The 72089-nt window shown below is 40.3% G+C and overlaps 2 protein-coding genes across 2 annotated transcripts; one reads left to right on the plus strand and one right to left on the minus strand.

The window, feature by feature from the left end:
• Positions 1 to 5028: 5028 nt before the first annotated feature.
• SEL1L3 (SEL1L family member 3) lies at positions 5029 to 38819 on the minus strand. The gene is made up of 24 exons (XM_058803292.1): positions 38617 to 38819; positions 33924 to 34491; positions 32231 to 32357; positions 29311 to 29432; positions 27849 to 27964; positions 27055 to 27110; positions 25884 to 26016; positions 25117 to 25249; positions 24285 to 24431; positions 23654 to 23859; positions 21935 to 22114; positions 20715 to 20834; positions 19954 to 20094; positions 18784 to 18846; positions 17195 to 17371; positions 15530 to 15657; positions 14811 to 14894; positions 12417 to 12507; positions 12221 to 12305; positions 10405 to 10514; positions 9010 to 9137; positions 7194 to 7296; positions 7027 to 7099; positions 5029 to 6247 (listed from the first exon to the last, which is right to left on the minus strand). The coding sequence occupies exons 1-24, from the start codon at positions 38671 to 38673 to the stop codon at positions 6138 to 6140; spliced, it is 3258 nt and encodes a 1085-aa protein (XP_058659275.1). The 5' UTR covers positions 38674 to 38819; the 3' UTR covers positions 5029 to 6137.
• A 428-nt stretch (positions 38820 to 39247) lies between these two features.
• On the plus strand, positions 39248 to 44801 carry SMIM20 (small integral membrane protein 20). Its single transcript, XM_058804101.1, has 3 exons — positions 39248 to 39364; positions 43022 to 43078; positions 44358 to 44801. Exons 1-3 carry the CDS (start codon positions 39256 to 39258, stop codon positions 44393 to 44395), a joined length of 204 nt encoding a protein of 67 aa, XP_058660084.1. The 5' UTR covers positions 39248 to 39255; the 3' UTR covers positions 44396 to 44801.
• Positions 44802 to 72089: the final 27288 nt, after the last annotated feature.

The raw sequence follows: 72089 nt of genomic DNA on the forward strand, positions 1-72089 counted from the left end.
CAAGAACATCCCTGAAGAGGCAGAAGTTAGCTCTCCTGAAGCCCATAGTTGCAATCTTGTTTCCTGCCCTGTTTCCTCCTTGTCTGGTGCTGAACTCCAATGCTCATGGTCACTGCAGCCAAGGCTGCCCCCAGCCTTCACATCTCCAGCCTTGGAGGCCCTCCCTGTGTGTTAGGCTGGGGTTGAGAAGCCCACTATTCCTTGTGGGAGCTCCTCTACCTGCGTGAGGAAGCTGTTATCAGTGCTGTCCAGGAAATTCCTGGATGGGCTGTTTGTGCTTCGCTCCGCTGCTTCTCCAGCTGACGTCAGAGTTAAACTCACTCACAGGAACTAGTGTCTGTGATTTTGAGACTACTTACAGCTGCCAGTAGAATGCCTCACCCACTTCCTTCTGATCAGGCTACCTGGCCCTCTGTGACTTCTCATATGTGTTTAATGAACTGGCCTAGAGTTTTCCGCATTGGAGTGGGTGTATCTGGGTTTCCCCTGCTGGCATTGTAACCAACTGAACTGCAAAGGTTAACTTGTTTTCTAAGACTAGTGTACTGTGTTTAACTCAAATTATACTGGAAAGGTTATCCTTGTGCAGCTGGAGCTGGCTTGGAAGAGCAATGCAGGACTGATGAGAGATGGAAGCCTTTAAACCTTGTCAGCTGGGTAGGACACAAGACAGAGCTGATACAGGACAAGGAATCGGGGACAGTGTTACTGCAACTACTAACTCTGCAGAGGAGAAGGGAAAAACTACAATTTGGTCTTCATGAAACAAGACAAAACATGAGTGGAGACACTAATTTCTCATTCCAGCTAGTCAGTACTGGTGTTTTTTGGAAAGACTGTCCAGTGTTCTACAAACACAGGCTGAGCACGCTTAAGAAAGCAAGCCTTCAAAACAGCTCTGGCCATGCTAGGGCTGCTGGAAGGCTCACACTGATAAACAGGCTGGTGAAATTGTGAGGACTAATCTCAGTCATTGCTTGGGGGTGGAATGGAGCCTTTTATGGCCTGTAAGAGAGGCAAAGAGTCTTGGTTCATCTGCACAACTAAACTGAACGAGGTCTGGAGGATATGCTTGGGCACTGGGTTATGATTATCTTACCTGTTTGGGGGTGTGCTGCTTGACCTACCTCAAGCCCATTTGAGAAGAATCCTCCTAGACAATGGCTGGGCACCATTTGGGGGTTTTACGGACCAAGACTGGTCCAAGAAGCACCAGATGAGACAAATGGGTTCACAGGAGAAGTTTAACTCATCACAACGAGACAGCAGAGCCTGGCCTTGGTTAGTTTATCATTACTAGTCTATCCAGGGAGATTTGCTTATAACTTGCACTATCACTATTGCTGCGTAAATCAATTTCTCAGCACATGCTGTAATGGACAGACAGATAATGCCAAGCAGGTATCTCAGTTCCTGCCTTGGCTGACTATCAAAAAAAGGGTGCTAGGTGTGCTAATGGACTTGTGCTTTTCCCTGCTCACCTGGCATAACCGATAAGAGCAAATAGCAATGCTAGGCATTAGGAGATATCTAGACAGTTCATGAGTGATTAAGGAGAGGTCAGTGTGGACAAATGAAAGAAACAACAGAAATCAAAAAATGCAGACTGGGGAGGGAAGGAAGGTCAAGGAATATGTTAACAGAAAGATCCCTGAACAGTTATAAACAAAGCTGTTGTAGTCAGTTTTCTTCTAAGGGATTATTTAGATGCCCAAAGGTGGATGCGTATCTGATAGCACTTGTCAAATAACTCAAGTCCCTTAAGTCAACAGGTACTCAGCACTGTTGGTGCAATTTCAGTTTGGAACATCAGTGCCTCAGAATATCTGATCTGCTGCAGGTGATTTGGCTTCTGTTTGGTTGTGGGTTTTGGGTTTTTTTCCTTGCTTACTGTAACTGTTACATAAGTATATACTGTAATAATGCAAGTATCTTTTCCATTCCATTTGGGTTACTCATGTCTCCTTATCTGGTCTGATTTTCTAATTAGCTATAGACTCACTTTCCTTATTGCAAATATAATGAAGTCTCCTGGCACAGGAATTACATATTTAGATAAATAATGAGGCTGTGATGCATTTCCTATACACCTATATTCCAGATGCTGCTGAGGTTGCAGCATCTTTATTTACAATTTTCTGTTGATTATTTAGTAATTGTTCTTGTCACCTACTTCTTAGAAGACAGCATAAGAAATTGCTCCATGCTCAGATTCCCTTTGATATTCTTTAGTTTTCTTACCCTTGGGCTTTTTCTTAGAAAAAATCCAGCCTTTTATTTTTGCTCTCTTCCTACATCCCAGTCTTTTAACAGAGTTCACACATTTATGGGAGGAAGATGAGACTCTATGGATGGAGTTCCTCTCCCAAAGCTTATTCAAGTTGTTTCATGCCTTTGTGCTATCTTTCATTCAGGATAAGGGTCAACAGCCAGTGCTAAACGTCATAGTCCATTAGTCAATGGGGGCAATTTACACAGACAATAATCTGTTATAAATCAATTCTCTTCACAGATAATCCATGTTTCACATGTGATTTTTAAACATCATCTATGCTCTTCCAGTTCAAATGGGAATACAAAAATACCAGCAAGGGGTATGTTTATAATATGTAATCAGTATATCAGGAATAATTCACAAGTGTTCCCTCTATTACTAAATATTGACATTGATATTGCAAGGTATTAATATAGAACTTTAAGTCTGTCCTCATGCTTATTTACTGTGATGCAAAGCTCTTCACTGTATCTTCTGGGAAGCAACACCACGCAGCCATGGTCAGTCACCCCCATATGGGTGCCTCCCACATTTGGTGCTGTCCTGCTACTACCCTACCATGTGATTCAGAACTGAGCAAACTTCTCAGCATAGATGCAAATCTTTCATAACTGGTCTGAATTGTTTTCTTCATAAAGCTGTAGTTGGTAACTACTCAGAACTGCTCAACATTGAGCAGTTTTTTTATTATTTTTCTTAGCCTATTTTCACCTATTTGATTCTCCCTTCTTCTCACAGCGTTTTGATACATTGCAGGCAGCAACCTCTCTCCTCTGTCACTTTCTGTAACACACAAATCCATTTACTTGGTGTAAACTGTATTCATTTTAGATAATTTGGCACCTACTTTGTAAATAACCCTTCTGAAATTCTTTCTTGTCCATAATTTATTTGCTAGAGATGATTCTGAGCAGAACCAAGGGAGAAGAAAAATGGTCAGCACTTACCCTGCCTTATGCATGACCTGTGTTGTTCAGATGGCTGGACTTCTATCAATTGTGTACAGGCAAACTATATAGAGCAGTTCAGCTCTACAACTGTGATTTATTATTTCCTTATTCCCACCCTGAACACTCAACATGGGCTGCAGAAACTATAAACTTCAGTGATAATGTTTCAATTTATGAAAAATAATTATTGATGCAGCAACTCTTTTCCCTTCTCTCCCTGCTTTCATTGTGGATGTAGCAAACTATGTAGCTGCTTTGTGTAAATAACCATTCTCTTTCTCACTGGGAATTGGTTGATTCTCTAGGTTGTCAATGGCCCTCTGGCTTCTATAAGAAGTGAAGGACAACAATGTGATTAATATTATTTTAGCCTTTAGGATTGCCAGTTTATTGTGAAGAGCTGCTTATCTTAAAATACTTTGGTAGAACTTCTGATGTAATAGGTAACAATAAACAAAGATGGAACTACTAACTGCTGGCATCATGAAATATATTGCAGTTTCAGCAATTGCCTTCTGAAATATAGATGTTGAATTGTTTCTGGCAGAACTCTTCAAATTAGTTAATTACTAGAGTTCAGAACATGGGCTTTGGTGAGGAAAACAGAGTGAGCTGGAGTGCTAACACTTAACTCTGACCTGTGTTTACACAGTCTAAACCACTGCTGATTGGAGAACTCCCAGATTGCAACACACGGGCTGCAATCACACCAGCACTGACAAACTCCTATGGGATTAGTATTTCACCAGGGGCTTTGGTTTGGCTACATGTGACATTTGTAGCAAAATACACCTTTAATGTGTAGCTAACTATAAGCAAGAATTGCCTTATGCAGGCCCAAACAGTATTTTGTGAACATCTAACTGTGCATGCCATTTGCTACCTAACCTAACCCTGTGCCTATGTTGTGACATTTGTCTGCTTGTCTTCAAGGGCTACACTTGACTTTCTGCAATGCTTCTGGGTTTACCATCTAAACCTGCTCCAGTTTAATACAGCTGCACAGCCTTCTTCTATTAGGTGACAAAAATACAATTGAGAGGGCTCTTGAAATAGCCAAACTTTGTGTTAAGGAATTTGATATACGCAAATTTAGCTGCACAAGTTTTTGCAACTCAAAACAGACTCAAAAATAACAGGGAGCATTTGCAATGGATATCAAATACACATAATCTAACCCCAGTGAGCACAACAGTTTAGTATGTAAAAGTCAAGCTCCCTTCTCACACATTAAAATACCTGCCTATACATACAAAGAACAAAATCTGTGTCTACAACTGTACTAAGAACAAAAAGTGTTCTTTGCACTGTTCTTGATCAAATAAATGAAAAACTTGGTAACATGACACACAATTTACTTTCACAGAGGGAGGGGGAGGAGCTTCAACATCTTCATTTTTATCCCATGACTTGTCAAGGGAGCTGCTGCCTCAAAGCATCAACTCTTCTCTCAACACTTTTGAATTTTCAATTTTCTGCAGGTGAAATATGCCTTGATGATATGTATGTATAGACATTTATATATAAAAAAACCTCTCTTGAAGGTCAAAGATTTTTTTTTCTTTTTAAATCATTCTTTTCTTACTGAAACCTCCTAAACTTTGTTCTTTTGTTTTGAAAAACAAAGCAAAATATTCCAGGTTTGCTCTGTGAGAAGACTGTATTCCTCAAAGAAAGAGAAAGCTGATTGTTGCATTTGAAGCTAAGAAAACAGACATGTAAATAATGATCTTGGGAGATTGCAACAGCAAGATAGTATTTCATCCAAGAGGTGGCTTAAAAGAAATTCCTTCACATACAGGCTGAATTAAAAAAATATTTTTATTTACAAGAGTAAATAATGTAGTGCAAGGCAAGTGGATTTAACCCTCAATAATGCATAGATTGATGCAATTTATAGACTGAGATCTACATCATTTTGCAGAGGTGACTGCACACCTGCTGTAAAGGTTAGACCCTTCCTACAGCTGCTTTAAAGAGAACTTTAAATCAGAAGGTATTTGTACTCCATACATGTTATCTGTATGTTCCATCCAACATTTATCAAATACACTGTCACTTAAATGTGTCTTTTAGAGTCATTACAGAACATGAAATAAATCCTTGCCAGTGTTATCTACAGAAGAATACAAAAATAATTTTTGTTCACTTTGTGTCACCTGATCACACTTGAATATTCTTTTATTTATTCATTGGGGAGCTCCTTTCTCTAATCAGTGGCTCTTGGCAGGAAGAGAAACATTTTGTTGTGTCCACCAGAAAATGTGGATACTTGTAAAACTTTGACTAAAAGCCATAACTAATATGTTATGAAGATATTGCAAATATTCCTGGTGTTTTTTCTTTCAAAACAAAACACTTTTCACATTGAAAAATCAGCATGGAATATAAAATGCCAAAAACCACATTTTTACTATTGCATATACTGGAGTCCTGACAGGTTTCCATGGAACTTGGAAAGTATTGGTGACTGGGTTTCGCTTTTATGTAATTTCAGTGATTCAAACTTGGAAAACTTTTCTAATTTCACCAATAAATAAGCTCAAATGCAGTAAAAGCAATTTAATAAGAGATTAGACATGTAAGTAAAACCTCATTAAAACCTGTGGGATGCTTGCTTATTTTTCAATTAGGCACAGACTTTGCAGGCTTCCTTCCAGGTCCTTCCATGACATACAGTATGATCATGTGTTGGGTATAGTGAGATAATCTGCATCATCTGTTTGGAGTTAAATAAATTATAGGGATGGTTTTCCTCTGTAGTGGAGAAGTCAGATCAATGAACTTCCCTACAACTTCAGCTGTTGGACTGCATTATTAATGCCATGTACAGGGTTGGTTGCCAGTTCTTAGATTCGTAGTTGTTCATATCCTGTCTTCCCAATGGAAGTCAACCTTAAGACAACTGCACTTCAGCTGGTGACTAGAGGACTCTGAGGGTTTGACTCCTGCTGTGATAAATCATTTGAAAGAGTAGGTTCATCTTGCTGTACTGCTCTGGTAGCATCCTCACTGTCATTCCCTAAGGAGGAAGGGACATCATGTGAGAATGGTTCTGATCTTCTTCCAGGGGAATTAAAAGCTTCAGAAGAATTTCAAAAGAAATTATTTAAGAAAACCCCACTGTGTCTAGGAAGTCTATTAGTTAATATTTAAATATTACATGGATGTAAAATTACATATAAAGATAATATTCAAAGTTTTGGAAATACTGAAAGAAGATCTATAACTATATACTTCATAAATTTATTGCATGATTCTAAATTAATAACTAGTAGGAAAAGAAAGCAGGATTTCCCAATTATTATGACAGGTTCTGTAACTCCTGACTGAATGCATTTTCTGATTCTGTTACTGGTGTTGAGTCTGAACTGACTCTTACTAAGTTACTCAGATGTACCAGCTCTTGGAACCCCATTTTTTCTCCCACCTTGCGTCTGAAGAGATCCAATCCTATGAAACAGGAAACACACTTTGACTGCATATTGCAGAGACTAGACAGGGAATCAAAGTCATATCATTACTGTAACAGTATTGCATGTTGAGAGATGGGGAATAATCACATGCAGTTAGGGCTTTTATTAAGAATCTCCTTTAGCAAGAGAAGTTCCTTAGTAACCAACAGGGTTTTTTTGCTTTGCTTCATCTACTCCTTTTTAATGATCAAAAAAATGACTTGTGTGTTAAAGAAGCTCAGAGGTACTTCTATAAAATCAAGACTTCTGGTTTCATTTTTGAAGGTTTTTACTGACCTAAAAAGATCACTCCTCTTTCATCAGTTTTACTATGGCACATACTTACCAGACAAGGACTGAAAAGACTGCACTGCAAATGCAACAAGAATTGATAAGAGAAAGGTTCCCATGAAGTAGATCTGTGACAATAATTTAAAAAATATAGTTAGAGCAGTGCAAAGCAAAGCTAAAGTTCCAAATGAGCTGTGCATGTAATAAAGGGGCAATACATACCAGAGTAGAGTGTAAAACATTGTTCCAGAGAACTCTCATGTAAAAATAAAGCAATGCTAATGAACATGGGCTAATTGTTTCTTGGTTACTATTATTCCAGCACCTACAACAAGAAGATAAAAACAACTCATTAGTCCTCCTCCATAGTTTTGTGGCATCAATCATCTGGGCCTCTCAAATGGGTTTGCAGAACCAGTAAATCAGAAAAACAAATGAATATCATCATCACTATCTCACAGATGGTGAAGTAAAAATTCAGAAAGATACCAGCTTAAACCTATTAAGCACAGAATACCTTACCCTAGAAATGTGTCTTTTTATTTTCTTACTAGTCAACAATGGGTCTAAGCATCCAGGCTACACTTTCAAAGCAGTCACAGAACAAGCTCTGAGTAATGTGACTCAACAGCAGAAGGACTTGATTTAAAATTAGATGTACAAAATTTAGTTGCCTACACAGAACACTGGTGCCAAAAGTCTTTTAGAGACAATGCTGTCTAATAGAATGAAGTCAGAGCTTGAAGAGTGTTTTAGGTGACTAGCACAAGGTACCCACCTCCTGTGGGGTGAGCTGAGCAGCTTTCTTATTTCTATCAAGTAGGACTTCACCTACCAGGGGAGTTTAGACAGCTAAATCACAGGCATCTGTTTTAAGCTTCAATTGATCCTTTTCTACAAAGCTAAGGAAAGAGTGATGATGTGTATATATATATATATATATATATATACCTTTTCTACGTAAATTTTGTTATAAATATACATATAATTTAGTTATAAAGTCATAGACTGCGTATATGTATATATATAAAAATATAGAAAAGTATGTGCCCTTTTGGACAAAATTGTATGATGATGGGAAAACCCTTCAGCACTGTCAACTCTGGAATTACTCTCACAGCAAAGCAGGTGATTCAGCCCAAGTGAAGGCAGAATTCAGACTCAAGCTCACAACCCCAGATGGTCCAGAACCCCAAAGTATCTGACTAACAGTTTCATGTCCACTGGAAGCAATTTAGGGTACAAGTTCAGTCTAACTACAGTGAAGAACAATTTCAGCAGATTGTTGGTGAAGAGACAAATGAGCTTTCAACATTGGTGTCATCTCCACCTTTCTGGGTTCATTGAGTGGCAAAACAGATGATAAAGCACACATTCATCATTCCCAGCCTCATGTATTGAGCATTAGCTCCCGCTTCTTCAAATATTTGAAAGGCAATTCCACAAATTCACCAAATATTGTGTAAGCTTCACATTCCCACTGTGCCTTCCAACACCTGTTGCTTTACCTGGGTAAAGGAAACCCAAGTTCTGTACTGGAAGCAGAGGACACTAGGTGATTTGTCCATGAATAGTGCTGGCACAGGTCATTCAGGCAGCAGACCTGTAACATTCTCAGATATCCAATATTCTGTGCCACCATATTTGGACATATTTGCAGAATCAATAGGGAGGATTGCTGTTATCCCAGTGACATATTTTTAAGTTCTGTATTAAATTATGCTACATTTAAAATTCAACTATTGGTTTGGACTGCATACAAATCACCAGTGTCTAACTTAGGAAATGAAATATATTGAACTGGAAAAGACCTCCTGGATTATTGAATCCAGTCCCTACTATTTCAGGTAACCACATATAATCAGGTAAAAACTGAAATATAATTAGGGAATTTAAGAATTTTAAGTATGTTGACTGTAACCTGCCTTAAATCACAAAAGTGAACAAAGTTAATAATTACAGGAGGTGCTGTCCTCCAGAGTAAATGTAACTCACGTGGAAAACCAGAAGATGCTGATTAAGGGTAAAAAAGACTCACCTGTAATAGAGCTCCTGAAGAAGTGATGTATTACTAGAATGCAGTGCTTGATCAATTTCCAAGTGATCCAGAATGTAGGAAGGTATGGAGTTGCCCTCTTCCATGACAAGGGCCAAATTGAAGAAACCCTAACAGGGAAAAAATGCACACCTTTGAAACATTAAATTTTCATATCTGTATTTAAGCACCAAGTATCTAAATAATTATAACTGTCTTCCCTAAATTTGTTAGTATAATGTGATATTCACTGAATAATTATGAGAGCCTTTTCTCCTAACCATACACTCAGGTAAGTACTGAAAATGCCAAAGAAACATTCAGATGTTGTGACACTCTTTTCTTAGCTCATATCTTTTTCCAGATGGTTTCTTTCTTATTTTGAATTGCTCTTTAAGTCCATTCACCATACCAAACTGACATTTTTTTTCTCCTAGGGAAATACAGAGTGAAAGCAGAAATGGATTTCTATTCTGTTACTGTTCCATTCCCCTTCACATAGCTCCACAGATAAACAGAATCTGAGTAGTGAAATTGAGAGCAGAAATTTCCTCAGACAATTGAAGTCCTTAATCTTATGGTTTTGCTTATTTGGGCAAGTCTTAGGCAACCCTGTGTCTCCTCAGAGTCATGAAGATGAACACACATGACACATTTTACAGGATTCCCTATCACTTTGATTTTCATACTTTAAAGTAACTATTTATGCATCTCTTCTTTCCTTTGCTAGTTTAGCAGTAATGTTTTATCCTCATAACCTCAAAACAAAACCCATCCATACCTTTGACAAGTTCATATACAATACCCCATCTGGGGATATTGCCATAGGGACAGGAAGAACAGAATATTGCACCCAGCACACTCCTGTTCTCTCCTGAGAACAGGAAACTCAGTGGTGAAACACTGCATGTCTTTGGTAATGTGACATGGTGTATTCTTTAATTATAAAGCATTTTAAGATGAAACCTTTATTAGGGAACAAAATTCACCCTTGGATTCACTTGGTATAATATACCAAGGGAAACGGGCTAGTCTTCTTTTTTTATCATAAAATGGGAGATGATAGGACTGGAATACAACTCAGTCTATTCATTCTTCCTCTTGCAATAGCAAAAATACTGAGGTCACAACTAAGTCAATTGCATCAAGGTAAGGTAGCACCAAATTAGGCCATTTACCTTTAGCTTACAAAGCAGCCTAATTCTAAGACCATTAATCTATGCTAAGTTTATCTTCTATTATGAAACAGCAACTACTGACTCACAAGGTATTTTGAAATAATTGTAATCTATTCTAGCAGGTTTCTTTGGTGCAGATGAGGCCAAGCAGAAGAACCAGTCCCAGCTCAATTCTCTGATTGTTCCACACTCTGGTGTTTTGCCATGAGTGCAGACCCACCTGTGAATCCCCCTCCAAGGCAGCCTGGGCGTACATCCGCATAGACAGCTCCAGGTCTCTAGACTGGTTCTGGTAGCCATAGTAGTAAAAATCTCCCATCTTCAAATAAGCTGTGGAAGAAATCAGCAGAAGATCATTTAGATTATTTGCAGCAATAGAATTACCCAACTATTAATGTGATGGAGAAATTAACAGTAATTCTGTTTAAAGCACAATACTAAAAGACAAATGTACACTTTCTCTCTGGTTGTCTCTGTGGCCACTTTATATCAGCCTCCCACTGAAAATAATTATTCTTGATGAAATCTCTCTTGTTTCTCTATAAGGAATTTAATAAATGACATTGCTTTTACAAAATCTGAGGCTTGAGAGTCTTTACATTTCATTCCTTCTTCACTTGCTGAATCTGTCTTTGGACAACCTGAAGCCTTATTTAGTCAGATTAGCCCTACTAAACTGATGAAACTTAAAATCATGTCATCTATGTGTTTGCTCTGTACCTGACACTATGGTGGCTGAACCGTTCCCAAAAGTTAGAAAATGTTGCTGCTGATAATTTCATTAGTTTCAAATCCAACTCAACCCAGGACAACAGTAGGGATACAATTCTCCCGGTCTACAAGGGAGCAATGCCTAGCAAACATTTTACAAGCATCTTTCTGTGACATTGCACCATAATGAAATGCATCAAAAGAGAGGGCACTGAGCCAGACAGGAGAAAGCATGATGATCTGTGCTACTGAATTTAAAAACTCCTATGACTGTGCCTACACTTACCTGACCTAAGCTTTTCTCAAATAATTTGAAACTCTTCTACACTTAGGCTTGTGTGTCTACACAAGAAAATCCCACACGTTTTTACAGCAGGCTGAAATGGAATGACAGTTTTCTCCTATGAGTCTGACCTTCAGAAGTTTTTCTCATGTGAGGTTGTACCAGTGGATCTACCAAAGGGTCAACCAAACTACACCTTGCTAAGGTGTCTACAAACTCCTCAGGAAAGCTAACAGTGTTTGTCAGCTCCTCTGGCTTCAGGCTATATCCACGTGGTATTCAGTTTCCACACTTTTAAATTTCCCACACTGTGCATTTAAACGGATAGCACAAATTATTTTTACACTCCACTTTTCCACATGCTTGTTACAAATGACTGTAAGACATTCAGATGTGAGACCATCAGATCAATGTTTTCAAATATTCAGTAAACTTTTCAGAGACACCAAAATGACTTAGCTATTGAAGGCCTAGATGTAGTAAAATTTAAGGCCTGAGGAATGTAACTGATTTGCAAATAGACCTTAGAGAATCCTTTAGCTCTCCAAGGTAAGCTCTACTGATGTTGATAAACTCTGTACCCTAAGAGGAAAACTAATAATAAATTAGATAAGGACTCCCTTAGCCTTTATTAGCTTCTCATGACTCAATTATGATATGGAAGTATATTTGCTTTTGGATTTTCCCTTTGATAAACTAAACAGCATGAGCTCCTAAAGTCACCTGCTTTTTTTTCTTAAACTTTGAGTCAACTGCTCAGACTCCTAAACATCTAGCCCTTCCTCAGGGCTTATTTTTTTATTTTATTAAAATTTTACCCATTTAATGTAATAAAAAGGAAATTTTCAAAAAACCTGTGCTGAAATAAACCACTTTAATTACCTTTAATTACCCTGATAATCCTATCAAAACATGAATGATTAGCAGGAATTTATCTTCCCTCCCTCAACCTGCTTACTCACATAGAAGTTGTGACAAATGCAGCCCTTGAAATTTAAAAAAAAAGTAACCTTAAAATTTAGAAAAAATTCCTTATACATACCAAATGATGGAGCATTGACTTGAGAAACTGAGAAATTGTAGTACCTCCAGACACAATCAGTTGCTAGGTATTTTCTTGCTAGGTCCTATAAAGAAAACAATTGATTCATTCATATCTCAGGTAAGAGACTAATGGCACACATTATCATTAACAAAGGGTCCTTTCAGGATAATGAGTTGTGCATTCATTTACTCACTGGTCTTTCTTCACAGATGTGTGCTAAATTTGACTGTGACACTTCAATCCCAGTTTCAGCTGCTAAAATGTAATGCAGCAGAGCTTCATGCCTAATGTTAGATAAAATAAATTAATGAAAAACCTTACAAAAATAACGTGTATTTTACTTACAGTTAAAAGAAAAACAAAAACAAAAACCAAATGCATAAAATTGACTATGAGCAAAATGCTGGCACAAAGTTTCAGAGCAAGAGGCTGGGAAACCCATGCAACAGCGACATACACAGGCAATGCTTGGTGTAACCAGCCAGGCTGCATCTCAAAAATTTGCAGCCCTTTTCCTCTTGCATTGAAGCTACTGGCTCCAGTGTGTGTTTACTCTAAGTGCCAGACGGATGGGAAAGAAAAATTGACACTAAGCCCAATTCTATATTTAAATGTTTCAGATAAAACATTCTTAAAAGACTCTACTCAAAGAAAATCTATAATTAACTTAGCCATGTATATATCTGTCTGTGTATATATGTTAGATATCTTAACTTAGCTGCCTATATATCTGTATATATACCTGTGTATATATCTGTCTAACATTCATCTGTGTATTTCTTTGGTATGCTTTACCTTTCATTTATGTGACTTGTTTTTGTCTTGTCTTTTAGGACAGAGCTTTTTGAAAAAGAATTTCTCTCTTCATATTTTTGAATGTATGAATAGAAAACAGTCTCTGTCCCTCTAAGGACTTTATGCATCTCACTGACTGTAAAGCAAGTAGTAAAACTTAATATTGCATTTGCAGGATAGCAATTCAGTATTCTGATATAGATGAGAGCATCTCTCATATTCTCTGCCACTCATCTACTCTATACTATGAAGACTATGCATTTAAAATTAAGAAGAAGTCTTTAAAATCATGTGTGTTAGTTTTAAAATCCCAAAACAATAAAAAATCACACTTGGTGTACTTTTTTCCTTCTGAAATTTCCTATTAAAGAGTAGTGCTGCTAATGATTTTATCCAAAACACAAAGGTAAAAACCATGGCAAGTTTCAGGGTTCAATGGCTTGTTTAACTGGAAGATACAGTCAAAATACACATTTGACTTCAAGAGTAGCTGCTTAAGCAAAACCACTTCAAACCAAATTGTGAAAGCAGTTGCCCGTACAGACCTAGCAGGTGTAACCTCCTGTTATCCAGATACTTCTGCATGATTACAAATTATTCCTTGTACTTGCCCTGTAATAACATCTAGAACAAGAGAGACCTGGGACAACAGAAGGAATTCAAGGGAAAGCTGGGAAATTGGATGATCCTTAAGTGTCCAAGGGCAACTAAGAGAAGAAATTACATTTACAGCCTTTGCCTCAGTCTTTGAAGATCAAACTACCATAACAGACAGATGTGTAAAACACGTGTCCGCAAACAATGACTGAAGAACACATTACTTGGATGGATTGGCAGTGGAACAATTTATACCTATGCAATTTACACCCTGGCATCTCAAGTAGGACTCCAGGACATTTTCCCTCCTAGCTGTTGAGCCCAGACTTTCTGGAATCTTTATGCTTTACCTGTCATCTATTTGTGGACTGCAAAGTGAGCTGGGCAGAGTCACAGGCTTGCACAACAGAACATGCTACAAAAATATCAAGAGATTTTTCAGTGTTCAGAAGTGAGTTCAAGTCTAAGAAGAAATGTCTGTGATGGACTGAGTGAAAAGACACTTCTAGGAATGGGTTATTCCAGAACAGTTCACTGACAGTTTCTTGTAGATCTCCCTAGCCTGAAGCACTAATTCAGTACTTACAGGGGGAAGCTGCAGGACTAAATGAGCCATTGTTTTGATCACATATGACAGTCTGATGTTTGCACACACAATATCTGATGTTCATGCCTACAGAGGCTGCTAAGATGGAGCATTAACCTGGACACTATTTTGAAACCTCTTGACTGGCTCATTGGATATTATAGCCCCCTATTATACTTATACAAAAGACAATACTAACCATACACAGAAAACCCAACAAATCTAATCCAGCAGCTGGACTTCTCATGACACAGAAATATACAGAAGAGAGAAGGTAAAATACAAGATTTGTAATAGAGAGAATAGTAAAAGTGAAAGGTGTTCCTCTGGTTAATCCAGTGCACATCACACAAATATTATGGAATGAGAACCAGGGTTGACACAATTATTTCACACTACAAACCCCTTGTTTTTCACTTAATTCTGTCAGAACTGTTGACTTACATTTTGGGTCAACTCCTCCTTCCCTTTATGTCAATGGAGGTTTTGCAACTGATTTTTGTAGTGCTACTGCTTTTTTTTTCTTTGCAGTGATGGCCCATTATTAATTATTTTATCTTGCTATAAAGTAAGTGAAAATAGAAAATGTACAGAACAGAAGAAACATACCATGAAAGCTCCAGATAAGCATTGAGAGCTTTTCTGATTACATGACCCAAATAGCCATTTTTCTCTGCGATGTGTTTTGCCCAGCTGTGGAATAGAACAAACAAAAACTGAATGGTCATGGCTCCAGTAATGTTATCCCAACACATGTAGATTCAAACAACACAAAAGGATATGAGATCACCATCTAACTTCTTCTGTAAGACAAACTCTGGGATTAAACAGTAATCACTGCATCAATCCTGTGACAATTGACTGAGTACATGAAGTCCATTCATCTCTAAAAGTGTATTAGAGACATCCTATGTTTTTTTCTCAGCAATGTTTTTTAAGAAAACAAACCAAAGTTAATAGGTGCTATCAAAAATTATCTGCCTATTTTCGATGCAAAATGCCAATTCTACCACATCACAAATATTTCTTGAAATAAAAAAATAGAGAGGCTTTGTTAGATAAAACATTTCAGAGTTGCTCAATACAATCTCTCTGAGCTGTTCTGGAAAAAAAAGTAGTAAAAGTACTCAATATCTCTTAAAATCTACTGGTCATCTAAATAATACACATACTCATGCAGATCAAATATTACTGCAGAAGAACCTTTTGCCACAGAGGTAAGCACTGTGAAGTACAAGGTATTCAGGCCATGGACTTAAAAATCACCAATAATCAAAATAATCACATCAGAAATATATTCTCCTTTTATAAGTGGTTTCCTTACTTACATTACAGCTTTTTCTGGATCTCTAGGGAAGTCTTCCATATTTCCTGTGATGTAATACAGAGAGCATCGCAGAGTCCCTTCAATGTGTCCTCCTTGGGCAGCTTTATAGAAATAGCGTGCAGCAACTGTCTGTGAAGAAACAAGACACAATTAGCAACTCTGCATTATTAATCTTTATTGAGATTTCTTCCTCAGGACCCTTTTCATCAAAGGAATAAAAATAGGTAGCTAGCTAATGAGGGCAAGATAGTTCAACTACTGTTAGTGTACTTAGATTAATTGAATTCTTCTAAATTTTTAATAGTTTAGGCTAGAGAAAGTTTTGAAAAACATATAGTTAGGTAATATATGGAACATCAAACAGAAAAGTGTCTAAATGTTTAACTAACACTCACTAACACAAAAGTCTTGCATGCACTGACAAAAGTAAAATTGGTTGTTCACTAGTAGGAAGATTATTAAGGCATCCTGGAGAACAGAACTTGTTCCAAATAAGGCTGTGGAGCAGCAGCAACTCTGTATGTTCAGCAGACCACAACTACAGTGCTCAAATCTTTGAAACTGGTTTATAGAAGATAACATAGATGGAGTAAGCAGGGCCAAAGCTACAGAAGTGGGAAGGCTGTGTGACTCCACATTTTACCCTCAGGAATAGTAATTGGTAAATAAACCAAACTAGCATACAAACAGAAATAATTTATTTCAGGAAATTTTTAACCATCAATGTATGCTTGCTGTTAGTGAGCATGGACTACACATTCCCTCTTGCCACTGGCTTTGATGAACAAAAAAACCTGGGCACTTTAAGTGTACTCTTATAATCAGTCCACTCTGAGATGTGTTTTTTGGTCCCTGGGGAAGGAAAATGTGTTTGCCAGATGCACATGTGGGTGAGCAGCTGAAATACCCATTTCTGCTGGCAGCAGAAATACTCATTGTCTGGAGTATATCCAGATCTCAGAACTCAAAGGCCACACTGGAAACATTTTTTAGCTTTAAGTATGAGGTCTGACAATGTTTATTACAGTCTACCTCATTACATTTTTGCTGCTGTTCATACACTTCTAAGTTAATTAAACCAAATATAAATAAAGTAGACCATTCCTATTAGGGGAAAATTTATTTTGCACATATGTTAATGGGTTCTGTCACAGAAAAATAAAATACTGCTGTCTACCTGGACTGTATCAAAGAGTCACATTTTCAAGTCTGGATTGGAGAGCTCTCACTGCAGCTCTGAGGCTCACAGAAGCTGTGTGAATGCAGCATAGCTGTTCATGGGTTCAGGGACAAGGTTGTGCCTCTTTCAGTTATTGTGGAATCCCCTCCCTAAAAACTTTCCAATCCAAAACTGAGAACCTGAAAGGTCACATGATGTGAGAGCACACACTATCCTTCCTGGCTGCTGTCACTGCAAGGGGTAAAACCTGCACCTGTTTTGTTTCTACATTAAAAGAATAGAAACACATGCATATAATTTTGACTGAGATATTTGAGCAACATCTCTCTCCCTAAGTAATTTGACTGAATCCCCCAGTAAAATTCTTCCTTGTGATAAAAGGTATCAAAATCTAACTTAGGGTGAACAGAGCAATCTCAAGAATGAGACAAAAACTTCTAAATTGGGCCCTAATGTAAGAAATAGTACCATTAAATAATTACTCACTTGATTTCTACCAGGTACTCCAGGGTAAATGCCATCCAAATACAGGACACCAAGGTTGTATGATGCATCTGGATTTCCCAATTCTTCAGCAATTAACCAGTGCTTGGCTGCTTTTTTGTAGTCTCTTTTAAAATTGTGGTAATACCATCCTAATCCATTCACTGCCTGGGGCAAGCCCTTAAGGGAAGGAGAAAAGCAGTCTCAGGTCACACATTTGATTCTGCTTTATGTCACTTATGGGCCTAGGGGTTACAAACCCTTTTTTTCCTCACTACTTTCCTCTGTGGCCTTGTATACAGAGTGAGGAATAAGACTCCAGTGTCATCTTATTCTACAGAGTCTCAGCCATGACTTTCACTTGTTGACAAGAACAAACTGTGACTATTTTTCCCCTGTCTCCTCTTCAAAGCCAAACAGGACACTTGTTCTTGTGAACTCCCAGAAACTGATTGACAAGATTAGCAATCAAAAACCCACTTCTTTTAAACTAGAACATTTCCTTGAGAATAAATAGAAAGCAATGTACACAGAACTTTGTAATGCTGCTTTCAAAATGCATTTCACCAACATCATACAGATCAGCTTAACATATTGCTATCTGCTATTACTAAGTTGCATCTTTGCATCTTGGCTCAAGAGAAAGTCTTGAGACAGTTTTTACTGTTGTTCCAATGAGTCTTCACCTCCTTGTATAATCTGGTGGATCATATGGGGCTGTAAGTATGCCAGCAGTGTTACTAACTTGCACATTAAAATGCAAGAGCTGTTAAACTTTTCAATAATTATGATGTTGTTTCTGTATAGAAAATGTGCATTGGAGCACAAGAACCCAAGTATTTGAGTTCAAGGAGAGTAAGGAATTGATGTCCCTAGGAGTCTTCCAGGAAGCTGCTCCTCAGATCCTGAATCAGAGGTATTTTGATCACATCATAAAAGCCTCTCAGTTTATTTAAGCCTTTCCCAAATAGGCAGTAGAACAGATAGTCTCTCCTGTTTCAAAGGAATCCCAGAACTGGCACAAATCTTTTCTGATAGTGGTCAGCAGTGAAGTCCTACTGTCATAATCAGTCATTTAACTAATTCTGGTTCTAAGAGCTAGGAATGTATTCAAGGTCTAGGCACTCTCATTTTTATTCTAAGGACCAGATCATGGCCTGGGTAACCTGGCTGTCCTAGATCATTAGATGGAGCGAGGCTCCTCTGCTCTGTGGTGCTCAATGTTTCTCCCTGGTATGGAAATAAATCAGGAGACTTTGGGACATCCAGGTCTTCTCCCTTTATGCTTGGGAATATGAGGCAAAAACATACTCCTGTATCAAATATTCAGTCTGTAAATCACTTAACTAACATCAAGTTCCACAATATGTAAGTACAGAGAATTTTTTTCTTTCACAGAAATTTTGGCTGATTTTGAGTAGTCTAGTCTCCCAACTTGGCAAATAAGGCTTTCACCATTCATGGTGATAACACTGGAAGAAGCAAGCAGTATGACCCAGAATTATGGTAACAGGCATTTTATATAAATCAGAGTTCATAGCTATTAGCACCTAGTACAGAACTACCACAGTGAAATATTTATTGCATTTTACCTTGGCTGCTGCTTTCTTCATCAATTCCAATGCAAGTTTTATATTCTTTTTCACACCTTGACCCTAGGAAACAGACATGTGAAACAATCATTGTTTACAAATGCAGGCTGATAAAAATTCACTTATGCACATCCAAACTGCCTTTTAATATTGATACTATTACCTACTAAGTGTCATTCAGCTTTAAACAGTTACAACAAAACAAGCAGCTTTGTGTTCATCCTTCCTTCACAGCTTTAGAAAATCTCAGTGATGCAGTCTAGAAACAATTATTTCACCAGTATATTCAAGTGATTTTTATGGGTAAATAATATCACAGATCTTGAAGTTTGAGCAACTAAGGAAGAATAAATAGCATTTAAAGGGGCATAGGTTGTGCACAGTTTGGCAGTGAGTAAGAGCTCTCAGCTCTCCTGAAAAAGGATGTTAGAGTGTCTCTAGAGGAAATACACAGCTGTTATGCTTATGATGTCCACATAAAATAATTTTAGACAAAGGTGAAACAGATTATGTGCATTCAAAATTAACACAAGCAAAACTTAAGCAAACATTTTCCAGAGAAAATCCTCCACTGTCAAAGGAATGAGGTGAAGACCTAGCAGTTCCTTACCACCTAAGCTTTAGTGCTTGAATGTCTTAGGGGTGACATCACCTAGCTGATACACCTTATTTGATGCAGGTGAAGTCAGGCTTTAGTTTAGCATCTTCTGTCTACTGCTTCTAGCAGGGAAAAACTAACTGCATGCAGGGATAATTTAATTCCAACTGAGGAATTAATTCCAACTAAAAAAAAAAAAAATCCTAATAAAGGGCATTCTAAGAAAGGATCAAACTTTTTAACCTACACCTCTATACCAAAGCCTATGCTTACTAGCTGGTTGGATTCTTGAGGTGACAAGACATTAGGAAAAATTACAATCCACAATTTGGGTGGTATTTAGATCCTGAATATGGATAGGAATAAAGTAAGATTGTTTTTAACTTGCTCTTTTTAAATTTTGTGTGCCTCTTTTTAGTAAAAATCAACATTAGCTTCATACCTATTGATTGATTTTCAGAGTAAATGCAAAAGCACTTGTATACACTCTTACCATGTGTCACTGCAGTTAACTTAAAACATCATGTTACAGGAATGACTATTTTGAAGTGAAAACATCAAATATAACTTACCTTAAACAACACAATGGCGTAATCATATATCAACACTGGATCTTCTGTTTCTATTGCACCCTTTGCATACCATTCTATTGCAGCTTCAGGATTTTTTGCCACTCCTTGTTGGCCCCAAAACAGCATCTGAGCCAGACGTTGCTAAAAGAAAATAACTTAAGTGGTAATGCTATAAATGCTGGTATTGAAACTGGAATTGCAGGAACAGACTTTTGCAGGCTTAGATGCATTTCAGATATGAGAAGAAACTAGTATACACCCTCAACAGTTTGAAAACAACTGGTTAACAGGAATGTTCAGACAGCTTTTCAGTGGTGGAATGTACTGATGCTAACTCTACAGCAGGCTTATTTTTACAGCTGTCAATATCATAGAGTCTGGATTGATTGAAGTGCAGGGGTAAGTGACAGATTTGATGCAGGTAAATGGCTCAGTATTACAATATACTGCTACTGGTCTCAGATCAGCAGCAGAATTGCAATGTATCAAATACAAATCCAGGGAAAAGGATCAGACAGGGAGGTTGCCAAGACTTGAAGACTCTTCCTTTGTGCCTTGCATCATTGTTACAGCTTTTGCATGGTTATTGGATATTATTGAACAGGAACATGAGAAGTAGTCCGGACTTGGAAAAAAGAAGCAATTCTGGGTGGAAGGAGGAAAGTCTGTCTGCTCTCCTCTGCAACTTTCCTACATGGTCTACAGATGGACATTCCTAAGTGTGTCTAAAACCAAGAACGGGAAAAATTATTGCTTTATACCTGTGCAGCTGCATTTCCTCTTGTTGCTTCATGTTTTAACCACATAAAGACATCACCATTTTCTTTTGTTTGAGCTTTTAGCAGTTCATCATCCATCAGTCTTATAGTTTCAACAAATGCCTGAAGAGTAGGTGAACAGAAAAAAATTAACTTCCACATGAATTTCACAATGGATTTCTACATCTGCAACCAAAATGAAAATTTCGTCCATGTCCTGCTTATGCCTAAAAATCATTAGTTCTGGATTTTAAAATTCTTATCACTTCTCTGTTGGCCAGTGCATTAAGAACTATTCTTACATCCCCTGTAAAAAACATTTACTGCTTTGTTCCAAAACTGTAAGTCCATTCTACACTGGAAAGATATGCCAAGACAGCAACAACTGAAAAAAAAACGCAACCATCTTTTGGTTTCAGAAATGACAAAGAAGTATATTTAAGTCTTTCAAAGCTTTAGTATTTCTACAGAAATTGCTTTCAAAAGATTAAAAAAAGACTGGCAGAAAGCTTGATGAAGACATGACACACGCAGCACTCTTATCTAGGTAACTCTGTCAGCTTTTAGTTCTTCAGCAATTAGAATCTCTCTATTTCTGTTTCATGCTTTATGCCAGGATTCTAGCACTATTCTTGACTATTCTTTACAAATAAAGTTGTGTTACCTCCTGTTAGCAGCCTATTCTGAAATTATTTTATTGTAACTTTATCAGGTAATTATTTAACAACCAAGTAATTACATTTGATTATAGAAAAGGTTAAAGTATGGAGAGGACAAATCATTTTTTGCAGGAACTTCACGATGTCTGTCTATTGAAACAGCAGATCAATTGCTTAATAAACACATCCAATTATATTAATAATTAAAAGTCTGAGTGAGGACTCAGGGGCCAAGAATAAGGCTTGGACTTTAATAAAAGACAAGCTTGTGGATAATTCTGAGGATTTGAGTCTGATATTGATTTTGATTACCCCTTCTTAAGAAACACAGTAATGATACCTACATATAATTTGGGGAATTTTGTAACAATCATTGGATCACAGAATGATTTGGGCTGGAAGGGACTCTTAAAAACCATTTAAAAACACCCCTGCCACAGGCAGGGACACAAATCAGATGAGGCAATATTTGTAAATCAAGACAAAAATCTTCTGGCCACATAATACAAATATGAAAAATAACTTGCACAGAAAAAAATCAGATACACTTATTAATTCTTTTACCTGTTCCCCTTTTATATTGTGTTGATCCAGGGATGTCTTTATTGCAATATTGCTGTAATAAGCATAAGACAGCTCCAAATCAAGTGGATAGTTATTAATCCCTTGGTAATGTTTATAGCCAAGATTCATCACAGAGAGTCTCTCGTTCCCCTGAGCACCAACCAAACTATATAGCAGTCCCTGGCAAAAATCAACAGACGTAAACAAGAGTGAATTCACTGCACATCTCACAAGTTAAGCACTTCCCAGGAAATTTCCAGGGAACAGAACGTTCATTCTGGTAGCTGATATACTAGCTATATTATGTAAACACAGTTACAGAAACAAACACAGCCCGTAAAGTAGTCAAAATGTCTTATGTTTGCACAGAAACACTGGAAAGGAAAACTAGGCTCTAAATACTTTTCAAGTATTGCATTTATTCTGTCATCACTAAATGTGCAGCAGTTTTTCAATGTCATTTTACTACAGTGTTGTTTATACTCTGACACTTCTTATACTCAGCAGTGACTTAACCAGTCCCACTGAAGCCAGCTGGAGTTTTCACACTGAATCCTGTGAAACATATGGAAGCTAACAAACAGCATTTCAGAATCTTACCCTAGGGATCTGACAGGACTAGTAGGATGGAATCTATGGATGATAAGGTTTCAGCACAAATCTCCCTTGAGATACATGTTAATTGGTCTATGCACCACACTTGCCAAAAAAATTTTCAGCACTACTATTATTTTTCACCTGCACAGTAAGAAAACCAATGGTGTCCCATCTGTGCTGGATATTAAATTGTTTCCTACACTACCAGAAGCAGATCCAACGATGAAATTACTCAGCCTCCATAATAAGCACTGTATACTCTATAATTAGGGTATAAAAAGGGTTCCCGTTTAAGGTTTCTTGTTTCTGAAGAATTGCAGGTGAGCTTTGTTTCTGATTGGCCTGTAAGAGGTTCTTCTGATTTAATGTCCTCTAACCGCAACAGACAGATCTGCTATTCTTTATATTTTACTATTATACCACAATTAAGTATCTGTTGGCAATTTTAGTGTTGCATTCTTCCCCTGACATATAAACACCTTCCCTTTATTTGAGCTAGAACACATTGAAACATTTCAGTTATTTGCAAGCTGCCTAAGAGGTCAGGAGTTCTCAGACTCTGCAGTTGCTCAGTTTGAAGCACAGTCACTTTTTTACAAAAGAAAACTGCTCTACTTTGGTTACCCTTGCTCATTTGACCATAATACACTCAGTGTCACATTTTTGCACACTCTAAAATCAGAATTCTTCCCTGACTGTACTATGCAACCTTTCCAATTTAGATTTGCCTGATCTGGGACTTTTTTCCCACCTGTTTTCAAATCACTGTGGGTGACTCAAGGGATCTTACTCATCCTGGCTCCACAGTGACTGGGAAAAGCAGTACTTTCTGTGCTGTTCACTTTACTACCATTTTTAGATCTTTATTATATCACTGATGTCCTTGCTCTGCTTGAGCAGAATAAAGATTCCCACCACCAGGCCTTCATAAAGATATCACTGCTTTTATATTTAAAGATATAAATAAAGGGTATTTATTAGTAGCTTTATTGGAGATTCCCTTCAACCACTTGGATCTGAGGGCCATTTCACTTTTTTTAATTCAATGGCTTATCCCATTTCTTAACTGTCTTTAAAGGTAATTAATTTCACAGACATAACAGCACATGTTGAATATGGTACCTTTATACGATCCACAGGCACCCCAAGGCCTGTTTCAAATATAACTGCAAGGAAATAGGAAGCCTTATGGTATCCACAACAACTGGAATCCACCAGGAGAGGGACAGAGGAGCCCAAATTGCTGAGGCCATTGGCACTGGACAGACCTTTCACAACCTTCTCAAATATCCTTCGGCCAACTTCTACAACTGTATCACTTCCATCTTCTAACACCAAAAATAAAATATAGAACACACAGTTGTTGTAAGAGTTCAAATTAGGAACCAATTTCCCCAGAAACTGAGTAACAGACAGAATAATAGATTCTGTTATTTCTCAAGCTGAATGGTATTCTCAATGCAGATGAAATTCCTAGAGAAATAAGGTATTACTGAATAAGAAGAGTGAAAACAATCCAAAAGATCATCTCAAAGTGACCACTAAAAAAATAAGGATATTTCTATAATTCTTTCTACCTAGTAAGCCATCCTTCCATCTGCAGCATATTGCAATATATAACCCACTAAACACTCCTTTATTAAGTTAGCTAATATGAAAAACATGTATAACAAATTAAGCCAAATAATACTAAACTACACAACAAATATTGTTGAGATATTTAAGAACAATTAAAAAAAAGAAACATGATTACCATCTGGACTACTGAAATCCATCTCTTGTAAGAGTTTGAACAAAGTGTGGTACTTTTCCCTGAGCTCTTTTCCCCACATGAAAGCATCACATTTGGATTTTTCTCCATATTTGTGAATCAACTCCAAATAATAGTTTTCATAGTAACCTAGAGAAAGCAACATATTTAAGATAGGAAAGCTGACTTTTTGGTCTTCAAAAGAAGTTTCTGACAGAAAAAAAATTTCTCATAAACTCAAAATTCATGGACAAAATGAATACATCCTTAACACAAAGCTAAAAACTCACCCAGCTAGCACAGGCAACTTACAAATACATTTAGGTTTCTTTTCCCATAATCTAGTCACAACACATTCAATCTAATTCAAATTAGAAACATAAGCTAGTTTTCAGCACACATTTAAGCTATGTCATTCTCCTTTTACCAAAGTGGACACTTTGGTAGAAGCCTGTTGATTACTGAATGTTAGGCAACTGTGGCAGAAACAGTCTGGCAAAATCCACCCATTTTCCTTTAGGGTAATTTTGAAAATGAAATGGAAGAAAGGAAATAGCATAGCACACATGAAAGCCTGAGAGTATTTTTTTGTCCCTTTAGGCACCTCTCTTATTAGAGAAGACATATCAAGATAATTAAGTTTTTATTCCATGACACAAAAGTATTTGCAGGGACAAAACCCCAGTTTTAGCTACCAGTAATAAGACTAAACTCTTCAAATTGTTATGGGTGAATCGAATTTTACTTTTGATGATCAATATTCAGATTGTTAAAGTTAAGAAAACAGGTCTCCAAAGATGACAGTTTAAGATTCATGTCATAGATCAACACTTACAACTTCTGTGTGTTTTTTCGCCTTGTCTTACAATATATCTGTAATCATAAACTATTTCTTGAATGTCCATACATCTCTCGTAGTAAAGCTCAATTTGTTCCACTGTGTCTTTGTCATGAAGAGGATTAGAAATCTGTAAAAAGGTAAATGATGGATAAATGGCATCTCCAGTATCTGTTGTTGTGTATGCTCAGCTAGAAAGATGCACTGTACACAAATAACAAAAGGAGACAGATTGTTCACTACAATCAGCTTATCTGGCACACCCTATTAGTGTGTCAGACAGTCTGATGCTGACCCCAGTAGATCACTGCCTATTTAAATGGTCAGCATAATCTAAAAATCACAGAAGACTTTCCAAAACTGACCAGATCCATGCAACTTTTACCATCAGTTTCATCAAAACCACAGATTAATCAAATATATCCAACACTGTATCATCAGAAACTCTGGGAACAAAGCAATAGTGAAAATATTAAATATATTAAATATATATTATTATAATTGTACCTATATTATTAAATATAGATCTACAAAAACTGCTTAACACACTCACTTCCCAAAGTATTATCTTTTAGCATTTGAAATGGTAACTAATGTTGCTAGATTTGAAAAGAAAATTATCATGTATGACATATGTTCCCAGATACTATTGTGCTTCATAGCTAGTTTATCACCAGATAAGCACTCCATCTGAAAAAATAAAATATACTCAGTCATAGTTGGCTGCTAATATTTCAGCATTTCCAAGTAGTGCCCTTGCTCACCTGTTCTGTTTCCAGCACATTGAGGCGATAGTATTTCACAGGTCCAAAGAAGGCTTCAATACCATTTACATACCCACTGCCCCCAAGAACAAAGTATCCAGCAGTGTCATCATAATAGAAATCTTCCCTAAAACTTGAGAATATGAAAGAGAAGTAAGCTGACTATCTAGAGGTACTGTGAAAGAAGAAAGAGAAATAAGTATTTCTCAGAATTTCTGCAACTGACGGTCTTAAGCTTATTCCAAGTATCTTTTTCTTTTGTAATTTGTTTATTCTCAAAATTGACTCTGCAATTTAGTGTGACAAATTATGGAGTAAATTTAACAAATTCCTTGTCTACAAACATATTAAACCAACAGGGGTGTTTTATTTTTCTGACCTGTAAGTATCTTTTGATATTTTAGGCATCATTATTTAAGCTCATTTTTTTCAGTTCCACCTTTCCCTTTCACTTTTCTAAAATCAGCATATGAAAATTTAAGCTATTAGTCTCCTAGAGTTATCACCTGCAACTTATCAATTTCTGGATTTAAAGCACAGCAGAGAAGGAACAATCCTGAAGTCTGGCAGTCTGCCATGCAGTTCACTGTTACATAGCTCCCTTAGTAACAGTGGCATTTTTTAATTATTTGCACAAGAAAGAGTCCATCTTAAATTACAGTGAAAGAAACCAATTAAAAACCCATTTAAAAATATTCAGTTGCATAGAATATTTCTACATAGAAATTTTTATATTTCTATATTTCTACATAGACAGAGTGTGAATACTTTTGGTAGAAATTTTGCTCTCTAACTAAGCAAAACAGGTAAGAATTTCCCTGCTGAAATACTACCCCTCACAGCAACAGCAAAACTAGACTTCAGTAAGGCCAAAAGTTCATTTGAAGACTGATCTTAATGCCACTGACCTGCCAATCAGTTTTTAGTGAGGGTTATCAGACTCTAGTACTAGATCATGCACCACATTAACTCATGGCATTAAAATACTCAGCTCATGCTTAATGTAAGCACAGTAAAGCAAGGTGGTTTTGAAAGGATAGTGTAGAAAAAGACCACAGACATTTTCAAAATCAATTAGAATCTCAGTTATAAACTGTGCTATCCTTCCCCCATTCTCTGCATCTGAACATACACACACATATTACTCCACAAAGGAGAAAATGCTGCTTACGTAAAAGATTGATGATGATGTCTTTTCAAATTCTTCCCAACACTGCTTACTTCAATCTAAAAGAGCACAAAACATTAATCACAATAAAAGAAATGTTATAGGGTACATTTACTACACTGTCTAGTTGCTCCAGGGGAGGTTTAAATTGGATGTTAGGAAATATTTCTTCACTGAAAGAGTTGTCAAGCACTGGAACAGGCTGCCCATGTTAACTGTGGAGTCACCATCCCTGAAGTGTTCAGGAAACAAGTGGATGTGGCACTCAGCACTGTGGTTTTAACTGATGTGGTGCTGTTTGCTCAAAGGTTGGACTTGATAATCTTTGAGGTCTTTTCCAGCCTTAATGATTCAATGATTCTTGTTGATCCACAACCCAAAATCCTTCTCCCCAGGGCTGCTCTCAATCTACTCTCTGCCCAGCCCACGTTTGTGCGTGGGATTCCCCTGACCCAGGTGCAACACCTCGCACTTGGACTTGTGGAACATCACAAGGTTCACATGGGCTCACCTCTCCAGCCTGTCCATGTCCATTTGGATGGCATCCATTCCCTCCAGCCTCTCAACTACACCCCACAGCCTGGTGTCATTGGAAAACTTGCTGAGGATGCACCCAATCCAACTCAATCAATCAATCAAAGTTGATTTTCCAAAGCTGGATGGTCTGAACATCCCATCACAACTTCTAGTTTTAGATTTTTCATTCTTTTGCTATGTGAGCATGTACAATTTACAGTGTTTGTCTCAGTCTCAGCTATTAAGGAGTTTGTCAGTTTGTAATTCAGTGGCAAGCATACCTGTCCACCCTTAAAGGAGAGATCCAGTCGAAACCACTGCTTCAGAGGAAGGCTGAAGCTAGTTTTCACTGCAAGGTCATCCCCTCTCATGAGATGCATCTGAATATGCACATAACCTGAGAGCAAAAAAGGAAGAAAAAGGAAACAAACACCACAGAAACATTAGCAGCAAGAATGGGTTTACTAATGCTTTGTTCACAGTGATTCTGTCCTCTTCACCTTCTTCCTCACCAACAACAGAAATCTGGCACCACCAAGCCATACATCAGCTCTCAGAGCCCCACAGACAGTGCTCCACATTTCAGTTTCACAGCTCAGATGCTGATGCCCAGGCTCCCACATGAAACCACAGGCTGAAAACCAGGGTGAAAGAGACTGAACAGACTAAACCTAAGGGAGGCTGTCACAGCTGATCTCAAACATCAGAAAGCAGTTGTGGCTTGCAGTAAACAGCACAAGGGACCAGTAAACAATGGCATCCACTCAGCACTCAACTGGTGGCATGTGACTGCAATGATCAAGCACAAGGAGACTCTACCCTCCACTTCTTGGACCTGCAGAAGCCACACTCATGGTCTGAACTTTTAAGATCAGAACAAGCTACTTTGATAATCGAGGGTAACACTGAGAATAAAACTGGCCCTAAAACCTCACCAGGCAAATCTCATATTAATCTGGTAACTTCCATTTTTTTTGTTCTTCACAGAAAAACATCCAGTTTATAATGGATACATTAATTATTGAAATTGGCTACATGACAGAGAAAATGAAAATGACAAAAATGACAGTGAGGAAGAGGTCAGTTGTCAAACTCTTAAAGAAGGAGGAAAAAAATGTGTTATGAGAATGCCAGGTGTACCCTTTTAAAACTCTGCATGCTTATTTCTTCTGCGAGCCTGCCAGCCAGCTCCCAGCCCTCTTCTGACAACAACAGGCCCCCACTGCAAGTGTTGCAAGACTAAGATAGTGCTACCTCTTAACTTTCTTCTGGATCAGGGAAACAGACTGGTTCTTGCCTACACACTGCAGTGTAGGCAAGACCTTGAATGACTTTGACTTTTTCTGAGGCTACTTCCAATTATCAAAAATTTTCATGTTGTATATATAGGAATTAAGATCAATTTAAAACAACACTTCAGTAATAATAAGAAAGCTTGTTCATTGAGGTGAGACTGTTTAATCTCAGTGTATGCTCCTGGCTGAGAGATACAGGCTATTCTCCTGACAAAGCAGACATTTCTGAAGTTAGTGAAGATTAGATGCTATGCAACTACTACATTTTCTCCTATTAATTTAGTGGCTACTTTCCTACTGAGATGCTACAGTCAAAAAGAAGCATTTTGCAAGGGATCAATTTCACAAAATAAGTCTGATAATATATTTTTATAAATGTTATTCCTAGGCACAAATCGATAAAGACTGTATTAGACCTCTTCTGAAAGCCATTAGTAATATCCCTTACCTTCCTCATTTAGAAATACAGCAGGAGTACCATACATTTCTTTTGAATCAATAAAATAGAGTATACCACACAGATCCTTTTCACAGTGATGGAGCAGATATAGCCAGATTGAAATGGTGAACCTGTATGAGCAAAAACAAACACAAAATCCACTCCTGATGAGAAAGCCCTCTATATAATTTGAAAAGCATGCATTTCACTTTAATTTAGCAAAAACCTGTGTCACACATGTAATCTTCAGAATAGAACAGAACACTGTAACATCCTCTAAAGTACAAATCTTCAGAAAAACCACACTTAAAACTCTTGGATCTTTGATCTCTAACCACAGACTTTTGTGGTAACAAACAGGAGAAGAGAGTAAGGAAATGCTATCTGAATCAATTCCAGAATGCCAGGTCAGAGCTACTTCCAGATCCCACACCACCCAGGAACTGAAAACACAACCAAGACAAACTGGAGTCAACCTCCCCCACACAGACCAGTACCAAGCCCCCAGATGTGTGCTGTTGTCACCTTGATTGTCAAAGCCAGTAAAAACTATTAGCTCTGTCTTCTGTACTAAAAGTGAACTGTGAAAACAGACTTGTGAGAAGCAGTTAAAAATTAGTCCATTCTCTGGACAGTACAGATGGGTATGAATAGCTGTCACAGAAGTATCACGGGATGAATAAAGGTGGAGCCTCTGCAAACTATGGAACAGTGAAAAATAAAAAACCAAACACCAACAGCACTATGTACTTAGAAATTTCTGTTCAAACCTGGCTGAGGCACTAAAAGCAGAATATATACCACAATATCTAATTTTAAGGAGTTCCTCTGTGCCAGACTAAATCTGCTTCTGTGCTCTTAACAGAAATTTGATCACACTTATTTCTGTAACATTGCCACAGCAGTTAGGTCAATGCTGAATGACTTTGAAAATTGTACCTCCAGTGTATAATTCAGCAAAGCACTATAATTATTATCATATCTGATGAAATAGTTCACTTTTCTTAGTGACTTTTAGAAAGAGATAGTAAATTTTTGCATTTCTGTAATTAATAAAAATGGTCAATATTTGTTTATAATACTTTAGGATTGGGTCAGCTTGCCTTGCTTCTCTCTCAAAAAATTGCTTAACACAAGTACCTTGTATCTTCTCCTAAACTAAACCACTGTAGGTCTGAAAGCCTAACACCTGCTCTCCTTAAAAAAAAAAAAATGCAAGGATGATTAAGTTTTCCTTAATGGAAACTATGCCTTAAACAGCTAATAATACCATTTTCTCCAGAGATGGTATATGGATGTGGCAGAAAGGTTTGTAAATGACAACCACTTGTATATTGATTGCTAGGACGTACAGGCAAACACTGTGCTTCTAGAAATACTGCTCCTGTGTTCATGCTTATTTATTGCTCTTTTCAACTTTCATCTCTGCCAATACAGCAAACTCAAATGTCTCAGTCTCCATTTAATCCTTGATTGCCAGTCTGAGACTGTGTTTGTTCTGGACACATTTCTTGGGACAGAGTTTTGGACAATGCTGACTCATTTCATATCCCCACTGCTGCAGAGTGCCAAACAGCTTGAGCAGTCCCTTACAGTCCCAGCCTGTTCTTGCTGCAGGCTCAAAGAAAAATTATGTATCTTGGACTCCCTTTCTTTACAAATCCCTGACTGAAGCCAAACAAGTATCTCAAGTTAGATTCATCTACTTCTGTTACCTTTTTGTACAGTGGGGAACCACTGCTCACATACACAGAACTGAAAAAGAACTGAAGAGAAGAACTCTCTTCCTCTTCCTAACAGAACTACCCCAGGCTGTCACACAACCACAGCACACAGCACACTGAAGACACTGAACTTGAAGGCAAGAACTATGTGGAGCAGACAAAAAGATGCATAAATTTATTCCATATACTCTACACCAGAGCTTAAGTGCCTCTGTACCAGAAGCAGGATGCACTGTGTTGGTGGGCAAAGAGCAGCAGGCTGTCACTCATCCAGAAGAGACCAGGAGCTAAAAATTGCTCTGTATTTATGGCTTCAGTTATGGTTTGAGAGCTAGGAATTTGCATGCAACCTGTGCTCTCTGGCAAGCCATCTTGGCACTCTTCTTGAGGCAACAGGCCAAATGCAATCCAGAAGGCAAGTCCCAGCTGCTGTAATTATTTCCTACTTCTGCAATAATGTTGCCAGGGTGAGAGCATCTGGTGGAAGGGAGGTCTATTTATGTATCTCTACTCCCCTGAAGTTGCAAAATATGACTGGAAAGTTGTGACAGTTTTGGGAAGGGGGACCAGAGCAGAGCAAGATGACCTTACAAGAGCAATTCCTCTGTAACTGAATAGTGTGCAGGGGATAAGGAGTTGCACTCCTGTCAAAATAGGAAAGCTTACACAGCAATGGTAGAAGGAAATGGAGTGAGCTCAAGCTGGAAGATTTATCTAGGCACAGGATTCTATCCAGTTGCTTGTCAGGTGCAAAATAAACTAGAGTGGGAATTTATAGTGATAAAGCTGCTTCATGCTGCTTGCCCTTGCAAGAAATCCTACTCTGCTCTTGGTCTGCAAACAATATTAGAAATGCACATCTGTTTGTAATGCAGAAAACCCCAGGCTAATTAATCATGAGACAGCAGTCTGATCATGGCAGCAGGTAACAGCTAACTCACCCTCCTAATTGTACCTGTTACACCTTCAGTGGCATCTCTTACACAGCACTGCACTAACACATACTGCAAGTATCTTCCTGAGCTTCAGCTTAAGCCTGTCCAGAACTGGAATTAGAAGGAACTGCTAACTAGGCTCCTTTTGCATCTTTTATGAAATTAGTAGGCAGTATTCCTTGAATTTGTGGTAAAGCCCAAGAGTTTAAGTACATTCTATAGCCTTCAAAAACCAAATACAGCCCCATTCACTTACTTGCCTGTACTTACATGGGATAATCAACCTGGTGTTGTCTGACTGTCTCAAGTTCTCTGTTTTCAAACTGTTCAAATTTCTTCACAATTCCTGTTTTTTCCCCACTGGAAGCATATATAAATTCGAGAACATGGACACCATCTGCAAAATACAGTCTTTTTTAATCTGACAGACAGAAAGCATAAAACTAATTAATCAGCTCACATTCCTACAGTCGAACATTTAAATCACACAACAGATTTAAAGCTAACACAAACTCTCAATAAGTCCTTAGACAAAAATTCACTTGCTGCTGTAAAATACATTACAGTCTTGAACCAAATAACCCACAAAAAGTGAATTTGAGCCTGTTTCCAGATAAAATTAGAAGCAGGGAAAGAACAGACTTATTTAAATCTAAGATACTTAAAGAACCAGTTAGTAAACAAGTCCTACTTAATGTTACTCACTTACATCTCATCCTATCTTTGGTTATGCCTAAGTGACATTTCTCCACATCTCTTGGAATTGCTCTCCATTTGTGCCTCTCTATATTATATGTATGCATAGATACCAATTCTATTCTTAACTAATATGGATAATCCTGTAACAAAACTGATAAAGATGTCCCTCCTAAGAAACAAGAGAAAAATCTTCAAGGCCATGAGATATCATCAGCTTGCCTAGAGAAACCCAAAAACCAGACAAAAAACCACCAAGAAAACAATAAAATAAACCAAACCCTGAGCAAATTGTTACATCATTTTAAGAAACAAAATTTGAATATTATTTCCTTCTATTGTCTATTAAACTGATTTAATCTGTAATAGAAATAGATAATACAGACAATAAGATGTTTCACAGTGTTGTCAGATATCACATGCTGTCTCCAACAAGTATTTTAGAAAGCCCTTAAAGGAAACAAGATATTTCCAGTTCTTCTTCAGAGCACTTACATGCCAGTGTAGTGAGAAAAAATGACACAAATACCATTATGGGATTTTCTGGGAGAGAACCATTTAGAAACAAATGTTCTTTTTCCTTCTAGGTTCTGCTTTGAGCACTCACTGAGAGCAAAAACATTGTCAGCAAGTGTAAAGCTAGAGATAGGCAAGCAGAAAAAAAAAGGACTCAAAAAATCTAAAAAGCAATGCTGTTTCTGTAATCTGTACTGTTGGCAATACATGATTTTTTATTTAAAACTATTACTTTTTTTTTCTAAAATGCTTGTTCATAATGGTTCTAGGGGGAAAAAAAGAGGGTCTGTAAAGCTTAGCTGACTACAGAGACTTGAAAATATGTTTCTGAGTGTGAGGCCATCACTTTAAACAGAAGGAAACTACTTATGTGAAAATTATGTGTGCATGAACTGCAGAACTGATTCTGCATTAATGCAGTAAGGGACTGAACAACTCCATCTGAAGATAAAGGAATGATGTTCACAAACTCTGGTGGGTTTTGACTAAAATTGTTTGAAAATGCTTAGAAAAGAGGGGGCCAGGCTGCTACCAACCTCCAGGCTAGCTGTGATGAAACAATCTGAAGAGCAGGATGGCTTCAGCAACTTGCAACTCTAACCTCACAGTTATGGAGATTACATGTTCAACAATGCTTCCCAAGTAAACCACTGTGTGTAATATTTACTATTTACTACCAGTAGGCACTTTTTAACAGCTTACCAGAGATGTTATTTGTTTCCTTGGGGGAAAAAAGTGACATTGCACCTACCAGTTTCATGAGGGCACTGAGGTATCCTATTGGCCTGGAGCATCCACAAATAGTCAGCACCCCACTGAAGACAAACTTTGTGGTCCTTATATGGCCGTTCAAAGGGCGGAACTGCCTCTAAAAATGTGTAATTCTTGGCAACTGCAGCCTGGTAGTCTTCATTCTGCTCATCACCATAGCTGCCAGCTGATCTGTGGCTAATCCATGCGTACAGTATCACACTGTGCACTATTATTGAGTTTCTGATGATATAATCATCTCTGTAAACCATGATGCTTGGAAATTTCAAGTGTACTAGTCGAGTTCTGCTAACATAAAGGTTCTTCTCATCCTTCCATCTCCTTCTATACACTGGCACACCAGTCCTGAACTCGGAGGAAGCTACTGCTTCTAAACTGACAATACAAGGTTTAGAACATAAATATTGAACTGAAACCTCAGAATTGTTAAGAACTTTCTTTTCTAAAATGTTTAAATAGATAAAATCTACATAATCCACATTCTTCTGAAACTGTGGAGTAACTGCCGTTGTCTGTAATGTCTCCTTTCCAAAGGACAGCACAAAGTTCTGGAAGAAAACACAAAACACAGAGATGTTAACCAGAGAATCTATGTGATTATTCACACACTCACAATAATAACAGAACACTGCACAGGCACGTATATACCACACTTTCACTTCAAAAGATGAGGTTTCTTTTACCCAGCAAGTAGACACGGATTACTGGAGAGCCACCATCAAGACTTTAATGGCATCAACATCCCTACGTCAAGGTCTCAAAGTTACACATGCTTCTACAAACAAACTGTATTTACAGGGTGTATCCTTCAGCCCTATGCAAGTGGAATCCGGTCTAAGATAGCGACTTAGACGTCACACTATTCAAACATGCTCCTAGGATCAGGCCTGAGGAGTGTGCACAAAAATGTACAGGCATACATTCATTATGTATCATTGTTTGCTAGGATTGCCACAGCCTGATGTTTCTGCTTCTTCTAAAAAAGTTAGCTAATTTTGTTACCTGTCATGCAGGTCCCTGAAGGACAAACTAACAACAAAGGCTTCCTGACAATGAATTAATATTTGTAAAGTGTTTCATTTTTGACATGTTCCTATTGTGAAGATGGACTTGGAAATCTGAGCAGCAAGACCAGCAGGCTGAATTTGCTCAGCTGTTGCTCTCCACAGCTAGGTACATTATATATAGTTTGAGAGTGGGTGCCTGGACATACAACAGGATTATCCCCTGTGATTAAGTTCTTGTCTCTAAAACTTCAAAAGCTTCTTTTCTTTCTGCCTAGCAGGCAGCATCCAGCTTGATGCACTGCCAAGGATACTGGGGATTACTCAGCTCTGAGGGCAAGCCACCAGCACAGCAGTTCCACCATGTCCCCTGGTCTAAGATATTCACAATTGTCACATAGGAATACCAGGGAAGATGGTCATTAAGATTGCTAAAAATGAGATCTGTCTTGGGTAACCTTTAACTTTGCTAAGATTAAACAAATTAAAATAAAATTTAATCTTGGATACCTATCTTGGATAGATGCCTTTTTCACTGAGTTTTTCAAAACATTTAAAGGGTTTGGCCTAGTCATTAGTACATTTCTAATCATAGAAATTGTGTGTTGTGCACCTGGAGGACTAGACCTTGCCCACAATCCAACATGGAGATCAATAAAAGTCCCTAATGATAAACTACTTTGTTTTTTATTTCTTGAGAATATGTTGACACTCCTTGAGAGCTACCCTGAAAAAACATCAAGCCAGTATGACCTATGAGGGTGTAAATATTAAGAAAAGTCAGAACTAAGTCCTATACTACCTCCTTGCTCCTACAGATGAAGATTTTTGGATTTTTGGTCACCTGTGTGATCAAATGGTATTTTTACCCAGTTCCCTGCCTCCTTAGAGATGCAAAAGAGCTCAAGGTTTGTTGGAGGAACTATGCATAGAGGTGCTGTTCACTTCAAGACCTTGACTTTATTAAGGTCAGACACTGGAAGACGTAACTGAATGAGGGAACTTTTGGACAAAGAAGCTAGATACCATTGTGAGCAGATGGGTAGCTCTAGATCACTTTATTTAGTGTTCCTAGGGAACTTGTCACTTAAACCACTTACCATACTTGCAACCAAATGCTCTTTATCTTCTTGTATCTGACAAGAGACACTGCAAGTGAGATGTGCAGTGATGCTGAACACTGATAAAGACATGCAAGCACCAAGATATACACCTTCAACAAATAAAATGCTAAAAACCCACAGAAGACTATGCGACTTTGCCTATTGTAGAAAGCCAAAATACTGTCTCATCAGCCTTCCTCTCTGCCTTATTTCCCACTCCACAAAATGGATATTGGTTAGAGTACAGGGCTAATAATGCCAATGTTGTGGGTTTGATCCCTTTATGGGCCATTCACTTTAAGAGTTGGCCTCAATGATCCTTGTGGGTCCCTTCCAACTCAGAATATTCTGATTTTGTATTGTAAAAACTATGCAAACTGAAGGGGCTGAAAAAGGAATAGCAATAGGAGGTTGGTGTCCATTGGAACCCATGGCATGGTGTCTATAATATGCTGGAATAACACACATACACAAATACTGAGACAAAAGTTGATGAGAGAGCCTTCATTTTAATACTAATTTGAGTACCTTTCAGAGCTTGACAAAAGATACTATTCTTTTACATTTCCACCACAATTCTTCTTTGGTTTAAAAGTATTAAAACCCCATAGCAGCAGCAACAAATTATCCCAAACCTCTCATATTTGATGGTTATAATTAATATTTCTTGATCTTACAATAAAGAGTACTTGTAAGTAGCTTAATCTTTGTGATAAGGGCGCTGTGTCATGAGGAAGATGGCAATATACTATGAACACAGTGCCATGTCATTATCACAAGATGCAAAAGTCCACCAGGTAGATACTAAAAGCACAGGGGTACTAATGTGTGCTTACCACACACACTTACTGTCAAAACACACACACAGCCAGCTCTCAATTTTCTCAGTGGTTATCCACCACAGAGCAATGGGAACTAGACTCCAGCAATGACAGCTTGGGTCTGGCACGGTTCATTAACAAAGATGCAGCAGCGTATGAATTTGTCCATGTCATCTCCAGTGAATGGCAGAAATTTTGTGGTGGGGGATCCCAAAGCAGTAAGTTCTCAAACCCTAAGCCAGGTCTTTGCAGAACAATTTCCATGATGTTCCTAGAGCACTTAAGCACAATGCAACACAATTGCTGATGCTAAGTTTTGCTTCAGCTCTGCTGGTCTAGTGCCCTTCCCGTAGTGCCTGATCTGCTAAATGGCTCCCCATTTTACTTTGTGTTCTTTGGTCCCTGGGTACTATTTGTGGCCTGTGCTGCCAAAATGCATGAACTATATTTGAGTCTTCTGTTACATCCCACCTAACTAACCCTTCTGGAGGCTCATCCAGCAAACAGCATGGAGCAAAGAACCCAGAGCAACCCCACATGATGGAGACCTGGCAGACACCGCAGACCATAAACCTCCAGACCATGGCCAAGTCTCTGTTACCACTACACAGTGCACAGAGTGTGTATCATCTCAATGTTCCTCCTTGGTGAGGGAGCCTCTTCCCTTCCTGTTGTATCAGACAAGGCAGAGTTAAATGTGCATCACCTCTGAGACAGCACAAGGATGAAAAGATGACACATTGAGTGAGTGTGATTAGGAGACTTAAATATAAAAGTTTTCCAGCGCACTAAAGAAGTCAGCTATGCTGATTCAAAATATTATCATGAAATAGACAAAGTTCAACAAGACAGACACAAAGGTTTTGTTGTGTGGGGCAACTTAAACCTGTAAATGGTTTTGGGTTTGTTTTTCTTTTTTCTTTTCTTAAATCCTGCTGAATCTAAATGATTTAGCCCAAGTAATCCCATCAGATCTTGGGATAAGAATCAATGTGGGAGGCAAACACGGCAAGCATTAGGAAACTGAACAATTTTGAGCACTGTAATAATACAGAAATGATTGAGCAAGTATTCTTTCATTTGCTGGAGGTCTCAATAGGACCCTTCATGAGTTCAGCCCTGAGGACATTCCACAAAACCCTATGAAACCTGCACCTGTTTGCACAAAACCTGAAGTGCAGTTCTTCACCTGCAAACGCCCAACACGTCATGCTACATTTTTATCAAGAGTGAAAAGAAGACATGACGAGAAAGGGTGTTGATCTGCTGCTCTCCATCAGCACCAACATGGCACAGGCACACAAACACTTAGACCAGAGCTTATGCTTAGCAACAAAAGAGATGAAAAAGTAGTTTAGTAACTGGCCCTAACCCACGGTTGTTTCCATAAGCCAGTGCAGCACTATGTTCAGTCGTGCATCTGTACGCAGATATCAAAGGCCCCCCCATTTTTCCCACTCTAGAAGTTTATGGTCACCCAGGGCAGAAAGCTTAACACCTGGCTGTGACGGCTCGGCGTCCCCAGCTCGGTAAGCCAGGCCGCAGGAACCGCGGGGCTGGCAGGGGGCGCGGAGCCAGGCCGGACACCGGGGCTGGCTCCGAGGGGCGGCCCCGGCCCGAGCCCCCCGAGCCCCGCCGGACCCGGCTCGGCTCCCTCCGCGCTGCGGGAACGACCCGCGGCCCCGCACGGGCCGGCCCTGCCCGGGCTGGGTCCGCGGAGCAGGTGCGGGGCCGACGGCACTCACCGTGAGCAGGACGAGGAGCAGCGGAGCGGGCCGGCGGGGGTCGGCCGGGGGCCGCATGCTGCTGCTGCTGCCGCTGCGGCGGTGCCCAGCGCGGCAGGCACTGCGCGGCCGGCTCGGCGACAAGGATGCGGCAGATCCGGCTTCCTGGAGGAGGGGCCGCCGCCCGGGCACGGCAGGGCAGGGCAGGGCAGGGCAGGGCAGGGCCCCGCTCCGCCGCCGCAGGTGCGCAGGGGCTGGGCCAGAAGACGCCGAGCCCCGGCCGTGCTGCGCAGCTCCTTAGGGGCTCCTGGCAGCTCCGTACAGCAGGCGCCGGGCGGCGGCCCGGGAGGGATCCCCGCGCAGGGCCGCGCCCGCCCACTCCCTTGGTGGCTCCGCGGCGGCCCCCGCTCTCCCGGCTGGGCGCTGCGCTACCGGGACAGTCCCGGGCCGGGCCAGCTCCCGCTGGCGGGCGAGGCGCTTTAGGGCGGGGCGGCGGGACTGGGGCGCATCGTCTCGGGCTGCCCGGGCCGGGCTGACGGCGCGGGCGCAGCGGCCCCGTGCCCGCGCTGCGCCCCGCCGGCCGCACGGAGGCGCTCTCCCGGCGGGCCGGGCCGTGCCCCGGAAGGCCCCGCTCCGGCTCCGCTCCGTGTCCGCCCGGCCATGGCCGCGCTGTCCCGCACCATCGGCATCTTCGGCGCCTTCGTGGCCATGGTGGGAGCCGCCCTCTACCCCATTTATTTCCGGCCGCTGCTGCTGCCCGAGGAGTACAGTGAGTCCGTGCGCGGGGGGAGCTGGCTGCGCCATGGCCCGGTCTGTGCCCGGGCTTGGGGGAATGCGGGGCTGCTGCTCGGCGAGTGACTCCCTAGGGGCTTTCTGCTCGTCTAGGAGATACCTGAAAACGAAAATAATACAGCTCGCTGTTGCTCTTATTTCAGATTATTAGCCAGTACAACATCCTTTAGTTGCTCCTCAGAGGACTGAGACGCTGTTGAAGAAGTTGAAGTCAGAGAGATGGAGCCCCTCTCCCATGCAGAAAGGCTGAGAGAGTTGTGGTTCTTCAGCCTGGAGAAGAGAAGGCTTCAGAAAAACCTTGTAGAACACTTGAAGAGAGCTTGTAAGAAAGATGGGGCAGGCTTTTTAGTAGTCCCTGTTGCAATAGGACTAGAGGTAATAGTTTCAAACGAAACAGAGTAAATTCAGAGTAAATAGAAGGAATACATTTTTTATGATGGTGGTGGTGAACCACTAGAACAGATTGCCCAGAGGAGTGGTGGGTTTTCCCATACCTGGAAACATTCAAAATCAGGTTGGACAGGGCTCTAAGCAACTTGATCTAGCTGATGTCCCAGCTCAGTGAGGAGAGGTGGTGTAGATGACCTTTAAAGGTCCCTTCCAGCCCAGACTGTTCAATGATTCTATGAGCTGTTTGAGTTCTGTTTTCCAGCTGCCATTGAGAATCTAACTTAAAACTTGGCAGCCAGTTGTGATGATTTGCTAGAGCTGGTCTCAGTCTGCTGAGTCTGGAACCGACTCTTGAGGAAAATCCCACTTTCCTGCCAGGAAAACCTGCCAAGCCCCGAAGGCACCTGCAGCTCCAGGTGTGAAGCCTCAGCAGCTCCAGGCAGGTGCTCTGTAGGGGGAGCACCCATTACTCCTCCTCGCCTTCTGTGAGATAGTGACAACGGAAATGGGGGAAAAGTGGGGGGTACAAGCAGCCTTGCACCCCACTTTATTTTTTTATGAGACTAAGCAAGCCAAAAATATGAAGATATATGTGATTAATCTGCCAAGACAACTGAAGATTTCTAGGAAGGAAAAGAAAAAAGGATAGCAAACTTAATGGTTTTATTGGAGGGGCTTTGGCCTTGCATCAAAATTTAACTTGCAAGCAAGTTTTTATTCAGGGATACTATGTAGGAATTGTAGTTTGTGAAACTTCCTACAATTATGTTTCCTACTCTGTGTTCCCTTTGAAAACATTATTACTAAATCTTTTTTGCTTATTCTATACTTTCCAAAACTACTGTATTTGAAATGTGTCTTGGCAGTAAGGAAAGGACAGAACTAGTGGAGCAATGTCCTCCTTTGTACTTGTGAATTATGTGAGTAGATGTTTCCTATCAGTTTAGGGATTTTTAATGTCTATTTAGGACATAGAATGAATTGATGCACAGTTGGCAAGTGCACAAACTTGTGATTTGATACCTGATTCTAAACTTACTGCCTGGTGCTGAATCTCCATCTGATATCACCTTTATTCATTTCCAAGGAGCTTTTCTTGATCATCACTGCAGTATGAGAGGCACGAGCATTTGTTATCACAGTATTTGAGGCGAGACTGTGAACTACCACAGTTGTGGTGTTTGAACCCAAGTTTTTAACCTTTGGAGTACAGAGGATTTTCTGAGTACAGTCAAGTAAGCTGTCTGACAACTTACGTAGAAGCTCCTGCCCTCTGTTGGCCTGAGCTCTGGGAGAATGCTCAGTATTTCTGTTTGGGGATGCTGTGTCCCCAAAGTTGGGGGTTCTGATTAGCATCACAGAATAATCATGCAAAAGGCAAGAATGAATATTAGTTACCTGGAGTGACATTGAACCATGTAAACATGAAGTGCTATCTTTTCTTTCTTCACTCTTGTTTTTCTTGTGTATCTCCCAAATTCTGTAGAAGTGAAGTACATGAGTGTTCTGGAAGAAGACTTTACTGCACGATTCTCTAGGAACTTTCAGAGAAGTTCCTAGCAATTTAACAAACAAGATGAAAGCTACTTGGAAAAATTGTATATAATCAAATTGTTGATATGAACCGTAAATTGTGCACAAAGGAGTTTGACCTAATTTTATGTGGAGATGTTATAATTTTGTAGGGTTTTAGTACCTCAGTTGGTGGCTTTGCTGTTTCTAATATTTTCTTGTCAGTATCTAGCTTATCCAGTTTAGTGGCAATGATGAAACTTTGAGGCTGTCAGCACAGACCTTTTCCACATGGATTAACTAAAACAAAGAGGGGCTTGACAGCTGCTCTTTGTGACATTTTCACAGATTTCCTGATTTTCTGAACTGAGACTGTTTCTTCCCCATCCTGTGAGGTGGCTTTCCTGTCACCAAGACTGAATCTTGTTCTTTTCTGGCTTACCTGTCTTCCAAGTTGTTTGCAGGCCCCACAGCAATCTCCCTATTGACTGTTCTGTGTCCTGTCTCTGTATTTATCATCTCTTACATTTTTGCACAGGTTTCTTTGCCTGACCAGTTAACAGCTCCTGCTGTTCGACCCAAGTGTGTCCCCAGAACTCTCAGATTGGTTTCCATTTTTCCTGCCTCTCTTCTAATCCAAGTTTCTACTCAAGACTGAATATCCTTTTCCTTCATGTCCTACAGGAAGTCTCCTTTGCTGCCCTAATCTATTCTGTTCTCCCTTTCTGGGTTTTGTGCCTTTTCCTTTGGAATTAGACAGGTCCCTGAGATTTTGTCTGCTAAAAAGGATGAAATGGAATTACCATGCTCAGTGAACAGAACTGGAGAACCTGGATGTGCCTCTAGTGCCTGACCCCTTGCAAGGAGAATCAATTACTGTGATATACTGCTGTCTCCAGTGGCATTAGGCTTGTACACAGACAGCCTGATAACATGTAGTGCCAGTGCATTCCCATTGGGATAGAATAATGAAAAATACCAGTTTTAAGGTGAGCTTAGTTCTGAGCTTCCTTTGGGAATGTGTACCCTGCAGGTTTTTAAAGGCCTCAGAAGTTCAGTGGTGGGGGCAAAAGGTGAATCCACCTGAGCTTTGACTTCCTGCTTCAGAGTAGCACCGTGGTGGTGAAGTGCATGACTGGAAATAGAAAAAAAGGAGGGGCATTTAGTAAGGGAAATAGTATAGTTTTCTCCATTTCTCTTTGTGGAAGTGGTTAAATCTTTCAAAGAAAAAAGAAAAGCCTGAGACAGGCCCGGTGTATGGGAAAATATCCCTCAGATGCTGAATTTCACAAAGTTTACAAGCAGTAATTTTGTAGGTGCTGTCATGAAATCCATTTGCAAGATCTTTCAGGGCCTGAAAACGGGAGTTGGCCAAAAGAAAAAAAATATTTTGACTCATTTTATGTTGAGCATATTAATGAACTTCTAAAAGTACTAGTCATTCCTTAGGTGTTGACTAAGGAATGACTGGTGTTTTGGCATCTTTATTAAACAGTAGGCATTGTTTGAGGATGATTATCTTATTGTTTGTAATCTCTCAAAACAGACTAGCTATTGATTTCTCAGTGAAGTAGGAATACTATATTTGTATTCTGTAGGTAGATACTCAACAGAACTTTACTATGTAGCATCTCGAATTAATAAAATTTTCAAGATTCTTTTATTAGGTGCAATCAAGATATCTGGTCTTTTCTTTTTTTTTTAGTAGTGTTCTTTCTGTTCTGTTTTCCAGAGAATGAGCAGTCAATAAACCGAGCTGGTATTGTTCAAGAGGATATTCAGCCTGCAGGTACACTTGATTTATGTGTTTGCATCAGTTGTTTTAAAGACTCCCTTGAAGTACGGCCTCAGTATTTGTATGGATTTAAATAATACAGTGAAGAATACATTCAGTGAAAACATATTTAATGAACTTGCCATTAAATTATTTTTTCAGGCTAATTCCTCACTGAAAAGCTACAGTTTTAATGAAACTCATCTTAAAGTGACTTAACTGGCCAAATAAGTTGCAGAGTATCTGTTGTCCTCACACTTTGTTAAATAGAGGCCAGTTTCCACTTCTGAACCAGCTCAGAGTGAGCAAGAACCATGGATTGGCTGAGCTGTAGCTATAAAAAGCAATGTTGCACCCTAATTTTGTGGAATACCAAACTGCTGGACCACAGTTCATCAGCACTTTGGCAGTGCCTTCTGGCTTCATGGGTGGATGGGCCATGCAGAAGTCCACTACATGTGAAGGAAAATTTGGAATGCAGTGCTAATGGCTTTTGGATCCTTGCTGCTGACAGTGGAAGGCTTAGAAAAGCATGTGAGGGAAGTAAAATTCAAGTATAGCAGACTATCCTTGGTAGTTCATTTTTTTATAATGTTAAATGGTTTGTCTACTCAAGGCTGGCATTTCTTGATTAAAGATGTGAGAGTGCCTGTCTTGATGAAACATGTAATATATGAATATGTTAAAGGATATTTTTGTTTTTGAGAAAGCCTAACATCAGCAGCAGGTGAAAATCAAACAGGATTAAAGCCATGACCTTATTACATGCATTGGTTAGATCATTACTGCAGGACTTGCTTTCCAGGGAAGTGGGGGAAATGCTGAAGAGAAGTGGGGTGAAATAGAGGTCTTGTAAACCTTTCTTTTTTACTAAACATTCAAGAGGACTAGACTGGCTCATTTATCCAAGATGCAGGTACTTAATGACCAGTTCTTCTTAGTGTAAATTCTCCTTTTCATCTGAATTTAGCTGCTGATATGTTACAAAATCCATTAGTTGAAAAGGAAACCTGGACAAATTTAAGTGTAAGGTGCAATTCTAAATGATCCAACAATTTTAGAACACCTTACCTATGAATGTCATAGATTTTTCCATTATCTGAAGTTTAAGATCAAGATGAGGTTGTTTTTCTATATATTTTTGTAAGTTTAAGCAGAGGTGAAAATTCAGTGCAGAAATTGTTGGCTTCTTTCATTATTTGTAATACCCAAAGCTGGAGTAGCAGACCTGTTGTTTATTTTTCTTCAACATTCTAAATTATCAACTGCTGCTATTCTGATGTTTGATTTGTAGGGTTAAAAGTGTGGTCAGATCCATTTGGAAGAAAGTAATTGGCAGCTGGGTGGATTGCAGAACTGAAGATGGACGTCTTCAGCTGCTACTTTCACTGAAGTGTGTCTTTAGGTGTCGCTGGAGCAGAATTCTGAATATGCTGTGTGGGCACATGAGGAGCAACAAAGGCTACTGGTTGGAATCCCAAGAGATGCTAGTTTTAAAACATGCTAGTTTTGAGAGAGAATGCTGGTGCATAGCTCACAGACTGTTAGAAAGCTGAATGATTATTGATTATAGAAATGAAATATTTATTTCCTTGAGAAAAGGAAAAAGGGTTTTCTTCTAATCTGTACACTTAGAATTATGGATAGAGTAAATCATGCAGACTGCTGCAATTTCCTCCCTAGTTTGAAAGTTACAACATGGTGAATGTAAATTTGTACATTAAAAAATTTAAACCAATTTGTGCTTTTTTTCATTGTTTTGCAAGTGTGTGTGGAAGGTACCTTGGCTGCCTGCCAGGTGTGTTCCCCTGGCCATTCTTACTCCTGCTCCTCCAGTGGACGAGGGGAGTAAACAGAGTAACAGAGCTCGTGGGTCTGGATAAACACAAGGACATTTCTTACCAGTTACTTTTGTAGGCTAAACAGAGTCAACTTGGAGAAAATGAATGTAGCTAAATAAGTAGAATTATGACACACAGCATTTTAAAGGTCATTGCAGGATGCTGTATGCTTTGAAAAATGTATGGGCAGAGTGTTATTCCTAATGTTAGCAGATGTTTGTCATCTTTTTGGATGTCACACACTTCTGTTGGGACAACAGATGAAAGACTCCATGTTTAGTGTTACTTTCCAAACTGCATCCTGCTACTTGCTATTCTATTTCTACCTGTCTTTGTCATTACTCTCCCACTCAGACACACCTCTCCTCCTATGACTCAGTTTTTATTTAGTCTTCTATTATCACTCTAAGCATTAGGATACTTTCTGTTTGCCTGCTGGGAAAATGTGGCCATGTTTGATTCCTTTGGGTTCTCAGGTCATTTTGGATGATGGTTGCAGCCAGAGTGAGTGTACCCATTCAGTGTAGGGATCATAGATTGGATTGGGTTGGAAGGCACCTTAAAGCTCATCTAGTTCTGGTGCCTTGAGAGGCTGCCTGGAAGACAGTCTAGACAGAGTTAAAGGAATAAAGTAGGTATTTATTAAAAGGCCTTCAAAGGATACACCTTGGGCAATACAAGAGCCTGGCTGTGGCTCCACCCAAGATGGATGCCTGGTCTGAGTTTTCACACTTTTATAAGTTTTGGTCAATTTACATATTGGGGTTAATTGTCCAATTATACCTTCAGGTTATGAAGTCCCATCCTCCCAAATTGCTTTCTTCAATTTGCTGTTGTTTATAATTTTTGGGCCTGAAGCTGCAACAGTGTCCTTGGTTCTCAGGCTGGAAAAGGATTGTTTTGTCTAACTAAACTGTGAAGAGAACTTGCTAACACTTTATATGCAGTTCAGAGTTATACTAAATCAGTACAGAATCTGGAAAATATGAAAGCTAAATCTTAGAGCATTGGTTCCAACCCTGCTGCCATGAGCTGGGACACCTTCCATTAGACCAGGCTGTCCAGGGCCCCATCCAGCTTGGCTTAGAACACTTCCAGGCATCCACAGCTTCTCAGAGCTACCTGTTCCAGTGCCTCATCACCCTCACAGTGAAGAACTTCATATCTCATCTACACCTACCCTCTTTCAGTCTGAAATTTCATTATATGGGACAGTGCAACATTGTCACAAAGCTAATTCAGTGTTTGCTGTGAAAAGAAGAATAGAGCTGAAAAAGAAGTTTTTATAATTTAAACCTTTCTTCAGTGAGACTGCAGAAATCAGGGAGCCGTAGGTTTTTTGTTTTCTTGAACAAAACATTCATGAATGAGACCATTTCAGCAAAGTTCTTTCATGTAAAATACCTCCTCAGTGAAAATAAAACATTGCTGAAATGCAGATACTCCATCTATAACTGACAAGCTGCAAACCAAAGATTTTCCAGCGAATGTGGGAATTTCTCCATTATGCACCTTCTGTCACTTGGTGACATAAATGCTTAAAAATCATATATCATGGTAGTGTGGAACCATCAGTATAAATGATGTGACACAGAATGTGAAATTACTTAGTTTGGGGTTAAGAGATAAGACAATCTCTGCTACTCATTTACTTTGTGAAGTTGAGCAATTTGCTGAGTCTGGATCTTGCCTAGAAAAATGTTGGATGGCTTCTGAGCAGTGGCTGCTGGAGGCAGGTACTGAGCTTTTTGCCTTCATATTACCTAAATTTTGCAAAGCATTTGAGTACCTGAAGTCAGTTATTTAGCATTTATGGAACTAACATGTTTGTTGGTCGTGATCACTAATTCCTTCTGGAGCAGAAAAGCTTGATAAGTTTTGTAATTGCCAATTTGTACAGAATTTACAGCAGTTTATATCAGTTGAGCACTACTGAAGTGAATCTAAACTCTAAAAATAGTGTACATTGGTATTAATGAGCATCACTTCCCATTCATGTTCCACCTAATGAAGTGGGCTGATGGACCATGGCTTTAAAGCATTGGGATAGTGAATGTCTTTTGAGGGACCATGGCTTTAAAGCATTAGGATAGTCAATGTCTTTTTCAGATTTTTGCTATTCTGTCTGCATAAAACTGTGAAGCCAGCAAGGTATGTACTCCAACAATTATCCAGAATTTACACTGAAATGTTCTGATTGCTCTGGCATGTGCCAGTTGCCTGGAGACTTGCCCAATTCTCCTGTGTTAGGTTTTAGTCCTGCAGCTGCCTTTGAGACAATGCTTTGTTCTGCTCATGGATGCTTGACATAAGCCCCTTCTTTCAGGAATCAGTGATAAGTGAAGTTCAATGTAGTGAACTCTGCTCTCCAGGACTCTTACCTTGCTCTGGAAGTAAGAGTTCTTTACTACTTTCATAACCTCCAACTACTATTAATTTGGTGATTGGAAGGGAATAGGCCTGCATTCTGCAGAGCAACTGAATTTGGCAGTTTGGTCCAAGTTGTTCTGATTGTTTCGATAAAAATGCCTTCTTAGAATGTTTTTAAAGCAGTTATCTCTACCCTGTTACATGAATGCATTTTGCTTATTTATTATAGCTGGATGGTGAACAGCAAAAAAATACACCTTCATCCCTTGAAGGACTGAAGGAAAGTTTTAAACAGTGGTTTAACATCCCAAGAGAAATTGGTTGTACTAGGTTTTGGTCTGTTGCATGCTGATGTTTTGAAATTATTAAATCTTGTACCATAAAGAGCAAATATAGCATTTTAGAATAAACACAGCTTTGTTTTGAAGCACTGCAGATTGTTGACAATGTAATGAAACCCTCAAGTACAAACACATGAGAAGGAGTAAATATGGCAAAAGATATGGGCAAATTGCCAGATTATACACATGTGGGAGAAGGAACAATCTCAGTAAATGAGTATCATATTCAGCAAGAAAAATCCCACAGGATGTTGAAAAAATCAAGTGGGATTTTTCTTGCTGAATATTGTAATTATTGCTTGAGATTATTCCAAATGATGGGAGGGGATTTTTTATCTGTGATACTCAAAGCACATCAAATAGCTTCCAGTTATCATGAATTTTACTCTATGTATGCCCTCCTATGAAAAAACAGCCCAGAAGAAGCAGTTCTCATGTTTTGCTCTTTTCTAAACCAAATTAAAGCATGTGTTTTCCCTTCTTGCAGTCTAGCAATAATTAACTACTCATTTTCTTTCTATTGTGTACATTCCTACTGACCTTCATGTTAACATGCAGATGCAGCAGTAAATGAAAAGCTGTATTGGCTTTTTCTGTTGTGCCACACAACCCAAAAAGTATGTTTGCTTGTGGAAGGAAAATATTCTCCAGCTTCTTAGAAAATGCTGTGGAATATACACTGTTTCTGTGTGTGGACAATTTGCAAGAGGTGAGAGCAAAACACAAAGTTCAGGTCAAAGCTTAGGTCGGACTGTGGTCCGAGGTCTCTCTCTCCATCGTGCAGACTGTGTGGGCCTTGCAGGAAAAATGGTGCAGTGTTTAAGGCACTGCCTTGGAAAATAGGACTGTTGTAGTCAGTTCCATATTCCACCACGCTTTTGTCTGGCAGCAGGTAAGTAATTTGAGCTTCAGTTCCATCTGTAAAATAGCCACAGGTAGTGATCCCCTTCTTTGCAATTGAAGGTAAATACAGAAGTGTGGGGTTTTTTGATGCTCTAGAGAACATTTCTTGTCTGAGAAGTTTTCTTCAGGGTTAGGAAAAGTTGGTCTGAATTTGTGTGAGAATCAGATATTTTGGTTCCAGAAATTTAAAATGTTTTGAAAAATCTTTTCCAAAAGAAAATTACAATGAAATTTCCCAGATCTTCATACTGCTGAAATACTATGTTCTGAGAATAGAAATTTTATATTTTGGGAGGCAAACAGAAAACTCATCTGTTTTTCACAATACTAATATTTTTTGAAAGAACTGCAAATATGAGTGAGTTGAAATTCAACCGAATGTGAGTGTTTTGTACAGATATACAAAAAAAGCAGAAAATTGGTCAGCTTATTTTGGCAGCCCAGCTGCCTCAGCAATTTTTTGAGATTCAGCAATTTTCAATATTTTGAGTTGCTATTTCCCTTGTTTTCTGTAACAATGAGTACTCCCTTCTGACCTTGGCATGCCAAAAAAGCAACTGTAATCCTTCCAAGAGTTACAGGTGCTAAGTGGAGGAGACTGGGGCACAGTGAAAGGAGATGAGAAAAAACTTGAGATACTGCTGGGAAGAGTGTTCCTCCTGTAGCCCCAGAGGAGCTCTTGGAAGTGGAGTGGTGGGTATGGAGAGGTGACAGCATTCAGTTGAGGGGGAGCATGAGGAACACAGGACATAAATCCATTGGCATATACAGCCATTGTGGGCTCTGCAGCTCACAGAGCAAATTGTGACACCTCTTGACCTCTTTTCTGTTTCCTCCCCAGCAGATTGGAAGTAAACCTTTATAAAGAAAGTTCCTAGGCAAGACAAAGTTATAATGAGAAGAGAGCATCTGAGGAGGAATTGTATAGCTGTCCTTTGCTCTAGCTTACCTTAAGAGGCCAAATATCACAGAATCATTTGTGCTGGAAAGGACCTCATGCTGAAAAGTGTCTTTCAGGCCCCAGGTTGCAGGGAAGGTGCCTCCTCTCAGCTTCTTTCCATAATTCAGAAGGATGAGTATCAGCAATGCCACTCAAGGCTGGAGAATAAGGTATTCCCTTTGCTTCAGAAATTCCTGTGGGAGGAGTTCTCAGCAACCCACAAGTGGATGGCTCAGGTGCAATGTAGGAATGTATTCTTCCACTCTGAATGAAGAGAAACCACTATGGATATAACCAGAAGTATTTGCTCCCTTATCTATTCTATATGAATTTTTGGGTGCCAGTGATTGTGGAAGCCAGCTCTAGAGCCATAACTCCTCACATCTACATAAATGAGGAAGGTTCATACAAGAACTGTAACTTGTGCCATTTCTGGATGAGCAGTACCATTAGGAGTCCTCTGAAGCCTGGAAAGCAGCTAATCTTAGTATCCTCACTGTCTGCTTCTGTCTTCCTCTGGTTCTTACAGTTATCCTGTGAGTGGCTGATGAGGGCTTGCTGGATGTTCCATATAACAAATTTCTTATGGTTCAATCCAAAATCCCATGTCCTACCTGAAAACTTTTGGGACATTTCTATTCTTTGCATGTTCTGTATGTTTTTAATATGGGTTGTGCGATTTTGTGGCCTGTCTGCCTACCTCTCTGTGCTTCTGGATCAAAGCAACAATGCCAGAAACACCATGAAATGAAGGAGCCTGTAAGGAGCTGTGAGGATCTGAGTGACACATTCCCATACATGAAGTCTGGTAATCCTAGCAATATGTCTCAGAGTTCCTCCTGGTTGCTTTCAGTTGGTAAGCTTTTGGTTCATTGCAAAAACTTGCTATTCCTTTTTGCACTCAGCAGTTACATTTTGTCCCATAGCTACTATTCCAGCTACTCCTTTGCTCTGACGTTGCCTCTCAAGTTGTTTAATCAGAAAATTTCATTAGTATACTTTGAGTTTTGTGCCAAACAGTTATGTTAAATTTGGGACAGTCTTTTGAGGAATGCCACCAGTAAAATCCATCCATGCCAATGACTTTCTGTTTGTCATTTCTGCTTTTAGCTACTTTCATGTTTGGCTCACAGTTCTTGCAGCTACTAATTGTTTCCCATGTGACATCATTCCAAATGCTTTGCTAAAGTCCAGAGGGAATATATCCCCTGAATTTTTGTCAGGTTGACAAGCTGGTTACCTGATTAGGTAATACAAGTAATACTTTGACATATTCTACTTTGGGACTTTTCACTGTCCCCACTTTTCTTTATGTCACAGTTTGCTATGATTCTTGTGTACTTTTCTGGAAAGAAGAACAGGTAGACAGATGTTTTCCAAGGAAGTACCTGGACATTCTCATACTCCATCTGTTTGAATGCATTGTGATGCACATAAAATTAACCATTCTGTTAGAAGTACCTAAACATTGGAGAGTGACCTGCCTCCCCAGTCCAGGCAGGAAGGAGAGATGCTTGCTGCTATCAGTTTATTTCAAAAGTTCAGAAGTTACTAATCATCCTGTCTTTTGTCACTGATTATTGACTCATAAGAACCAGGCTTGGCTAATAGAAAATTGCTGTAAATAGTACAAGAGCACAAGGATGGATTTATTTAGTCAGAAAAAGCATCACTCATCAGACTTGAAGAAGAGGAAAGGCAGTGGTCAAGTCCAATTGACAAAATGTGGTTAAGTGAATTGTCACATCTGCATTCATTAGCAAAATTATTTAGGGGGGTGCAAAAGCGTTCACACCCAGTTCTGGTTTCCACAGGTCATTAGGTGCCTGTTGCCTGAAAAGGCTCTGACAAGGCAGGCATGCCAACCAGATAATGACTGCTGTGAAGAACATAAGAAGTTTCCCTTTGCTTCAATTCTTTGGAATCACAGAAGAGACACAGATAAAGGTAAAAATATAATTTTTCAATTGTGCCACCAGTTTTAGTTGAGTGATGCAGATGGCACTTTGTGATTCATTTGTGAAGTGTCACTTCCTTTGGGAGCTACTTGGATTATGATCTGTATGCCCTGTTGGATCTTAGAAACTCTAAAGATGTCTTTATCCCATTTCATGCCCTATTTACCATCAGTCACTCTGCCCAGCCTTTTTCAGGAATATTCCTGTGATGGTATGATCTAGCTAAAATTCAGAAGAGCAAAAGATGTTTTGTTTGTGTTATTTTCTGTCTTCCAAGATAACATAAGTTGGCAGGCAACTTTCTGTTGAAACTACCATGAATCTTCACAACCAATTTCTAATTCTGGCCCTAAATCTATGGAAAGTTTCTCATCTTCTAGATGATTTTTTCCACCTATGTTTGCGGGCAGACAGTTCCAATACCAGAAGTGTCCGTGTTAAGTGGTCTGCTGGTAGTACAGAAATGCATAACCACAAACCAGTTTCATTCCAAAGAGACATTTAGGACTGCCTTGCTTAGGAACATGGCTCTTAGGGCCAATATCTACAACAGATAGGAGGCTTCAACCACTTAATTCTTTCAGGAGTCAGCAATTTTGTCTCCTCTGCAGTTTTTGAGATAAATCAAAGAAAAAATTGTAGTTCCTATTTACAGTATAGCAATCTTCTTCACTCTGTCCTGAAATAGATCCTAAGCAGGGCTATCAGATCCCAACTATCTGAAAATAACTTCTGGAATTTTCAGGACTGTGTTCTGGGTAAATAGCATCCTTAGAAATGAAGAACTTATGAAATTGTACTACTAATGTATACAAGAGGTATGATAATATTTATGTCTGCTTTGTTAATTTTACCTGGATGGACATAGGACTCTTACCCTCTGCTCTCTAGTGTTAGTTGATGTGTTGACTATCCTGTTACCATTAAACTTTTCTTCCTGAAACACAGCAGGTGACAGCCCTTAAAATCATCTGCATATTCCAAGTATGTATTCTTTATGGACAGCTTCTTATGAATATTTCTGTGTTGAATGCTAGCTGTTATGTTCAAAGTCTTCCTCATCATTCTCATGGCTTTACCATCTTGTATCATTGTAGAAAACATCACAGGGATACTTCATATACAATAAGGAATACATACACTTATATTTGCAGATTCTGGATATCTGGGGAAATATTATGTTTAGTACAATAGTTGCTGTATATTTGGTGTTGTAAAAAATGACAGGGAGCTTCTGAAGAGGAATTATGCACAGGAAAGGATATCCTTGCCTAAAACAAAGTGAAAGCACAATCCCACAAGTCTTCTCTGAATGTTAGGCATCTGTCCAGCAAAGGAAGGCGGGCTGCTCAGCCCAGCCCAGTGCCCAATAAGAGAATTATCCCTCCAGTACACCTCAAACAGTCCACACCATCTATTGCTCTTCAGCCTAGTCAGTACTTCTGGTTCTCTAAAGGAGGGCTACTAACATTTGGAAAGTCTCTGCACACAAGGTCTTTCCAAACACTCCTCTCTCATTTCCCTTGGGCTGGAAATCATTTCAGATGTGCCAGCTGGTGCTCAGCCCCTGGGCTGATTCCAGCACCTGTGCCTAGTTTTATGTCCAAGTGAGCTGGCTGAGCCCGTGGGACATTACAGTGTGGCCTGATGCAGGTGGTGCTTGGAAAGTGCTGCCTGACTTCTGCCAGGAGGAGCAAAGCAACAGTGTCTGACCTGAGTGGTGGCAAAGCAGTGATTTCCAGTTCCTTCTGATGTTTGTTTCTTGGTGAGTGAGTGACATTTTAAAGAATATTTTTAATGCTTGTAGTAGTAGCAAGAAGTTGCTTTGCATGTTTCTTTTGTCTTGAATGTTAGTATATCTGCTGCTAAAGATATAGTTACCCTGCACTCCAGAAGAACCCCCAAAACAGGGACTAGTCAGCTGGATAATTGCCTACTCCCAAGTGTCTAGATGTAGAGTGAAACTTCTCATTTGGTATTTTCTGGACTGCTTATTTTCCAGTGAAACAAATTTTCTTTTTATATAAAATATGTGGTTCAGTCTCTAGAGAGCCCTGTCTTTGTCTTCTTCTTGTGCATTATTCTTATTACTAAATAAAAAAAATGAAACAAAACCCCCAAAACAGAGCAGTAACCTAAGTTCACAGCTGAGGAATGTAGACTTTCTTCCCAGGAAAAAGTTAATAGGAAACACAAATTTAATTTAGTTCTGTTAAGTAACTAAGAAAATTCTTTTAGAGAGCAATGCTATGTTTTGCTCCTCAAAGGTCTTGTATGTAACTAGCATAATTAGTTATGAAGTTATTCACAATGAGGAACAAGTATGTTTCATTCACCTTATTTTGCAAAAAGAAAAAAAAAAAGGGTCCTCAATCTGCCAAGTGCAACATAAATAAGAATTGAGGATTGTTTCTGAGCACTGAAAATGGGCAGAGATGGGAAGTTGTGGGATAAGGATTGTCTCATGTACAGTGATGGCAACAGCGAAAGAAAGCATAAATGGTTTATTTACAGTCATCATTGTAGCTTTCAGTTAGAGCCTGGTTTATATTCAAAGCTCTTGCCAGACATTTGCTTTTGCAGTTTCAAGATTATTTATCAGCTTGGATTGACAAAATAAGCTTGGGGCCCATGATGTAAGTCAGATGTCTAAATCTGGTTTTGCATAGGGAACAGAGTGGGTTTTTCCCAGCCTAATAAGCCAGAACTTGGTCTGTCAAAGGTGTCTGCCATGAGGACTAGAGAATTAATGAAGTCTCACCCTTGTCTGTTGAGGTTGTTTTTGAGAGCAACACTACTCTGTGGCCATTAAAAATGGGCCAGCATCCTTTCAGTGTCTTTCTTCAGCAGGGCTGCCTCTTTGACAGCTGTCTGCTATGGCTCCTTTTCCAGCAGCTTCCACATGACCAGCTGCTCTCAGGGGGTCCTCCCAGCACAACAGGATTGAAGCTCAGGGAGCTAAATGTTGTGCATCCTCTCAGGAGAGAGGAATCTTGAGCTGTTAGGAGTTATATTTCTCTGGGTGGGTCTTCATGCACAGAGAGTTGTGTATGAATTCACAAGCCCAGGCAGAGTTGGCACCTGTTTACTCATGAGTAAATACTGGTCTTTCTTCTACTACTTAGTATCTTATATGCTGAAGAATTGAAGTAATCTTAGGTGGTGCTACTTGTACCTTGCAGATGAGGAATTATTGAGGAAGTCAGATGAGCTTAGATACAGAACTCCAAAAGTCCTGCTCTTGAGGGAACCGGCTTGCACTGCAGGCAGTTCTGGGCGCTACCTGTAGTCCTCATCTCTGTGCACTGTCCCAGGTGACACCTCAGCTGTCAGCTGATTGCTTCCCCTGATGTCTAGTGTGGAATAGAAGTATGCCAAGTGGCTGTGTGCCTGTGAGGAACCTCTCAGCAGGCTTGTGATGCTCAGAGAACTCAGAGAGGCTCAGAGGGCCCTCAGGACCTGTCTTCAGTGGGTTTTCCTTGCAGATACTTCTGGACACTGACAGTATTTCTTTTACCGCAGTCACTGGATAACTGGGATGTTAGAATATACATGCTTCAGCTGAAAAAACCTCTTGGCCCTTTTTGTGACCTCTAGGAATGTCATCTAGAAATGGATCCCAGCTTACACTGCAATTGTGAGCTTGTGCGAACATTTGCACCAAGGCACTGTCGTCTGTTTTTTTTGCTTTATAGAGTTTGGACTTGAGTGATTTCTGAAACATTTGACCATTCCCTCAAGGCAAAACTCATCAGAAATATACTTCTGGAAGGGGGCTAAGCAAACCTTTTGTGATGATCCTCAGAGTAGTGCACGTGCTTTATGAAATTTCATCTACAACCCATCATTTGGTTTACCACCAGGTCTAGATCTACTGCCAATGATTTCTTTCCCTATCTGGTATAGAAATGATATATTTAAATGTAGTTATAATTGCTTCTCAGATTTGTCCCCTGAGTTGAATTAGCCTCAGTGGGGATGGGATGCTGTTCCTCCTTTACAGTGTATTGTTGTATTCATATTTCTCAAGTCCCATACCTTCTCTCAATGTTTGGCTGCGTGTTCTTCCTCACACAGGGTCACCAGTTGTTGTATTCTTGTTGTATTCATATTTCTCAAGTCACATACTGTACCAAACTGTTCTTCTCTGCAGCACAGCTCTTCATGTGTCTTCTCAAGGGCTCCTCCTGGGCTCTTGACCCACCCCTTTTTATTCCAGTTACCTTCACGAGCTACAGCTGCTGCACAACTAAGGACTTTGCAGCTGGAGCTCGTTCAGAGTAACTAGGACCCACACAGATCTTACAGTACATAGATCTTAACAGGGACTCTCTCTATAACAATACGTATATTCAGGCCCCCACAGTGTATTCCCTGCTGTGGCCAGTTTATTCTTACAGAGTTTCCTGGGTAGGTGGGGTCGTAGCTCCTCAAAATGGAAGGTTGCACCTGTACTTCCTGAAGACAATGCTGAGCTCTGCTTGCTGAAGAAGGTGGTTCATCATTCTCTGTTGTGGTGTGACAATAACTCCTCTCTGAGCCCTCATGCCTGGGCCTAGATAGACATGCTGACAGTCCTGTTTCTGCTTAGAATCTACAAGACCCAGAAGTCCTTTGAGCTTGTGTGCCTTGCAGGAAATATAGTTGCGTACTGAGGATCTGCCTAAGCAGACTGTCAGAGGCTCTCTGGGGTCACATGGAGAGAGGATGGGTGTGTAAGATCTCATGGTGAGTCAGCTTGCAGGTATATTGGGTTACCTGGTGGGGAGCTTGCTGCCAGGGTATTTGATGGTCATTTTCTGGCTGCAGCTTTTCTCTAGGTACATCTGATTACACCGGCAACCAGCAGGGGCGGTCGTGGAGCAGAGGGATGCTACAGTACCAGCACAGGCACTGCCCTTGAAGAACATGATGAGAGTGAGGCATGTGCTGAAATAGAGAGATCCAGCAAGTGGTCCTCCTAGGATAGGGTAAAAGGTCTCATCAAGTCAAGCCAAAATTTATGTTTTCCCTTTAGACATCAGCCTGTTCCTCAAAGGAATAGACCCACTTCAGAAGGATGGATTCACTGCATGCAGAGAAGAAAAATATGTCAACAGGCCTTTAGGGAACCTAACTTGCTATCTAGCTATTTGTTAAACTAATGCTTATTTTAAAAATCCATAAGATGGCATGGTAACCTTGTGATGACCTTACTGACCTGCAGTATGTATGGCTGCTTTGTGATAAAAGTTCTGCAGGCTGCTGTCTTATAGCATTAATTTACCTTGGCCTACTTCAGAACAAAAGAAGGCATATTTATTTAATTTTTCAAGGTGAACAAACTGGTGTTACTGAATAGACTGCCCTAGTATTTCCTTTGAAAATAATATATTTTTCTCTTTGTTTGTTATTTCTATTTCTGCCATGCTAAATAATTGGCCTCGGGCTCCAGTTTGGTAGAGCCCTTCTGTGCTTAGCACCTTCAGTAGCACTTATGCATGTGTTTAAATTTAGAATTGATAACCTGAGAATTGACTGAATTGTGGCCTTTTAATGCTTTTAATTGCAGCGTAAATCCAGTCTTCCCAATGGCCAGTAGATGGGGCAAGTAGGCCTCTTTATAGTTATGGTTAAATTCTTTTTGGGGGGGGGGGTTTTGAATGCAGGGTTAAAATGTAGCTGTCTTTGGCTCTCAGTTCAACAATCTAGTTTGAAGGCTCTTTACCTTTGTACTGTAAGGGTAAATGATGACCTTTGACGTAACTGCACTATTTTCTTTACAAACATGTGTCGTAAACAATCGTCCTGTTCCTTGAAATTCTGAGATTTAAAATTATGTTCCTTTCTTTACACAGGGATGAAAACAAATCTTTTGAAGGTTTTATTGTGCAAAGATATGGAAATGTGCGTTCCCTCCCCAAAACTAGCCAATCGTGAGGTGTTTACAGCACTCGTGGGGATGCAAAGGATCCAAGTTTCAGTCCCTGGGTAGTCTCCCATGTGCCTGTAGAGTGTACCAATGGCAAGATCACCTTACTTGCCTTTGGGTAATCAATCCTCTCCTGCTAAAGCTTCTGCCTCTTGGACACATTTATTGGTGCACCAGACTTGTACAGACTACATGAGTGGCCATGGTTGCTGGCCACATTACCTCTGCCCACAGTTCTTGCTTCCTGTTAATACTTCGTGTTACATACTTATCTAAAGAGAGGGTGATCCTCAAGTCAGTCACTGAATACTGCCTGTTAAAAGGAGTAAGAGCTTTTTCTTGAACACATAGGTACACATAGGAATAGAGAGTGCTCAGTTTCCCTCTAGCCACAATCACACTTCTGTTCGTTGTTCATCACATCAGCTCTTTAAGTGTGCTCTGCTTTGTCCCCACTTCTTGGAGCTCAGCTTGGCTGTGTGAGTCCTGGAGCAGGCTGTGTTCTTACAGGCAGTGTGATGCAGGTGCAAGAGCTGTTTTCTGCATTGCACTGAGGCAAACAACTCCTCAGGTGCAGAGCCCAGGGACAGTGTCTATGTGTCACATAGAGCAGGTATGGTTTGCCTATTGGAGTGTATCTTGCCCTTGTGGAAGAAGCTCCTACTGTTCAGCCTTGAGTAAAAGGTAGTGATATTTCTATTCTGTTTTGTTTTAGAGTGGGGCAAGCTGGCTGAGATAGTTCAGTGGCAGGAGTGGGTGGAGGAGCCTGTATCTATACTAAACTGGCCAAGCAAATACAGTGTGTTAAAATAAAAGAAAACAGTTTGGCTAAAGATTAAAAAACCAAAGAGTCATCAATCCCTAGCTCTTTCTCCTTGAACCTTTGAAAGCTGAAATGGAGGAGTAGATGTGAGCCCACCTTCTCAGATATATAGGGAGACCCTCAGCTGCTGAGCTTTAGTTTAGCACAGGGGTCTCTGTGTGCCACCTTCTGTCATTATCTGTTTGTGATATCCAAAACTTCTCTGAGTGGGACAGAGCACAGGAGAATTCCTGTCTGGATTGGCATGACTTTCTCCTCTTTCTTGATGCTGTGGTTAAATCTAAATGGGTAATACTGAGTGCAGAGGGGGGGTACAAGGGTTAAGCTGGTGTAAACTGAGAGCAGCTCTTTTGCAGACAATGAAAGTAACCAAACTCCACAGATGTCTAAACCAGTAAGAGTCTGGCTTATCTTCTCCAAAAATACATTATACAGAATCTAGGCATTGCATTAACCTATTCCATATTTTGGAGGAGCAATGTGTGTTGTCCATTTCAAAGGTTGCTTCGGCTTCTCTCTGTTTTGCAGCTTCACGGTGTTCTCAGACCTGATCTCTAACAGTGCCCCCTATGTGGTGAGCAGCATGATTCACACAGGACTCTTGCAGCCAAACTCCTGCAGCCTGCAGCACTCCTGCTTTCTGTACTTTCCATTCAGTCCTCTGACAGCAAAAATTCCTTTGGCTCCTGCCATATCTACTTCTGCCTTTGAATATTTTTATTGGCTTACTGTGTTTTGAATGAAATGTAAATTCCTCAGTGCTTTTCCAGCCAGTGTTTGCATTTTTTTCCTTGTGTATGTCTTGACTGTCCAGCACCCTTTGACTTCCTTGTGGTCTTCTTCTATTTATAATTTTCTTCACATCCTTCCCTGTTCCCAAAGAGATGTTCTCCTCATAAGATAAGCAGTGTTACAAACTCTCAGAGCCTCTGCTTCCACCCTACTTCGGGCCTTCCCTGAAAAGCTGGTCATTTCTCTCTAAACTTTCTGGTTTGTGATATGGAAAGAACTGCTTTAAAAGTAACATATTGCTTCTGGGGTAGGTATGAAACATGGCTCAGATGGCACAGGCTCCTCAGAACATGGGTTTTGACACAAATACCTCATGAGGCAGCTGGAAGCACCTACAACATGCAGTATTTTAGAGTAAACCAACTGTTCAGTGACATGCTGGCCTCTGAGGAGAGCTGTGCATGCTGTTAGCCAGAGGTATCTCAGGAGGACAGAGTCTGTCTGCTGTTTGGCTCCTTGCAGCCAGCAGCTGTTCCACTAGAAGGTGAAACAGGCTATAAATGACTGCATTTTCTTGAAGCAAATCAGAGCTCAAACAAAGGCAGTGGTCCAGCCAAGTATGTTTACTGCTCTGGGAATGCTTTTGTGCTGAAGCAGCATCTTTCACCCAAAAATCTCTGAACATTTTGAAAACATTAAGAAGGATAGGCTAATGCCTGTGTTTGCAGATGTGTTTGAGCCAGGTTTTGGATGCTGCTGTCCATATAGCCTACACTGAGTTTGGTACTGCTGTGGCTGCTTGGCCAGCCATTTCCTTCACTGCAGAGATGGTTTCTGCAGCTGGTGCCAAGCTGATGCTGATGAAGTTATGGTGGTAACTGGACCTGAGCAGGCCACTGTGTGGCTAGCTCAGGTAGGTACACAGAAGCTGTGGTCACTTGAGTAGAAAAAATACATTTGTCTTATTTTTAGGAGGCAAGAAGATCTGTGACCTGGACTGAAGACAGAAGATCAGTCCCAAAGATACATTTCTACTTTCTACTGCTGTTTTTGAGGGGAGAGAAATGGGAAAAGTGAAATATTGTGTAGATTGTCACAAATGAAAATAGGTTCAGGCTAGGTTGTGCCATGTCCAACTGCTGAGTGAATGCTCAGATAATGTCTGATACAGGAAAATGTCCAGTGACCCAGCAGGGAGAGAAGCAGTCTCTTCACGTGTGTGCATATTTTCCTCATGGACCTCATGGATACATCTTTGGATGCTTCTTTAGGGACACAGAGGTCACCTGTTAATCTGCAAGGGCACACAGAAGAGGGCTCTATCTTTGGCCAACAGGAGGGTGTTCATGCAAGGATTCCATGTTGTTTTTCTAGAAAAGAACGTGCTGCCAAATAAATATCACCTGCTTCTGAGTATGTGCCAGAGGTTTGACAATGAGTTAAGAGCCAACAGAACTGAACAGCCCTGAACTATTTCCTGCAGATCTCTGGAGGCTGATAGCTCCAGAATGAGAGCAGACAACTGGGGTGAGTGGCTTCTCCCTGATGGTCTGGTGGTCCTCTACTCATTTTTTCTTGACATACAAAAGGGGCCAATATGAAAATTCTTGGAATAGACAACCAGTTCCTTCACACATTTTACTGAGAAACTTGCTTGTTCCCTTCTCATTTGCTTAGCTCACTCCTGGTGGTTTGCTGCAGACATTTCCCCAGATGACTTTGCTCGAACCACAGTGAAACTGAAGGCACTACCCATGTCCTACTCTGAGTCCCTTAACTACAATTGTTTTCAGTCTGTGGAGAGGGTTTTTTCCTCTCTCTTTCATTCTCTCTGCTCCTTGGCTTCCCACAGTGACAGCCATATCTGTTTGATTTGAGAGAAGCTTTGCATGTGCTATGAGTGGCTCCTTCTGCTAACAATTTGTCCTTTGGAGCCTGTTGCTGCACAGTATAAATAAATTTCACTCTTTAGTACTTTCCCATTCTGTTCCTCTGCTGCTGGCAGTGAGTTGACCTACCCTGTTTTGTTTTTCAAATTTATCTTTCTTTGCCCTTCTTATATGAGACAAAGTCACAAGATTAAATTAACAGGGATGCATTTTTGATGCATACTTTTCTGTTGTTGTTTTGTGCTGCACTAAAAGTTCTGCATAAAATGGGAATTAAAATGCAGATTACACTCTGGAATAGTATTCAGTTTGGGCTTAGGATGAGAAATAAGACTTTTTCCCTCCTCAGAAAGTCTAATGGTGTGTGCTGATTAGATACCATGCACATATAAAAAGCATTTTTCAGTCATCCTGCCACATAAACTCAGTGTTTTTATAAACAGTTTGGCCCATTCCATGCATGTGTGCTGCTAGCATGACCAGGATGTTTAGCACAGCAGACCTTGCTTTGCAGTGGTGAATGCAGGTACTGGAAGTTCTCCAAGTGTAGTACTATGCATGCCCCTGCAGCCTCCTGCTCAGAATATGATAAATATTTAGAGTGGCTGAGCCCAATTTGGGCTCTGTGCTGTTTTAACTAGATTGTTCCTGCCTGCTTTAAAGCTGGCTTAGGCATTTATCCACCACACCAGAATCACTGTGGATTACATGTACCCCTAATTGGGTATGATGAAGGCCACAGTCATGTTTTCCATGGTTCCAAGCCTGGAGCTTAGAGCACTTGAGGTTGTTTTTACTGCATGAATGTGACTGCATGTGGATTTTAACACAGAGAAAAACATACTGGGACCAGCTAATGAAGTCAGTAAAGTGGTTACATTTGCCTACTTTCTCGGAATTTATCATAATTCCTGTCTTTCTTGGGATGAATAAAGAGAAATCTATCAATCTAGACAATATTATTTTTGTCTATTTTTGTATATTATTATGGCAAAAATAGGTTTTGAATAATACAAATCAAGTGGTTTTTGTTTTCCACTGACTTCTAAGCAAAGAAGGACGACACCATGCACAGGGTAAAAAAGGCAAGAGAAGCTAACCCGTTAGAATTTGCATTTTATAAACCAGATCTTAAAAAAAAAATACTTGAAGGAGGGGAAATTTGTCACCTTAACATTGCAAATTATGTGAAACCAGTATGTCCTCCCACTACAGCATATGTTTGTGGTGGGTGGGCGGGGGAGATGCAGGGAAGAGGTGATGGTATAAAAATACCTTGTAAAAACAAATGTTTGGCTAGGGGAGAGAGTTTGTCACTTCAGCTAGACTAGAGGGGGAAACCAGACAGACAGGGGGCGGATGGGGGCGTGGGGGGAGGAACTTAACTCACTTCAGCGAGGTAAATAACTTGACGGTGTCTCAGAAATAGCAGTCAACTAATTTGCTGGAAAAGATCAGATATTAAACAAGAAGGTAGCCTGGAAAGTTAAAGAGTAAAAGCTATTGAAATGAAAAATTAAGACCTTAGGGGAGTTCAGCATGTGACAATTACCGAGCAGGAGGGTGACAGGTAGAAACTCCAAGGTAAAGGGCACAGTCCTGCCGGCAGCCACTCTTCCTGCACTTTCAAGAACAGAGAAATAGGATTTTTTTCATCTATCCTTCTAATAGGCATGCTAAGACAAATACAGATCAGGGGCTCTATATGGTAACATAAATGCAGCTTTGTAATGCACTGCTAGCATGGCTCTCTCCCTCCACGAGCCATATGGAACAGTTTGTACACTCCACAGCATCCAGTACCGTGCAAATGCGAGCAGACACCAACATGACCACCCACAGTGGCAGCCAGGGTGGAAAATGACACTTGCCTTGTCATGCTTGTGGGCAGTTTGTGTGCTGTGGAGGGAGATGACATCCCCACATCGTGGCACCTGGAGGATGCAGGAGCTGGCAGGAGGGAGGGACAGCACTCAGCGCCCCTGCGCAGTTCCAGCTGGAAGTAGTAGCTGTCTGAGTCTCCTTCCTATCTGAGATAATTGTAGTTTAAATTTGGTTTTAATTGACTTGCCTCAGTGGACAAGCAGGTGCCCAGCCCAAGGAAGAGTGGGTGAGTGTGTGAGAGAATGAGACATGAGGAGAGAGCAGGCTGGTGAGGTGCCCTTACATCTGCTGATCTGTTACCTACCCGTATCCTGTTTTATGGACAGCTTCAGATGCTGCTTTCCTTTCTACTTATTCCTTGTTGCTTCAATCTAGGGAAGTTTAAAAGTGATTTGAATGCACATCTCCAAGAAAAGAAGGTGTTTTGCTAAATCAGACAAAACCTTCTCACCTTCTCCCTCTCTTCTTTCACTTGGAAGTGTGTTTTTCTCCTGCCTTGGTGGGTGACTTCTGAGGGTAGGTCCCAACCTCCTCCCCCATGGTGTGGGACCTGCAGGGTATTTTAGCTGAGTAAGCAAGGCTCTGTTGCTGTAGGGGCTTATGTCAACCAGCTCTGTGCTGACAGACTGGCTGGTGGGGCTTCTGAGAGGCAGGCATGGCACTGTTATAAGTGCAGGACAGGTTTTGAGGTTGGCAAATGCTGTGGAAGCTCCTTGGTTCTCAATTTGCAGTCAAGGACAGAAGAAGATTCAGCTCTCCACTCCTCCCCTGACCTAAAACATATTGCTGAGATCTGTTCTGCTGGGTGAAACTTTCCACTAGTAGGTGTTCACACAAATTTGGCTATATCTGGCTATCTTCATATGTTGGTATACAGTCATTTCATACTTACATTCCTCTGAAAAACAATGTGTATTTTCCCCCTTCAACCAATTTCAAAGAAAATACGCCAACAGAACATTGATAGAGAAATTTTGCATACTTCTGTCAGGAAACTGAAACCTAGAATACCTCTCTGTGCAGCTGTGTTGCTGCTTTGTCCTTCAGGGCTGACTTAGAGTAGCTGTGGGGATTAGTAGTCTGAGTTCCCTGACTTACGTGCATGTAATATTAATGAAATATTTTGGTGGAAATCTAGCTTTTACATTTCAGATTTGTTTCGTTGCACCAGTTGGTGGATTAAAACTGCCATCACAGCAGCTGCCTGAATATCAGGTAACACAACATGCCTTGATGCCTTGTCATATTTCAGTGTTTGCTCACAGCACGAACAGTCCCAAGCATTGTGTGGGTTTTTTACGAAGGTCCAGAGTTAGTGAAATAGAGAGGATCATTTTCCTTCACTTTCTCACAACCCCCAAGCTCTCATGCCTTTCTGCTATCCCTTTCACTGATTTAGTGATCCACCCTTTACTGTGCCAGTAAAGGGTGGATCTTGGGGGCACTGTGATAAGCAATGCACTACAGAAAGCCTTTGCAGATGCTTCTGCATGTGGCTTCCTGAATATACTGAGGTCTGCCTGCATATGGGGAGCAGGTAAAACTACAATAACTGAAGAGTGGATAGTATAACACTCACAGCTATGAGGTTTACAATTAGTCAAGGACTTTTTTTGCTGGGGATCTTAACACTAAACCCTAAAACTTTTCATGGAAATTCAGTACTTGTGATGCAACTCTTTGGGGAGTTTCTTATGTGTAGAATGCAATTTCTGATGAAAAGGAGAAAAAGATGGTGTTCAATATTGTAGGGTGTTCAATAACCTGATCATTAGGTGATCATTGAAATGTACAAGACCAAGTTGTAAGTTCTCTGGATGAATAAGAAGAAACAGCAATATCAGTTAATCTTTCCAGTACTGTAGATAAGTGTCTTAACCGTCTAGCTTTTGAGGAGGATATAGGAGTCTGATTTCTGTGGCTTCTTTGTGTGAAAACTCTCAGAGTCGTTATCCAGTTCTAAAATTCCTCTTTTTCTTTTTTACTGGTACTACAAATTTATGGTTTTACAAAATGAAAACCTTGTTATCCATCCAGATAAAATAATAAAAGTTGTAGGTGTTTTGTGAACGTGAAGCAAGGAGGAAGAATATGTGTTAATTTATTGGCTCTCTGTGAGAGGAAAGTCTGGGCTTCATTTAAAAGTCAAATGTGATTTCTTTTTTCTTTTTTCTTTTTTCTAACTTTGGCTTGTGACAGATCAAGATTTGACATATTCTCATTTTTCCTAGCAAGCTGCTAAGGATTCAGACCAACTTGATGGAAATATACCTTTGACAGATGACAGCAGGATTTCATGAGTGATTTCTGTCTCAAGGCGACTGCCCCTCTCCACAGCCAGCAAGTAGCTCTAGCATTTTAAAAGAGCAATGTCAGAGAGCAGCTTGGTTTTCTCAGTTGTCATCATTATTTGTTTCTCTCCTGGCCAAACCACCAGAAGCAGGTTAAGGATGACACAAGCTAGCAACAAATCACGGGGTGGAGGACAGAGCATGTGACAATGCCCTGGCTATGGTGCAAACATTTGAGCTACGTTTCGAAAGCCTGGATTTGTGTTCAGCAGAGTTAATGAGTGAAAAATAAAAGTCTCTGACGATAACAATCAACAACCTCAATCTCATTAGTGTCTGCTCTTCAGAGAAGAGGCTGGAGTGGATCCCATCAAGCTGTGATTTGGTTCAGTGCACTGGGGAAGGTTCCTAGAAGCATTACCCCAGCTTCTTTACACTGTGCACTGAAGGGGAAAAAAACAACATTTGGCAATTTGTTGTCAATATTTGTATAACTCCTGATGCCACTAAAACTGCATATGTAGGCTTTAAACTAACAAAAACAAAGCCATGGCCAAGCTGGAGAGCTGGATTTGTTTCCATGCACAATTAGGTTTATTTGTTTAGGTCTCATTTTATTTGCTTTCAGATGACTCAGATAGGAGTATTGCAATCCTTTCAAAGTGAAGTAGTGTTCTGTGTATTTTGGGCATTGGGCTTAGCCAAATGTGGAAAGAATTGGCTGCTCAATAGTATTTTCCTATCCAGAGGTTTTTTTCAAACTTTTGAGAGGAACTGAAGGAATGTCCCTTCCATGCCAGGCTTTCCCCTCCTTCCCCTTCACAGCGTCTCTCCACATTATTGTTAAAGAGCACAGGAATTTTAAAACACTCCTCTGTTGTGCAACTGTTAGCAACTGCTCTTATTAATTGCTTTACCATTATGCTGCATATTTAAATCCTCACTGGTATCATCCATACCATGCTGCTGTGAGTGTCTTTTAACCCATTCCAATAGAATGTATCAGTGGGGCCTTGCTCAGAATCTCCCATCCTGCTTGGCCAGCTCTGGGTTTGCTGAAAATTATTTCCTGCATACATGAAGGGGTATGTACATTTTGGCAAGCAGCCAAGTTTTCTGTTGGGAATTAGTCACTAAGGGCAGATTATTTTCCAGTGGACATGCTGGCTTGCTATCAGTGTTAAGAGAATTGTCTTAAATCTCAACACCATGGTATTTCTTTTATTCCCCAGCCCACCAAAAAACAAAAGAAAACAAAAATGCTGGGATTTTTTTGTATCTTCTATGTGTAGGAGGCAATGGCTTTTAATTAGTGCTTTAGGCACCACTGTATTTTTGGGGGATTTTTTTTCTTTTGATTTCTTCTGATAATTTTGCTTCTAGAAATGCTACCTCGGATGATGTTTAAAATGTAGACAATATGAATAGATCCACATTTATTTCTATTTCTATGAAACATAAAGGATTTCCTGCACTCACCAGAAGTATGCATTTGATTTATAGCCTTCCTTAATGCTCTTCCCACTCAACTCATAAAGGAAATATTGTTACAAAGGCTATTAGATAATCTATTTTAAAGTTTGCCCTGATAAAACCAAACTGGAACTTTATTCAGTCTTAAATGTCAATTCTAAACTTTGGGATGTTTTTCTAATCAAGAGCAATAAATGTGGAAAGTGTCTCTGTGGAACAGAGCCATGGCTCAGCACGCTGCTGGCTCGCTGCTGCACGCACACTTCAGGGGCAGGTGGGGTTTGCTCATCACAGACTCCTCCCCATGCAATAGCTTGCTCTGTGAGACTGCTTGACCCTGGGAGAGGCTCAACAATGCTTATGATATGGGATTTGTTGGCGTTTTTTCTTTTTAGAGGATAGGAACCCAAAATATATCTATGACAAATGACCCCATTGAGGAGGAATGTACATCTTCAACTATGACAAAGAAGAACGAAATAATATAAATTTCCAAGCCTGTTTTAAGAAACCAAAAACTAGGAGAAGTAATAAGGTGGACAAGCTGGATGGTGCCTGGAAATCTGTCCATATGACACTTTGTTTCCCTCCCTCTAGCTGTGGACAACTGGACTGAGGCTGTCAGAATAGATGAAACCCATTCAGTGTCCTTACTTAGCATGGGATCACTTTCTAACACCTTCAGGGCATTTCAACATTGTGCCTGGAAAGCTGTCAGACAACACAGCCCTGTGTGCTGGCTGCAGCTCTCCTGCCCTTTCCCCACACAAACCATTTTGCTGTGTGCAGTTCTTCAAGTTTTATCCAGGGCTGAATGAGACTCTGGATTTCACTGGAAGCTGAGGAGGCTGGATCAGGAACTGTCAGAGCTTATATTCTATGGACTAGTGTTAAATATGTAATTTGGTTATCAAAGCATGGTTTTGATGCAGGATGCAGGAATTAGTTTGACTTCTATTGACTAATAAATATACAGTTTGTTTTTATAAGCTGAAAATGTGTAACCATTCCAGATGCATATTCTTTGAGTGCATAGGAAAATATAAAGACAGTACACTGTATTACAGGTCCCTCATCACATAAGACAATTCCTATACTTCCTATATTAGATTGATTTTTACAGTGTTTGGGCTCCCTTAGTTGCCATGTACAATTAAGTGGTAAGACAGAGACTTTTTTTGGCAAGTTATATGTATCTTTTGCATTTTTACTTACAAGGCACTTTGAGCTACAGCCGGGCAGGTTGATTTGTGATTTCAATCTAAGGTGGTTTCACCCCTTCCTTCCTGCAGATGTGTAGTTGTGTGTAGGCAGATACTTGCTGATGCCTGGCTAGTAATTCAAGCATTGAGACTTGTGGTCTTACCACCACTTCCTGATGTGCTTTACAGGTAAGCCTGAAAGAGGAAAGAGACTCTGGGGAGGAAAATTAAGAGCAAAGAAGTTAAAGATTTAAAGCATCAGCCTTGAAGCTACAAGGCAGTCAGGACATGGAAGGAATCACAGAAAGCAGCACTGTGCTTCCTCTTCCATGTGATGAGAGACCTGAACGGTTTGAGAATAGTAAAAACTTATGGCAGTGCCAAGCACAAGTAAGATAATGCACATGTTAATCCTGTGTTATCCTGTCCCTCTCTTCCCTAAGACAGAATGAAGTAAGTCTGTATCTAAATGCCTGCTCCTGTTTAACTTCAGGGTAAAGTAAAATACCTCACCGTGAAACATCTCTGGGGGGTGTAAGTAAATCATTGCCCAGACAAGACATACATGCTTTTCATCTGCTGAGAAGTATTACATCTTAGCTGAGGGTGGAAAGGAGGTGGCTATCAGCCTGAAAGAGTAATTTAAGTCACCTGAACATTAAACATATCCTAATCACTAATGACAGCACCAAATGCTGGGAAGCATGAGGGGAAAGAAGGGTGAGTAAGATGAACCACCAATGAAGCTTTGAGATACAAGCATGGCAGAATCCAGGAAGGCTCCAGAGGCTCACAGGAAACTTTCCCTGTTATCCTCTGAAAATGGATTTTTTTCTCCACATCTGAGGCTTGGTACACATAGTCTGATTTAATCTAATAAAAGAGAGGGTAAACTGCAGTGTGCTTTGGTGTACAGGTGCTGCCTGTCAAAAACCACTTTTCTCCCCCACTAATGCAGATCAAGCTGTCATGTAAAAAATCAGTTATTTTGATAACCCAACTTTTTTTGTGATGTTTCACTTTCACTGATAGTCTTTATTACCTTGTCCTGCTCATTTTAAAGAGGACATTCAGTCTTCCATGATTAATAACCTTATCACAGTGATACCTGTTTATTTCCTCACTGCTGGATTTCATAAAGTTGAATTTCCCATCTCTGAACTTTATCAAAATGGAACATACCAGGTATCTTCATTCCAGTAAATTTCTGTATGTTGCTTTTCTTATTGCTACTTCCTCATACTGTATCTATGGCTGTGTGGTCACTCACCAGCAGATAGGAGCTTCCTCTGCATGTGCTCTCAGCTGTGCCTGTAATTAGCAGGTTGCAAAGCCCAACTCATAAACTTGCAGCTGTGGCTTAACACTTCTCTAAAATGGCCATGTAGCTTCCAGTTGGCCCTGAGTGCCAAAACATCTGTCTGCAATGGACCTTATAATAAACCCTGTGAGTCAGTGGATTGGCTTCCTGGAGAGAGGAGTGCTGGTGTGCAGTTTAGCCGCCTATTTGTGCCAGGGTGGCACAGGCTGGAGCTGGAAGAGCAGTGGAGATAAATGTCATGTAGGCAGGTCAAGTGAACAAGAGAGTGAATGCAGTGCTGGACAGTAAGGTACAAGTAAAGGTAAAACTGCAGGTTGTGAGATCAAAGGATTGCAACTTGGGACAAACCTACAGATATGAATGAGGAGAAAATGGCACTCTGTAGGAGAGGAAATCCTTTTCTCACTTTTCTGAACTTACACGCAAAGCAGAATTGCTGGAGAATATGCTGATTCATCGTATCTGCCCTTTCTTCTCTCTGCTATCACTCAGAAAAGTGTGGGTGGGAGCCTAAAGCACTGTGGAAGTACCCATGCCATTATGGCACCTGCCAGCCATGTGGAGAGAAGCCAGTGTGCAGAGAGCAACACAGGTCTGTGGTACAGAACATGCTTGTAAGAGTGGGTGAGTCTGGGGGATATGAAACTCCATGACAATATTTCACCATGCATGGCCAAGCTCTCACTTCCACTTGAAAGGAGGAAACCTCTGTGCTTGTACATCAGGACAAAAATCCATCTTTTCACCCTGCTTTCATTCACCCCCTGCTAAGCTTTCTGACTAAGAGTCTGTTATGTCTCCTTCTCTTTGTCTCATGCTTTGTTTCTTCCTCCCAAGCCCCCCAAGCACTGAGGAGCTGTGCAGGGTCTGCACAGAAGGTGCTGCCAGAAGCTCCTTGGGAGTGGGTGCTGTGCCTCTTGCTTGCCCTGTGCTAACACTGGCTAAGCCCAATCTTGCACCTTGTTTAAATGCCTATGTGCCTGTTAAGGGCCCAGATTCCCAGTGGACCATGTATGACAGCTTTGTGTTGCTCTTGGGAGTCAGACATTCTCTCACCATGCTTCAAGGAGACAGGCATCCCAAGGAGTGTTATTCCCAAACTGACACTTTGCTGCAGGGTTTCCACTGGGATGACATCTGCTGATTTCCTGCAGGGGTGCTGGCCCAGGCACCGTGGACCATGACCACTGGAATGGCCATTTTCAGCCAACCCTGGTTAACCAGACCCTCTGAAATATCCAAGAAGTTTCCAGCTAGAGCAGAAACTGAGCTGTTTGCAATGAAATGTACCCCTTGCATAGTAATGGCTGCATGCAAGGACATTCTCAGAAATAAATGAAAGCCATGCTGGTAGCTGTGGGTGCTTTACAGCAGATCCAAGAGCTCTTTCTGTTTTCCTCAGCTAAAATGGTGCCAGGATGCTTTTGTTGCCTGACGGGCTGCTGGCAAGAGCCCCCCTTTTGGCCAGTGCTGCTGACTGCTGTGAGCCTGGAGCCAGGCTCTGTGCCACTGCCCCTGCCAGGAGCAGGAGGCCTGAGGGCACCAGCCCTGGGCACCAGGCACCCTCCCAGGGCTGGGGCTGGACCAGGATGTGCTGCTGTGACCAGGCAGGGCAGGGATGTGGGGGGCTGGAGACCCATCTTGCTGTGGTTCTGCTGGGGCAGGGACGAATAAACCCAAGGGATAATGAAATGGGGTCCTGGACAGGGTGAAATATGGAAGCCATGGGGGTGGCAGTGCCCTCAGGGCCACTTTGGCTCTCCAGCCCCAGCTCCAGTCTGTGCAGCTGCTGTGTGGCTGTGGGCCTGGGGATGGACACACCTGCCTGCTCCCTGCTCCCCCCAGGCCTTCTCTGGGTCATAAACCTGGGGTTTAATCCAAAACCAGACTGTAATGCTTCTGCCAGAAGAGGGTGGCTGCTGGGGTCTGGCTGTGTTCCTGGACAGCTTCAGGTGCTTCAGGAGCACTGATATCCCTTGGGTGCAGCCAGACAAAGTGATCATCTGGCCAGGCAGCAAACAGAGCCATTTGTTAGAGGTGAGTGCAAACCCTCAGCACCAGCCTGGCCTTCTGGATAAATCAAAATGCTTGTGCTGGTTTGAATTGAGGTCTCCCTGCAAACCCAGACTGAGACTGCCCATCAGCAGAGCACATTTAAATGGAAAACCAAGCAGAATGTTGAGCACTCAGTATTTGAAAAGTGATCTCATAGAGAGCTAAACATCTGTAGACAGGTGAGAGAATCCCAATGCCATGGTTAGGTAAGTAGGACCTGAGAATAACCTGCTGCTTAACAACTGCTAAGGAAAAGAGGCCAGGATGGGAGAGGCTTCAATCTGTTTCAGAGGCCTGACTTTCACCTCTGTGCTCATGGCAATATTCTTCATTTGTGCAATATTTTTCACTGTTAATGATGAAATGATACTGCTGATGAACTATTTGGTGTTAGCTTTCCAGTCAGAAAAGTGAAAGGGTGATGCATTTGTCATACTGAAATGATGTCACTTTGGGAAGGGAATAATGTTTTTGTACTACGAGATAATTAACATCTTCTATCCCTGAGGGTTTGATTAAACTATCAAGTACCAAGTGACATCTTTGTCATATGACACTTCTTTGGAAACCATAAGTGCCAGAACAGCATTTCAGTGTATACTTTGGCTAACATAGAGCCACTGCTCCTCCCCAGGGCTGAATTTGTCATGACTCCTGGGCAGTGAGGAATCTTTGGTCTCTTGAAATAGGTTATTTCCTTTTTTGGAGAGAAATAAGAAGACAAAAACAAGGGATTAATAATTTTTTTTTAGGTAGAATTCCTGCAGCAAGGAATTGTGATCAATATGAAAAAGCAGCAGTACCGAGACCTTGGGCTGTGTTGCTCAGGAGAAATACTTTGCATTTCACAATAGGTACAAAGGGAGATACTGTTAATATTCTTTTTCTGTAGATGTTTTAGATACAGTTAACTAACTTTACTCAAGTAAAGTTACTTGTATTGAAGGCATTACACTGATAACGTGAGGAATGCCCATCTGAGACCAGAGAGGTTAGGTAAAGAAAAGGTAGCAAAAAGGAGAAGAACATGAGACAAAGCAATTGTTAGGAAATTTATCAGGAATTAGCCCAACACACTGGAAATCTGTGGGC

Source organism: Ammospiza caudacuta, chromosome 4 (assembly GCF_027887145.1).
Source record: "Ammospiza caudacuta isolate bAmmCau1 chromosome 4, bAmmCau1.pri, whole genome shotgun sequence".
NCBI lineage: Eukaryota > Metazoa > Chordata > Aves > Passeriformes > Passerellidae > Ammospiza > Ammospiza caudacuta.

Coding starts and splice junctions, on each gene's coding strand:
- SEL1L3 (XM_058803292.1), bottom strand. CDS start 38,673: ATGCGGCCCCCGGCCGACCCCCGCCGGCCCGCTCCGCTGCTCCTCGTC. Junction 29,433..32,230: donor CACCAGGTTGATTATCCCAT/GTAAGTACAGGC, acceptor TTGCTCATACAG/GTTCACCATTTCAATCTGGC. Junction 12,306..12,416: donor ACATCTGTGAAGAAAGACCA/GTGAGTAAATGA, acceptor TTTTCTTTATAG/GACCTAGCAAGAAAATACCT.
- SMIM20 (XM_058804101.1), top strand. CDS start 39,256: ATGGCCGCGCTGTCCCGCACCATCGGCATCTTCGGCGCCTTCGTGGCC. Junction 39,365..43,021: donor GCTGCTGCCCGAGGAGTACA/GTGAGTCCGTGC, acceptor TCTGTTTTCCAG/AGAATGAGCAGTCAATAAAC. Junction 43,079..44,357: donor AGAGGATATTCAGCCTGCAG/GTACACTTGATT, acceptor TTTGATTTGTAG/GGTTAAAAGTGTGGTCAGAT.